Source organism: Capricornis sumatraensis, chromosome 13 (assembly GCF_032405125.1).
Source record: "Capricornis sumatraensis isolate serow.1 chromosome 13, serow.2, whole genome shotgun sequence".
Lineage (NCBI taxonomy): Eukaryota > Metazoa > Chordata > Mammalia > Artiodactyla > Bovidae > Capricornis > Capricornis sumatraensis.
In genome coordinates this window covers 45,960,074-46,032,162 of record NC_091081.1, presented here as the reverse complement: position 1 = coordinate 46,032,162, position 72,089 = coordinate 45,960,074, and positions in this window count along the sequence as shown.

Here is a 72,089-nt window from a genome sequence, read left to right as displayed (position 1 = left end):
GGGAATCAGAATTGTCTGGTTTCAAAACTTAGAGGAAGGAACAAACTTTGAAAAAGAAAGAGTAAAGTCATAGAGAGTTAACTAAGAGAAAGAGTAAGAAATAGACACTAAATTTGATTCCATAATGAGGTGTGTCACTGGAATGACAGACATTCATGAGTGCAAGACAAACGTGTGTTGAAAAAGCAAATGAGAAGTACTTAAAAAGCCTGGTTTAAAAGTCAGAAATTAATAGAAACGATAGGAATATTGATATCTATCTATTTATAGGCTGAGGGAAAACAAGATGATAGTAATGGAGAAGAAGGAATTGAACGTGCATTAAGTGAGAAGGTGATAAAACAAGACCAGCAGGAGACCAGAAAGGTGGCCATTGGCCCACACATTGAGAAATCACACTTGAATAAAAAGACAGACTTCTTTTTCTCTGAGACTCGTAGGAAAGAAGCGTGGATATTATTGCATGGATAAGACTTCGAAGTTTTGTATTCTAAAGAACTTATCTGTAATAACTTAAATTTTCTTAATGCTATGGAAAACAGGAGCTAGTACAAAGCATCAGAGAAGAAGAATTGGGAGAGCAATGGTTGAGTAACTGGTGATGGAGAAATACGGATGTTTGGACTATTTCCTCTGGGAAACGGGAAGTGAAACTGTCCAGCATGAAGTCTGCAGAATTCCGCAGTTCAGCTGTAGGAGTGGTGAAGATGGATGGTTGATGCCTAGCTTCTAGACCCTGACTGCAGGACCAGTGAGGGAGCAAGGAAGCAAGTGAGATAAAGACACTGGCAGAAAAGTGGTTATGGGGATACCTTGCAGAATCTAATTTGAAGATGAATGGAAGCCAATTGAGAAATGCTGATAGATTGAGAGAAACAAGAAAGTTGGAAGACAGAAAGAAGATCTTCTTTAGGCCGAAGAGGTGCAGTGATTATAGGGATTGAAAGATAAAAAATTCTAATGAAAGAATGAAATACATGGCATTTAGTATTTTGGGAAAAGAATGATACTGATTATGTTGAGGAAATGGTTATGATAGGGTGTAAGAGAAATTGAGTGGACACTGAGCTAGTATTTGGAAGTGAAACATCTTGAGATATCTCTGTTGTGTTTTCTATCAAGATATTGGGGCTTCCCAGGTGGCACTAGTGGTAAAGAAGCAGCCTGCCATTACAGATGGTACAAGAGATGCAGGTTTGATTCCTGAGATGGAGAGATCTCCTGGAGTATGAAGTGGCAATCTACTCAAATATTCTTGCCCAGAAAATTCCATGGACAGAACAGCCTGGAGGGCTACAGTCCATGGTGCCACCAAGAGTCAGACATGATTGAACACACACACCAAGATGTGGATAATGCTAAATATTAATAAAATGATGCATGTGGACTTTTTGATACAAAAATAGATACACAACAAATAATCTTCTGTATATGATAAAATAACTTTTAGAATTAAAGATTCACAGATATTAGATATTGTAGGAATTCATATTACTTTGGAATACATTGGAAATTTATAGTCTCTCAAAATTCATTTGTTGAGAACCTAATGCCCAAGGTGGGATCTTTGGGGGATGATTAGTTCATGAAGGTGGAGCCTTCACAAGTAGGTTGGTGGCCTTATAAAAGAGTACCCAGAGAGACCCTTTACACATTCAGCTGTGTGAAGATACAACAGAAACTCATTAGTCTGCACCCCAGAAGAGGGCCTTCACAAGAATCTAACCATGCTGATATCCTTAACTTGAACTTCCAACCTATCCCCAGAACTGAGAAATACATTTCTGTCATTTACAAGCCACCGAGTCGGTGATATTTTATTGCAGCAGCATGAATGGACCAAACGATATTAGTCTAAAGTATTCTAATATCTGGCTTCCTCGATGGCTCAGCTGTATAGAATCTACTTGCAGTGCAAGAGAAACAGGAGACAGATTGGAAAGATCCCTTGGAGGAGGAAATGGCAACCCACTCTGGTATTCTTGCCTGGAAAATCCCACGGACAGAAAAGCCTGGTGGACTACAGTCCAAGGGATCACCAAGAGTCAGACATGACTGAACAACTGAGCATGCATACACACACACACACACACACACACACACACACACACACATTCTAATAGCATTTGAAAAATATAAAAATTAAGGAAACATCTGTAGTCTACTCTTTCAAATTGGCATGGATAGAACAAATATTTCGAAAATTTAGTTGAAAGAATAAATATTTTACATAAAATTAATGTATACAAAAATATATAGACTGGTATTTGCCAAATCCCTCCCCACCAAGTTTTCTATCTATTTTAAGTGTTTTAGAGCAAATTTAAGTCAATTTCTAATTTTACCTGAAATCAGGGGGATTTGGTTCAAGTTGCATTGACTGTGTAATGATTATACTGTATCTTCTCATCAAAATTGGAATGTTTTGTCACTTTTTAAAGTATATGTATACTAGGGAGATTGAAAAAGCATTCAAAACAACTGCAAAGAAGTTTTTATAAACTCAAAGATAACTCTATATGAGTCCTTTTCCAGCACTTTACATTTTACATTTTTATTTCCTTACATTTCTCAACTTTTCCATTGACTCCGAAAACCATTTTTCCTTCATGCATGTGGTGATTATTAAAATGTGTATCACATTCTAACAATCACTCTTTGAATTTTTCAAGACAGAGGACTAGAATATTAAAAGTTTTATCTCAAGTGACAACATGCATTGCTATGAAAGTTTAGAGTATTTTTTTTTCATTCAAGCTTGTAATGATTTGACTTTTATCATTTAAATGACTATTGAGAAAATGGAGTGGAAGATTAAAAATTATCTGATACATATATACTGCTTAAACAACAAGCAATTCAGAAGAAAATTATACCTGTCTTCTTAATAGCAGACCGGGTCCATGAATTATTCAGAAGGTGGGCTTGATGCTGTCATTGAATGGCCTCAGCCTACATTGGAGGTTTTCAGGTGAAATCATAAGGGCTAGGGTTCTTATTCAGGGAACATACTTTATTAATAAAGGAGCATTCACCCCTCAACATCTTTCACTCCTTTACTCCCATTTTGACATGTCAGTTGGTCACATCTTCCTTTTCTTTTGTTAGATTGAAAGAATTTTAGTTCCAAGGACAATTTTTCAAATGTTATCAGTGATTGAAAACAAGTGCTTATAATGAAAGTAGATTTGCAATCTTCAGTCTGGCGTTTATAGCTCTGAATGCTGTAATTATGAAACCATCCATGTGTGTGCTTTCATAACATATTATGACAGAAGATTACATTCCAAGTCAAGATTATTCCCCAGAATAGTGGTCTAAAATATGACTTTTCTCCTTTTTCTCTCCACAATATTCCAAATTAGAGCCTAGCCAAAAAAGAAGCCAAGGAGGACTTACAAAACAAACAAACAAACAAACAAAAAACAACCCTCCATTCACTGCAAGTAGTTTGCCAACATTTTCATTGCTATGAAGGTATGGCTACAAAACTTTCTCTACTTATAAAAATGTTTATTGTGAGGTATACAGGAGATATAATGGTGAAGTAAGGGACCATTTTCCTTACACACATCCATCAACCATCCACCATGTGAATATTACTAAAAAGGAAACAGTGTTATTAGACACTGTACCTGTAAGATATTAAAACATGACATTTTGTAGAATCCCATTTCAAATCTTTAACCTAGTAGGAAGCACTGTCAAATGGAACATCTAGGAGGACTACCTCAGGGTTTGGAGCTCTGTCATTTTGTATGTGTGTCATAATGGAGAGTGGTGAGGTGAGTGACTTTTTCCTCATTGAACTTTCATAAGCAATGATCATTTGCATTGTCCTTTTATTCACTAATAGGTTTAAAAGGGAAATTCAAAGACAGTTAACCGTGAAACCATCTGGTATACAGTGGATTAACTCTCAGGCAGGTTTTAAAATTCAATGTGCCCAAATACTAGAAAACAATGTTTTCTTTCTTTTTATTTATTTTATGGGGTCCCTTTAAAAAATATTAATATGCTTTGGGGAAGAAGGACAAATGAAATCATTTAAAAGAGAGAGAGAGAAAAGAAACTACATATTTCACAGAATAATATTTCTGGGTACTAGATTTTTGTGGCATGGACTTGGAATTTTCTCTTTGAAAATTCATATCTTTTTCTATAATATTTTTACTTTGAGAATTTCTCAGTTTTGTTCAAAGAGATGTATGTACAAACCCTGCCTGTCTGTTTTGTCATTGTTGCTCACTACCCCTCACACTAATACATCTTTTAAGTGCTTCCAAAGTCTTTGTAATAAACCACGTGGAAGAGCCGAAAGAACTCCAAAACAAAAGAAAGAAACCTTGAGTTAGAAATCTCATTTCCACAGTTAGGAAAACCAACCTTTCCTCTTGCTCTTCCACGAACACTCTCTCCAGATTCCCCCGAGCACTTGCCATCTTCTCTCTTCTCCCAGTTTTCCTCATAAGGTCATCACATATGCAAACCCAGCATCCTGAGTGTCCCCGGTGTGCCATCTGGTGTCATTAAGAACAAGGAAGCACTGTTCTTCCCGGCATGCAGTCAGACACTTTATGTTACTGCAGCTGTCAACCCAGCACTGTGGCTTCCTGCCTTCATGGCTGCAGGGGCTTACTCTGGCTCTGGGAAGACTAGCATCACTAGAAGAGGCCGACACCTTGCACACACAGCCTGTCTGCCTTCCTCTGGGCAGCTGGTTCCAACACTTGGCAGATGGATACAGATCATGATGAAGTCTAGTCGGTTGACATTATTTCTCAGTTAGAGGGATTATGATTCTTTCAATTTTTGGAAACCTCAGCAGAAACTGATTTCCTGGTTGCTATGTAGCTCAACCACTGATCAATCAGACTTCCTAAGGTTCATTGTGTGTTGGCCAAACCTGTGTCAAAATTCATTCTCCATCCTCCTGGAACTGAGGGACTCCAAAATCTGCTTGAGCTTTGGGGGGAACTTGCTGTCCAAGAAGAACCTAGAAACTTCAGTACAGTTCAGTCACTCAGTCGCGTCTGAATCTTTGTGACCCCATGAACTACATCATGCCAGGCTTCTCTATCCATCATCAACTCTTGGAGCCTGCTCAAACTCATACCCATCGAGTCGGTGATGCCATTCAACCATCCCATCCTTTGAATTCCCCGTCTCTTCCTGCAGTCGATCTTTCCCAGCATCAGGATCTTTTCAAATGAGGCAGTTCTTTGCATTAGGTGGCCAAAGTATTGGAGTTTCAGCTTCAACATTAGTACTTCCAATGGATATTCAGGACTGATTTCCTTTGGGATTGACTGGTTTGATCTCCTTGCAGTCCAAGGGACTCTCAAGAGTCTTCTCCAACACCACAGTTCAAAAACAACAGTTCTTCAGCACTCAGCTCTCTTTATAGTCCAACTCTCACATCCATCCATGACTACTGGAAAAACCATAGCTTGAACTAGATGGACCTTTGTTGGCAGATAATGTCCCTGCTTTTTCACACGCTATCTAGATTGGTCAAAGCTTTTCTTCCAAGGAGTAAGCATCTTTTAATTTCATGGCTTCAGTCACCATCTGCAGTGATTTTGGAGCCCAAGAAAATAAAGTCTGTCACTATTTGCAGTTTCCCCATCTATTTGCCATGAAGTGATGGGACCAGATGCCATGATTTTAGTTTTCTGAATGTTGAGCTTTAAGCCAACTTTTTCATTCTCCCTCTTTCACTTTCATCAAGAAGCTCTTTAGTTCTTCTTCACTTTCTGCCACGAGGGAAGTGTCATCTGCATATCTGAGGTCATTGATATTTCTCCTGGCAATCTTGATTCCTGCTTATGCTTCATCCAGCCCAGTGTTTCTCATGATGTACTCTGCATATAAGTTTAATAAGCAGGGTAACAATACACAGACTTGACATACTTTCCCTATTTGAAACCAGTTTGTTGTTCCATATCCAGTTCTAACTGTTGCTTCTTGACCTGCATACAGATGTCTCAAGAGGTAGGTCAGGTGGTCTGGTATTCCCATCTCCCTCAGAATTTTCCACAGTTTGTTGTGATCCACACAGTCAAAGGCTTTGGCATAATCAATAAAGGAGAAGTAGATGTTTTTTGGAACTCTCTTGCTTTTTTGATGATCTAGCGGATGTGGACAATTTGATCTCTGGCTCCTCTCCCTTTTCTAAATCCAGCTTTAACATCTGGAAGTTCATGGCTCATGTACTGTTGAAGCCTGGCTTGGAGAATTTTGAGCATTACTTTGCTAGCATGTGAGACGAGTGCAATTGTGTGGTAGTTTGAACATTTTTTGGCATTGTCTTTCTTTGGGATTAGAAAGAAAACTGACCTTTTCCAGTCCTGTGGCCACTGCTGAGTTTTCCAAATGTGCTGGCATATTGAGTGCAGCACTTTCACAGCATCATCTTTTAGGATTTGATATAACTCAACTGGAATTCCATCACATCCATTTGCTTTGTTCATAGTGATTCTTCCCTAAGGCCCACTTGACTAGAAACTTGAAGCAAGTAAGAGAGCTCATAATCCTTTCATTTTAGGACATCCCAAATGTACAGAAACAAGGGGAGAAAGCAAGTATAGAAGGGAAAATTAAGTTAAAATTCCCAGTACCAGGGTAGCCATAGACCCAATCTGGGTTCCCAAGGAGCAAAGTGGGAGCTGTCAGACCTGATACCCTTCTTATCATATGATACAATACTTAGAAAATATGACACTCAGTTTGCTGAAACAATTTGTTAACAAATAAAACTTCTACAGAAATTTTGTTCATGATCTATGACCTCACTTAGTAAAATAATGCACAAAGGGTGGCTATCCACACATCTCAGAGTCCCTGTGGAGTAGTGGTACTTATTCAAAAGCTCTGAAGCCCCATGTGGCTCTTACATAAACTCTCAAGTCCTCTCATTTCCATACAAGAATACTGTATTATTCTAGACTCCACAGGGATGACATAATTGTATAACCCTTCTGGGGAAGCACTGATTGCAAATGAGGCCACAGAGTCACATGACACAGATGTGTGTTAGATCAGTAAACTGTCCCAGTTCTAGAATTACAGATGGCTTCTAAGAAAAAATAAGAAACACACATCTCTGAGCATGAGTGCATATTTATTTATAATCCTTTTATATTTTGGGAATATCAGTTGTTTCATTTGTTGTTTATGAGCAGCTGATGGAAGTATGTAGCCTGAATAATACTTTTTTAAATGTCAAATTGCTTTATCCGTTAGGCAAACATGTGGTTTTGTTCATTAAGCATATTATAAAATAGGGAATTTTTCACTGGAGTCTACTTAAATAAAATTCATTTCACATGATAAGTAACATGACCGTGATATTTCTCTTTTTTCCCCTACTTTTTTAGATTGTGAAGTAATTAAGAGGAGGCAATAATTTGTTTCACAAGTTTAATTTCTGGCTATAGGGTCTAAAGGAAACGGGATCATTTTTCTTAAAAAATCAGATTAAGTAACCGGAAGCAAATTTTAAATTTTTGCATTTATACTGGGCACTGAAAGAAGAAAAATTTAGAAATGAAAGCTTTTCAAATCTCTAATGTTTATGACAAGCCTAAACCACATTGCATAGATTGTGGTTCTCTGCAGACATTGGCTTCTCAATTAGTAGTTTTTACTTCTGTCTTTTGAGCCTAAAGTTTGGCCTTGCAATAAGCACAATTATATTAACATGTAGGTACTTTGTAACCAAACACTCAACATGTACTTCCAGAGAATTTGAATCTCATATCATATATGTTCAAATTTTCTCTCCTGTAACACAGTGAAAAAACAGACCAACTATTTTTGTAAGTGATACTTTAACACAAAACCAGAACCCCACCCCATTTTTTTTTTCACTCATTATTTGCATCTCTCATCTGAAACTCAAAAATGACCTTGCTCTGCAAGTCAGCCTTCCAGATGGGCAGGTATAACTTCTCCTAGTAATCTTTTTTGAAGACAGATAATATATTTTATTCTTTCAGTTCTCCATACCATACCAGTAAGTAAGCAATCATACTATTTTTAACTTAATAATTAGGCATACATGGTTGGCTAAAAAAAGATGTGTTAAATGAAGATTAGTGTTCATTTGGATTCCCACATGACAATCAAGAATTTCCAAGTAATAGAAACCTAGTGGCAACAGCTTAAGCAAGACTAACAAGTGAATACATATAAAATATATAATAAAAAAATTAAGGCTATATGTGTGTCTCTTAAAACATAACAGAAATGCAACCCAGACTCTTAGTAGAAATGGGAGAATGTCATCAAGAGAATGGGCTATATTTTTCAATTTTGTTTTTTACTCTTCTCTCTCTCTCTCCACCTCTTGCCTGCTTTTATTTTCCTTTTTTCCTACTAAACAAATTCCTTTGTTTCTCATTCCCTGTGACAAACAGAAGATAATCACTGCAGTATTTTCAATTGACTACTTATTTCAAGAAGCCCTTTCAGAATAATATGGAATAGCTCAGCTTAGCTTAAAATTTCAAAATGTAGGAAACTGGGTGACTGCCGTGGACCAAGGAACTCACCCTGGTAGCTGAGTGGGAAGTGTGTTGGGCTAGTAATACACTTGAAAGCTAAATGGCACCGGGTTGTCCCTTCCTCCTCCCCAAGGTGCTTTTACTTAAAGGTGAAATACTCTTCCACTAAGGACAACTCACTTTATCAGAGAAAAGGTAACTTGTGCTCAAATGGATGTGAAGCTGCTAATATTAATACTATCTTGGCTTTCTCTGTTTGATCTATATAGAGTGGCTTGCAAACTCTAAATAAAACAAAAAGAAAGAAATTATCATTCTTGCCAGCTTCTTGTCCTTTTTCTAAACACAAGGACCCAGGAATTGAAGCTTTTATCATTAATCATCTCATGCATTATTTTTTGAAAATCGAGATATCTGCTTCACTTAAATTTAGGTTAAATTAACATGTAGACTTTTTTATACTTTAGTATCTATTGAATTACTGACAAAAATGTATAAATAAGTCCATAAGTAGTTCTTGCATTTGTTACTATTTGTGAAATTTTGACAACTCCCTTTTAAGTTCATTTATTCTCTTGACAAATAATTCATTGCATCTCAAATATGTGCCAGGCAGTTTGGGGGACTCAAAGTTTAAAAATGATTAAAAGAAAAATCTTACCTGCATAAGGTTTACACTGCAGGGGAGGTTAATGACTAAAAAATTAAAACTTGGAAATAAATGGAATACATTAACTGATACAAGCACTATGCAGAAACCCAATACAGGTTAGGGATTTAGGGGAACTGCATGGATGAAGGGCTATGGATACAGGAGGGTAAGGAACAGCCCCTCTGAAGAGGAGATTTAGAAAGAGCTGAAAGTAGCCAGTGGATTCAAATGGATCTTTGATAACAGTGTAGACAAAGGCCCTGAAACAGGACAGTTCATGTGGTTGAAAAGAGCTGAGACCAGTATGCAATGGTCATTGAAAGATGGGAAGGAAGAGCTTAGGAAATGTGGGTTGAGAGTGAGAACAGAAAGGAGATGGGGTCAGAGCTTTATGTTGGGTTGCTCTGCATACATACTCACTCTTGTTACTCTTGCCATAGACTTTCCCAAGCAAGAATACTGCAGTGGGTTGCCATCTCCTCCTTTGGGTAATCTTCCTCACCCAGGGATCTAACCCATGTCTCCTTCATTGGCAGGTGGATTCTCGGCTCAGTGGTAAAGAATCCATGTGCAATGCAGGAGATATGAGTTGCAAATCTTGGAAAATCTCATGGATAGAGGAGTCTGGCAGAATATAGTTCATGGAGTCGCAACAGTGTGACACAACTTAGTGATTAAACCACCACCAGAGCTTTATGTCCTGCTGTGCTTAGTCACTCAGTCATGTCTGACTGATTTTGGTCCCGTGAACTACATACAGCCTGCCAGACTCCTCTCTCCATGGGATTCTCCAGGCAAGAATGCTGCAGTGTGTTACTAAGCTCTCCTCTAGGGGATCTTACCAACCCAGAGACTGAACCCAGGTCTTCCACATTGCAGGCAGATTCTTTATCCTCTGAACCACCAGGGGAGCCCAGTATTTCTGGAGAGGGTAGCCAATCCCTTCTACAGGGGATCTTTCTGGCCCAGGAACAGAAGTGGGGTCTCCTGCATTGAAGGCAGATTCTTTATCAGCTGAGTTACCAGGGAAGGCCCTGGAGATTTAGAGTACATGGAAAATACTTTGGATTTTATTATGTGTGAGACAAGAAGCCACTAGGCAATCTGAGCAAAGAAGTGATAACAAACTAAATACTGCTTAGAAAACAGCCTCTACTGGGGCAATACTGAACAATGGGTGACCCTTACATCATTGCACTATTTCATTACATTGGTTTTAGATGCTGATGATTTGGAGTAAGCCGGAAATACTGAAGGTTCTTAGATGCTGTTAGGTTCAGATCAAAAAAATAGATCTAATAACTTCGATGTGGGGTATGAGGGGAGAAAAGAACACAGGGATAGGACCAAGGATGTTAGTGTGAACTACTAATAGAAAAGGGATTTTGTTTACTGAGATGAAACAAATGGACCCAAAAGCAGGGTTTGATGAAAGTGGAGAGACATATTGGATTATAAGGGGCGCTTAAATATGTAAGCAAGTGTGCATATGTGTGCCTTTTAAGTTGACATTAGAATGAGCCATCCACATTAGCAATACAAATTTGTAGAAAATAAGATTTAATGCTATAAATAGTAATTAGCACTAATATAAACCAAAAAAAAATTAGGAAAACTTTAAAACATGATTTAAAATGTTATCTGTAAATGCGAGTATTTAAGATGAAGTAGTCTTAGAGCATAGGGGAATAGTGGCGCTATCTCATTTTGTAACTTAAGAAAATACTAATTTTCAAGAGTTGTCTTATTTTATGTTCTGAGCATCATATTTTTCCTTTTTTTCCCGCCAGGCGCCTACAGCTTAACGTTGCCTTCTTATTGTGAAAGACCTCTCTTTCAGAGCGAATCCAGTCGCCCTTTGCTGCTTCTTTCTCCCAATGCCCCAGGCTTTGAATTCAAGTTGTTCTAGGAACCAGGCAGGGAATAATGCCTGTTGGTAAAAGATGAAAATTTTCAGAGACAAGAGAGAGTGGTAGGGTATCCAGTGAACTGTAGACAAGTAATCCCTTATGACTATACAGTGGAAGTGAGAAATGGATTTCAGGGGCTAGATCTGATAGACAGAGTGTCTACTGAACTATGGACAGAGGTTCATGACATTGTACAGGAGACAGGAATCAAAACCATCCCCAAGAAAAAGAAATGCAAAAAAGCAAAATGGCTGTCTGAGGAGGCCTTACAAATACTGTGAAAAGAAGAGAAGTGCAAAGCAAAGGAGAAAAGGAAAGTTATACCCATTTGAATGCAGCGTTTCAAAGAATAGCAAGGAGAGACAAGAAAGCTTTCCTCAGCGATCAATGCAAAGAAACAGAGGAAAACAATAGAATGGGAAAGACTAGAGATCTCTTCAAGAAAATTAGAGATACCAAGGGAAAATTTCACGCAAAGTGAAGTGAAGTCGCTCAGTCATGTCTGACTCTTTGTGACTCCATGAACTGCAGCCTACCAGGCTCCTCAGTCCATGGGATTTTCCAGGCAAGAGTACTGGAGTGGGTTGCCATTTCCTTCTCGAGGAGATCTTCCTGACTCAGGGATTGAACCCTGGTCTCCTACATTGTAGGCAGACTCTTTACCATCTGAGCCACCAGCTGGGACTCAAACCAGACTTGAGGCCTGAACCTCAATGGTATACTCCAGTTCAGTTGCTCAGTCGTGTCCCACTCTTAGTGACCCCATGAACCACAGCAGGCCAGGCCTCCCTGTCCACCATCAACTCCTGGAGCCCACTGAAACCTAGTGGCATAGAGGACCAATCTTATTCTAAACATTACACCACAACAAAACCTCCATGTAAAGATGGGCTCAATAAAGGACAGAAATGGTATGGACCTAACAGAAGCAGAAGATATTAAGAAGAGGTTAAAAAAAAAAAAAAAAAAAAGCTCTTCATGAACCAGATAATCACAATGGTGTGATTACTGACCTAGAGCCAGACATCCTGGAATGTGAAGTAACTGGGCCTTAGGACATATCACTACAAACAAAGCTATTGGAGGTGATGGAATTCCAGTTGAGCTATTCCAAATCCTGAAAGATGATGTTATGAAAGTGCTACACTCAATATGCCAGCTAATTTGGAAAACTCAGGAGTCCACAGGACTGGGAAAGGTCAGTTTTCATTCCAGTCTCAAAGAAACGCAATGCCAAAGAATGCTCAAACTACTGCACAGTTGCACTAATCTCACACGCTAGTAAAGTAATGCTCAAAATTCTCCAAGCCAGGCTTCAGCAATATGTGAACCATGAACTCCCTGACGTTCAAGCTGGTTTTAGAAAAGGCAGAGGAACCAGAGATCAAATAGCCAACATCCGCTGGATCATCAGAAAAGCAAGAGAGTTCCAGAAAAACATCTATTTCTACCCTTGACTGTGTGGAACACAATAAACTGTGGAAAATTCTGAAAGACATGGGAATACCAGACCCACCTGAACTGCCTCTTGAGAAATCTGTATGCAGGTCAAGAAGCAACAGTTAGAAGTGGACATGGAACAACAGACTGTTTCCAGATATGAAAAGGAGTATGTCAAGGCTGCCTATTGTCACCCTGCTTATTTAACTTATATGCAGAGTACATCATGAGAAACGCTGAGCTGGAGGAAGCACAAGAATCAAGATTGCCGGGAGAAATATCAATAACCTCAGATATGCAGATGATACCACCCTTATAGCAGAAAGCAAAGAAGAACTAAAGAGCCTCTTGATGAAAGGGAAAGGAGACTGAAAAAGCTGGCTTAAAGCTCAACATTCAGAAAACTAAGATCATGGCATCTGGTCCCATAACTTCATTGCAAATATGTGGGTAAACAGTGGAAAGAGTGGCTTACGTTATTTTTCTGGGCTCCAAAATCACTGCAGATGGTGACTGCAGCCATGAAATTAAAAGACGCTTACTCCTTGGAAGGAAAGTTATGACCAACCTACACACCATATTAAAAAGCAGAGACAATACTTTGTTAACAAAGGCCTGTCTAGTCAAGGCTATGGTTTTTCCAGTGATCATGTATGGATTTGAGAGTTGGACTATAAAGAAAGCTGAGTGCAGAAGAATTGATGCTTTTGAACTGTGGTGTTGGAGAAGACTCTTGAGCGTTCCTTGGACTGCAAGGAGATCCAACCAGTCCATCCTAAAGGAGATCAGTCCTGGGCGTTTATTGGAAGGACTGATATTGAAGCTGAAACTCCAATACTTTGGCCACCTGATGGGAAGAGATGACTCATTTGAAAAGACCCTGATACTGGGAATGATTGAGGGTGGGAGGAGAATTGGACTACAGAGGATGAGATGGCTGGATGGCATCACCAACTCAATGGACATGGGTTTGGGTAGACTCCGGGAGTTGGTGTTGGACAGGGAGGCCTGGTGTGCTGTGGTTCATGGGGTCGCGAAGAGTCAGACAGGATTGAGCCCCTGAACTGAACTGAAAGTATGTAATTGCTACTCATATTTAACCAATTATTGCCATTAGAGAATGAAAGGATATATTGTAGCCAGTCATTCTAACTTTACAGGAGAAATCTATATACTTCAAAAGAAAACATATGAACTATCTCAATATTTAAATGTGAGTTGAGTTTTTAAAATCCAGCAAAGACTAAATCAAAGATGCTAAATTCAGTGTTTAAAGAGTAGTATCTGTAATAATTTGGTGTGCCTATTACCTCACAGGATCCCTGTCCTCAGCAGTAAAGAATCCAACTGCCAATACAGGAGACTCAGATTGGATTCCTGGGTCAGGAAGATCCTCTGGAGAAAGAAATGGCAACCTATGCCAGCATTCTTGCCTGGGATATCCCATTGACAGAGGAGCCTGGTGGGCTACAGTCTGTAGGCTTGCAGAAGAATCAGACACAACATAATGATTAAACAACAAAGTTCCCTAACTGAATGTTGATTCCCTCAGTGTTATTAACACCCAATGAATATTAGCAAAACACACACACACACACACACACACACACACACACACGCACACGCACACATAAAACTTAGGAATTAAAAACATTCTTATCAAGAGGTGAATTGTTTATCCCCAGAGGAGAAACTGCCTAAAATCTCAGGATTATAATGAAAGGAAATGGCAATCTACTCCAGTATTCTTGTCTGGAGAATCCTATGGACAGAGGAGCCTGGCAGGCTACAGGCCACGGGGTCACAAGAATTGAATATGAATTAGTGACTAAATCACCACCACATAATGAAAACAAGAAACTCCATAATCAAATGGTTAAGATACACTGAACAATTTCATATGCCACCATGCTCGTTTTACCTACATGATCTCTTATAATCCTTAAAATTAAAGGACCTAAAAAATTAAACAGCCATTCCAAGGATATATGGCTAGTAAGTATTGAGCTGGGATTCATATATAATAAAATTAGTCTAATTTCAAAGTCCATATATGTCATTATTATGTGCTATTGCCTCAAAGAGATCTAAGATATTCAGTTTCCATAGTGTTTTGGCCATGTTATTTCATCTAATATGTTTTCTGTTTTGAACTCAACAGAGATAATTTTATGATTAGATTGTGTGCTGTTTTTCTGATTCTGGTTTTCCCTGACTCTAGCACCTCCTACTAATCTATTAAGAAGTTGCTTTGCTATAACCAAAAGTTTAAGTGGTGAAATGAGGGGAGCTTTAATTCTGGAAAAGGGTTGAAGGGGCTTCAGAAAGAGAAGCTTTGATTTTGAGACTTAAAAGTAGCTGTTTTACTTCAATACACCTCAGAATCTGTCCTTTCATTTGAGTTAGGGTCCAAAATTAACAGGCCTTTCTTATCTGCTCCTTCTCCTTTGTAGGCAATAATCCTAAAGACCAGGTTCTTTAGAAGTTGATGTGGCTTGATTCTGTTTATGGATAAGTCATTCTATCCTTGTTCAGATTTTGAATTTTGGCTTTTCAAGGCAAATGATAAGTAAAACAAAAGTTTGAGATTTTCTTTTAGTTGAAAACATATTCTTTCATACATTTTTAGTTACTGTTTTATAATGTATTATATGAAACACCACTATGTATCACATGTATGTACACTTGAAAGAACAGTTAAAACTTTTTAAAAGCATAGCAATGTAGCCGCCATCTAGGTTAAGCATTAGAGATTACCAGTACTGACAATCATCAATGTGTGCTTAAATTATTGCATCCTTCACTCTCCAGCTACCAAACTTCATCCCCCAAGAGAAAACCACTTTCTTGACCTTTGTTTTAGTCACTCTCTTACTCAGTGATTTAGGGTCATTTAGAACTAAGTAATACATTATTTACGTTTGCCTATTTTTCAACTTCTTACAACGGAATTATACTATATTCTTCCACCTATGACTCAATGTTAGTTGAAACTTTTACTCAACATTAGCTTGCCAACATAGACATTTTGACATACGTGGTTGAGCTTCATTCACTTTCATAACTTTATAAAGTTCCATTGTATAGCTCTATAGATTTGTTATGTTCTGAATGGACCTTTATTTCCATTATTCTGCTATTTTGAACAATGCTGCTATGAACACATGTGTGTGTGTGAAGTCACTCAGTCGTGTCCGACTCTTTGCAACCCCATGGACTGTAGCCTATCAGGCTCCTCCCTCCATGGGATTCTCCAGGCAAGAGTACTGGAGTGGGTTGCCATTTCCTTCTCCAGGGGATCTTCCCGACCCAGGGATCGACTCTGGGTCTCCCGCATTCCAGGTAGATGCTTTAACCTCTGAGCCACCAGGGAAGCCCATGAACACATACACACGCATATTTATGTACAGATAGATGTGTATATATCCTGAACATGCATGCTTAGGATACAGGCTACAATTTCTCTAGCTTTTAGAGTTGTCAAATTTTCTAGCTAATAACATCCACATGAAATGGATAGACCAACTTACACTCTTGCCAGCTGTAGATAAGATTTTCTTTGCTCTAACATTTTTGATTAATACTAGATATTTGCCAAATTAGTGGGTATGAAATGGTATCTTGGTCTTAGAGTTTCCTCTGGTTGATAATGAAGTTGAAGATAGTATTAAAAACATGCATTGAGAATCATTTTCTTCTACCTAAATCATGTGGTTTAGAATTTGCTTCAGCAGGGTTTGTTACCTTTACAAAAACATTTTGTTTTTGCTTATTTGAAAATATCTTTACTCTTACTATTGTAAGTAAAAGACTATTGAAAGATAATTTCATTGGGTTGAAGTTCCTTAAAAAAAAAATTCCCTCAGCATATTAAGAAGGTATTTCACCATTTCAATCTTCCTTTTTTGCTATTTTCAAGTCACTACTTAGTTCAATGGTATTTCTCTGCCTTTTATTGCATACTTATTTATGTGTTTTAAAGATGGTTTCCTCTTTTTTGGTTGATGTCATACATTTTTATTAACATATACACAAGGTGCATTAATTTTTATTATACTGATTAATTTTTTTAGTTTTCTGATTTTGAATTTGCCATTAAAAATTTTGAAAATTTCTTTGCTGATTACCCATAAATACTCTCTTTGAGGTTCTATGATACAATTCTAAAACTTCAATTATTCACACATTAGAAATGATTTATCTATGTTTATATTTCTTAACTTTGTTTTATTAAAAATCACTTTCCATTTCATCTCTCTCTCTATTGCATTCCTAAGAATATTTTCACATGTGCTATCATTCACTGAATCTCCTATTTATGAATATATTCATTATGTTTCAATTTCTTATTTTAAAAATTGCTGTGAGGTCTTTACTTAGCTCTATTTCAAATCTGTCTAGTTGATCTTTTGGTCTTTACTCATATTTTAAGGTTTTAAAAATTTATTTAAATTTACTAAATTTGTTTTTACTTTTTTGTGTTTGATAATGCCAATATCTGTGATGTTTCAGAGTCTGAAACTTCTGTTGGTTGTTTCTATGTTTCTCTCTTATGGCAAATTATTGCCTTGCATGTTTTATGAGTTTTGGTTATAACTTTATCTGCATTGATTGACGTTGAGTTTATCTAGAGAAGGTATGCATTTGTTTCATAACCTACCAAGATCTTTTAATTTATTCTGTTGTTATTGTCATTCCTTTATTATTTTGGCCATGCTGGTTGGCTTGTGGGAACTTAATTCCCCAAGTGGGTATTGTACTCAGTGCCCCCTGCAATGGAAGCTTGGAATCCTAACCACTGGGCCACCAGGGAATTTCCTGCCTAAGACATTTTAAATTGAAAGTCTAGGCTTGAAGTTTATCTTATGGCTGTTGTGGACTTCCAACATATACCTGCGTTTTGGTTGGCTTGTATATTTTCTGCAGAGTTTTTTTTTTTTTTTTTTTCACTTATCACCAAGATCAGGGTTGGAATTAGGTTGAGATAACCTAGTCATCTTAGGTGCAAAATTTAAGAACTCATCAGAAGGACTCAGATTAAATGTGTCCTTAAGAGAGAGATGCCTCACTTGACTAGGCCTAACTCTGACAAAACTATCACAGATCACTCTGCTGTCCTTCTGTGTAGCACAGGGAAACCTTAGGCTTTATCCTCTGTTCTCCATGCCCCATGGAACTCCCTCAAATATCCACAGCCTTCACAGTAATCTACAACCCTCTAGAGGCAAGCTTGCTTTAGACAGCCCATATATATATATATTTGGTCTTGTCCATTTTTGACTTCTGTCTGTCTGTGCTGCTACTCAATTATGTCTGACTTTTTGTGACCCTTTGGATTGTAGCCCATCAGGTTCCTCTGTTCCTGGGAATTTCTAGGCAAGAATACTGGAATGGGTTGCCATTTCCTCCTCCAGGGAATCTTTCCAACCCAGGGAGTGAACCCATGTCTCTTCTGTCTTCTGTATTGCAGGCAGATTTTTCATCCCCTGAGCAGACTTCCTAAAAGTCTTGAGGCTTTTTTTTTTATTGTCCTCCCAAGTGAGGAGGACAATAACGTCTTTGTTATTAATGAGGTGACTTTTAGTAAGCATCTAGGTAACCTAGGGCTTCCCTGGTGGCTCAGACAGTAAAAGGATCTGCCTGTAATTCAGGAGACCGGAGTTTGATCCCTAGTTTGGGAAGATGCTCTGGAGGAGGGCATGGCAACCCACTTCAGTATTCTTGCCTGGAGAATCCCAGGGACAGAACAACCTGATGAGCTACAGTCCATGGGGTAGCAAACAGCTGAACATGACTGAGAAATTTCCACTTTCAACACTAGGTAACCTAAGGATTGGGGGTTGGCTGCCAGGCAAACATTCAGTCCCACCCCTGACCTCTACTGGGGGAAAGTGAAAGTGAAAGTAAAGTCGCTCAGTCGTGTCCGACTCTTTGCGACCCCATGGACTGTAACCTACCAGGCTCCTCTGTCCATGGGATTCTCCAGGCAAGAATACTGGAGTGGGTTGCCATTTCCTTCTCCAGGGGATCTTCCCGATCCAGAGATCAGACCTAGGTCTCCCGCGTTGCAGGCAGACACTTTAACCTTCGAACCACCAGGGAAGCGGATGGGGGAAGGAGGTGGAAATTGAGTTCACTTCACCAATAGCCAGTGATTTAGTCGACCGTGCCTAAGTAATGAAGCTTCTAGACAACTCCAGAAGGGTGGGGTTTGGAGAGCTTCCTTGTCTTTAACTGAGACAGGTGCTGGGAGAATGGTGTGATAGAGAGAATGAAAATGCCACACTTCCACGTAATTTGCCCTGTTTATTTCTTCCATTTGGCTGAGTCTGAGTTACACCTTTTACAATAAACTGATAATCTAGTGAGTAAAAGGTTTTTCTTGAGTTCTCTAAACCATTCTCACAAATTAATCACACCCAAGGAGAGAATCTTTGGAACCTTCAGTCTATAGCCTGTGGTCAGAAGCTCACAACCTGGACTTGTGATTGACATCTGAAATAAATTGGGGCAGGGATAGATGACGGTCTTATAAGACTACAGCGAATCTGATGTGTTGGAATCCAATGCTGTCTATGGGTAGAAAGTGTCTGGGTTGAGTTGAATTATTGGACACCCAGCTGTGCTGTAGAAGTGCTTGTTGGTATGGGGAAAAACCCTTACATTGGAATTTTAATTGGTGAGCAGAATAGTCGTCATCCTCATGAGTATTTTCTTACTTGTGTATTATTCTTGTTGAATTGCTTGACTGAGTAATGAAGCTTTCATAAAGTGAATAATTTCCTCCATTCTTTGCATCAGGATCATTTTGCCAAGAAGATAGTGTTCTAATGATCTTCTAACTATGGGCTAGCAAATCTTACCCCACAATATGAGTCTTGAATTATCAACACATTGATATTTAAAAGGAGCAAATAATTCAGATGTGGAAAAGCCAGTAACTTTCTCTGCCTAATTAAAGACAAGCATGTTGTGTAAACTAATGTATTATTCTTTAAGGCCACCATGGTGATTATTTATAGGGTCTAAATAGTTCCCTGGAGCCCAGTAAGTAGTAATATATCTTTAGAAGTTTGCTAAACCATCAGAAAGCATTGGCATTCAGAAATATCTGTTTTGTTACTTGCCCAAATACAAAATATGCAAGCACTTTGCATTTTTGTATTTACTGTGGTTAATGGCCACATATCTGGGTTTGTTTAATTTGTTTAAAGAATAAATAAAATACAATGTCTGCTTTAAAGAAAAAATCATGACTTATGGCCATTGAAATGCTCTTTCTACCACCACCTGAAGCCCAAACCTCTCCAAAACCCTTTTGCCCCCAGATGGCCAGTACATTAGGTCTAGTCCCATGAAGAATCACAGGGGTCATGACATGGCCTGTACACTAAGGACAAAGAACAGGTGCAAGGCCTACATTTCTGGCTGCTTGGAGCCTTGTTTTTATTTTTATGAATAGTCAGTGTGTCAGGAACTCAACAGGGATCCAAGCCTTTCCTTGAGTCCAATCAAAGGATTAGTGTGGTTTAGGCAGAGGTTGAATCTGCGTGGAAAATTGTCCATGCTGAGTTCTATAAGAAGGTGCTGTTGAGTGAGATTTGTTACTAATCACAAGGCAAAATTACAGTCTCTTGAAATGAGAAGCCAGTAAACAAAATTATAAAAGTCATTTTAATTATTAAATGACAATGTTACAAATGATATGCCATTTATCATTGCCATAATGAAATACAATAAACAGAAAAAAATCCATACAGCCCATTCACTATAATTTAATTTTGCCTAATATATTATTTTAATGATTTTTTAAAATGTGACTAATTAACAAATTGCTAATTCCCTTAGCTGGCAATATCTATATTTTAATTTGGATGTACCATTTTTATTAACCAGTGCTTTGTGCTGACTGAAGAAACACTGAAAACTCTGAAAGGTCTTCTTTACAAGGTCCAAGTTATCAGTGCCTAATGATGCTAAGTGATGAATTGCTCCAATTTTAATAGAACAATCAGGGCCTAGTGTTTCCATTATCCTTGTCCAGACACTTCCCATCCATGCTATTGTTGTGCTGATTAGCAGCATTATTTGTAAAGACTTTGTAAATTGTAAATCAGAGATAACAGGTGATTCTTTCTTGTTATTTGAAAATTGAACGTGTTTGATAATTTTTCAAGTTTGTAAAAACTATTGAAATGTCAATATCATTTTACAAAAAGAATGAATGAGCTGCTCAAATCAGAACAACTGAATGCAAAAATGGCCTTTTTCCTAACACCCTTGAAAACTGAACAAGCACTAATATTACCTGGTAATAGCAGTTTGGATTAAATTTGTTTATGTTTAAAATTTGATCTATGTATCTATCTGTCATCTACCCATCATCTATCCATCATCTATCTATCATCTATCTTTTTAAGTTCCTGAGATAAGACTTTTGACCATATACACAAATTTTCAGGACAGTGTAATTAAAAATGTAAAATGATCTACTACTGATTAATACTTGCTATATCAATGCTTTTCAAAGAAAAAGGGTCATTATAAACATAGTTCATGTTTCTAAAGCTTTCATATTTAAGCAGAACATGCCTTAAAATAAATATGCCCTATTTTACTCTTAATCTTCTAGTGTTTACTTATTAAATGCCTACTACCTGCCAGACTAAAATCATTTCTACAAGATGAAAATGCTTAACAATTAATTACCTAGAGGAATATGCAAAACAAATCTGTTTTTTTTTAATTACAACTGGATGACTCATTATCCAAAAGAAAATAATAAAAGTTATTTTAGTAAAAATAACTGTTCTGATTTATATTAATAGAATTTATCAGATAATCTAAGAGATTAAATTCAGTACCTTCTCACTGCTAGATGTGTGAGAGAGAGAGATATGTCTCACTGGGAGAAATACCCAGTGAAAAGAAGAGTGGTAGCTGCTGCGTGCTCCTGAATCTCCCTAAAATAATGCATTTCATTGTCAATCTAAGACATCTATTTTTGGTGGGGATAATAGTGCAGTGGTGTTGCTTAGTGTTAAGGCAGGCTGACAAGTAGATGTGTTTTCCTTTTGTGTTTCTATACCCAAAGAAGAAAGCTGATGATATTCTCTATCCTCTTGAAAATTCTTAAAGAAGGTATGCTGAAAAGATAATTGAATAGAATTAACTAATGGCATCACGTTCATAAAGAAAGAAAAAAGAAAAAAATAGCAGTATTACTGCTCATTTAGAAAGTTCAAAGCCCAATTTAGAGTTGTTTCAGTCTCCTTCTAAGTGAGCCACACAATGGTATTAACATTATTGATTCACCAAATAAAGTGAATTTAACACACACAGAAGAAAAAAAGAAAAAGAAAAAAACATACTATAGGCTAGAGACATGATGCCTAGAAATGAAATTTAGAGAAAATGTAATGGCAAACAGAATGCTGAATGCAGAAGGAGATAGAAGAGGCAAGATGGCATGATCATAATAGTTATATAAAAGTTGAAACACAGCTTATGAAAATTTAGATTTTTAAGGAAAGAATGTATGAGTTAAGCATGCTGGCTATGGAAAACTGACAAGGACTAGAAATATTGGTTTTTATTAGCTTATAGAAATTCATTAGAAATTCATTTAGATTTTTTTGTTTGCTCCAGATAAAATTATAAATAGCTAATTTTTGCTAAACTATCACTAAAAATACAGAAATAAGTTAGGTGACAGTTTGGCCTGTTTTATTTATTTCTTTAAAAAATTCAACATTATCTTAGTATTTTGATCTTTCTGTGTAGTATAGTAGTCTATAATATAATTTATAAAAGCTAATTTCTCCAACAATTATTCTGAAGATAATTTTTAATAGATTAGCTTGTTTTTTAATCTAATAATAGATTATTTTCAAAAATTATATCTCAGTTACAGAACTTAAAATTTTAATTGTATTTTATATTTATATAAATATTAACATATGGATGTGGCAGGGTGTAAATACATGTCTATGGGTATTGTCCTAGAGAATGCTTTTCTTTTTCTGAGTCTATCTTTTATCAATTTTCTTTGTATTCTTGTTACATGATCTAGAATAATATTCTTTAGACAATGTGCTATTTTAATGGTTATAAAAACATCAATATGAATAATAATATCCAACACTGAGATGACCCTTATTATGTGCCTAAATGTTCTAAACACTGTGTATGAATTAACAGATCAATAATTTTATCACCATTGTCATTTTGCAGACACTAAGAGGTTATATAACTTGTCTAGGATCACATTGGGCTTCCCTTGTAGCTCAGTCGGTAAAGAATTTGCCTGCATTGCAGGAGACTTGGGTTAGAACCCTGGGTCGGGAAGATCCCCTGGAGAAGGAAATGGCAACCCACTCCAGTATCATTGCCTGGAAAATCTCATGGATCACCTTGCTAGTAACTAGGAAAACTGACTCTAGATGTGTAGGTATAATTTTCTTTTTCTTTCTTTAATTACTTGCTTCCTTTCTTATTCCTCCCCCACCCTTTCTTTTTTGTTTCTTTTGTTTTTAAAGATCTATTGAAGTATAATCAGAATACAATTAGCTACATGTGTTTACATCAGGGCTTACCTGGTAGCTCAGATAGCTCCTGCAATGTGGGAGACCTGGGTTGGGAAGATCCCTGGAAGAGGGCATGATAACAACTCCAATATTCTTGCCTGGAGAATCCCCGTGGACAGAGAAGCCTGATGGGCTACAGTCCATGGGGTCACAACTGAGCGACTAAGCAAAGCACACACGCATTTTTAAAGATCACAATTCGATCAATGTTGACCTATGCATGTATCTGTGAAGACCTTAAGATAAAGCAAGTATTCATTGTTTCCCAGAGTTTTCAACCTGCCTAATAATAATCCCTTCTTTCCACTAGTCACGAATGCTTCTCCTGTCCCCATGTCCAGATAATCTATCTGCTTTCAATAAAATTGATTTTTACTATCTGAAATTTTATGCAGGAGACCCATATAATATGTACTTACTTCTTTCACTTCGCCTCATTATTTAGAGATTCACCCATGATATCATGTGCATGAATGTTTTATTTCTTTGTGAATAGCAATTCATTGTGTGGATAGCCCACAGATCAAATTGCCAACATCCAATGGATCATTGAAAAAGCAAGAGAATTCCAGAAAAAAAACATCTACTTCTGCTTTGTTGACTACACGAAAGACTTTGACTGTGTGGATCACAACAAACTGTGGAAAATTCTTAAAGAGATGGGAATACCAGACCACCTTACCAGCCTCCTGAGAAACCTATATGCAGGTCAAGAATCAACCACTGGACTAGGACATGGAACAGCAGACTGGTTCCAAACTGCAAAAGGAATATGTCAAGACTGTATATTGTCACCCGGCTTATTTAACTTATATGCAGAGTACATTGTTTCAGATGCCAGGCTGGATGAAGCACAAGCTGGAATCAAGATTGCCGAGAAAAATATCAGTAACCTCAGATAGGGAGATGACATCACCCTTATGGCAGAAAGCAAAGAGGAACAAAAGAGCCTCTTGATGAAAGTAAAAGAGGAAAGTGAAAAACTGGCTTAAAACTCAACATTCAAAAAACTAAGATCATGCCATCTGGTGCCATCACTTCATGGCCAATAGATGGGGAAACAATGGAAGCAGTGACAGACTTTATTTTCTTGGGCTGGAAGATCACTGCAGATGGTGACAGCAGCCATGAAATTAAAAGACGCTTGCTCCTTGGAAGAAAAGGTATGACAAATTTAGATAGTATATTAAAAAGTGGACATTATTTTACTGACAATGGTCCATCTAGTCAAAGCTATGGTTTTTCCATTAGTCATGTATGGATATGAGAGTTGGACCATAAAGAAAGCTGAGTGCCAAAAGTTGATGCTTTTGAACTGTGGTGTTGAAGACTCTTGAGAGTCCCTTGGACTGCAAGGATATTAAACCAGTCAATGCTGCTGCTGCTGCTTCTGCTAAGTTGTTTCAGTCGTGTCCAACTCTGTGTGACCCCATAGACGACAGCCCACCAGGCTCCCCCGTCCCTGGGATTCTCCAGGCAAGAACACTGGAGTGCGTTGCCATTTCCTTCTCCAGTGCATGAAAGTGAAAAGTGAAAATGAAGTCACTTGGTTGTTTCCAACTCTTCACGACCCCCTGGACTGCAGCCTACCAGGCTCCTCCATCCATTGGATTTTCCAGGCAAGAGTACTAGACTGGGGTGCCATTGCCTTCTCCAGTCAATGCTAATGGAAATCAATCTTGAAGAGTCACTGAAAGGACTGATGCTGAAATTGAAACTCCACTACTTTGGCCACCTGATGCAAAGAACTGACAAACTGGAAAAGACCCTGATGCCTGGAAAGACTGAAGGCAGGAGGAGTAGTGAATGACAGAGGATGAGATGGTTGGATGGCATCACCAACTCAATGGACATGAGTTTGAGCAAGCTCTGTGAATTGGTGATGGACAGGGAAGCCTGGCCTTCTGCAGTCCATGGGGTCCCAACTAGTTGGACACGACTGAATGACTGAACTGAACTGATAGTACATTGTTTACCCTTTCACTTCTTGATGGATATTTGGTGGTTACCAGTTTTCACTCATGCAAATAAAATTGCTATGAACATTTATATACAAGTCTTTGTTGTGGACATATTATTTTATTTTTCTTAAGCAATCCCAGAGAGTTAATGGTCAGATTGTATGGCAGTTGAATATCTAACACATGTAACATTTTAAGAATCTGCTAAACTGTTTTCTGAAATGGTTGCATCATTTTATTCTTCTGCCAGCAGTATATGGAAGTTCCAGTTCCTTCACATTCTCGCCAGTACTAGATGTGCTCCATCTTGTTAATTTAGCTATTCTAAGGGATAGGAAGTAGAATCCCATTGTGGTTTTACTTGGGTTTCATAGTGACTAATAATGCTGTACATTGTTTCACACGCTTTTCCACCCATAATATATCTTCTTTGGTAAAGTGTCCAAATCTTTGATATTTTTATCTCTGTTGCTGCTATAGTGTTTAGAAATATCACTGATGTTTATATATTGATTGTACAACCTGAAACCTTACTAAAATTATAAGTATTTTTGCTAGCTTTTTATAGATTCTATCACATCCTCTATATAAATAAACATTCTAGCTATAGATTTATTATTGGGTTTACCAAGTGGTATTAGTGGAAAAGAACTCACCTGCCAATTCAAGAGACACAAAAGATGTGGCTTCGATCCCTGGGTTTGGAAGATCCTCTGGAGGAGGGCATGTAACCCACTTCAGTATTCTTGCCCAGAGAATACCATGGACAGAAGAATCTGGTGGGTTACAGCGTATAGGGTCACCAAGAGTCGGACATGCCTGAAATGACTTAGCATGCACCTGTTTATAGAGACTGGGAAGTGAAAATATGAGTGTGAGTTAGGAGACTAGAAACACAGGAAAGCAAAGCACTTCACAGAAGCACTCAGAATAATGTTCACTTAACTACATGGGCACACTGTGGCTTAGCTCATCACACTTTGTTATGAAACTGTGCTGTTCTCTTTCCTCCTGAATATGACATTTTTGACAATGAAGTAACTAGGCAAATGGGGAAAATTTTGACCTGTAAGTCAAATATCAGGATTTTATGTCCACCAGGCTTCTACTATATCTGTGATAAAAGTAAAACTCAACATTAGATCACATCAAAAGTTTTTCTACTTTACTCACATGATAGTGCAACTGAAAATCATGTTTACTCTAAAAAAAAACTGCTTTGTAAATGTATTTAATTTAATTACACAAATAATAGCCATTTTTTCAACTTAAAACATGACTCTATTATAGGTTGGGCTTCCCGGGTTGCTTAGTAGTAAAGAATCCACCTACCAATGCAGGAGGAATGAGAGATGCTCGTTCGATCCTTGGGTTGGGAAGATCCCTTGGAGTAGGAAATGGCAACCATTCCAGTATTCTTGCCTGGAAAATTCCATGGACAGAGGAGCCTGGCAGATATAGTCAATGGGATCACAAAGAGTCAGACACGATTGAGTGACTGAGAACAGCACATTATAGGTTAGTGAGGTTAACTCATCATCACAAGCAAGCAAATTCCAAAATAATCAAAATATTGAAACACAATCATTATGATAGATGTATTTTCTTATATTTTGCTATTTAATCATTCAGTTTACCATTATCTACAACTGGTTATATTGTCCAATCTCCATGACATTGTCTTTGGCTCTTGAACACTGAGCACCATGGGATTTCTCAGGATGCTCTTTCTGAGACTTCTCTGGGTGCTTAGAACACTTGAGTTCTTTACTGAGTTCAGAAAGGAACTCCTAGGATTCTAGCACTTAGCAGATTTCTTTACAGCATCTCACCTTGCTATGAAAAATATTTGTCTTCATGGAGCTCTCTTTATCATCCACTATCCATCACACACATTAATTTGACCATCATTCATTTTCTAATCTTTCATATTGCCATTCAAGGATAGATATACTGTCTACTTTTAATTGACTTATTTTATTTTTCAAAAATGTATCTCTTCAATTTAAGGAAGAATTACTTAGCCTTTTCTTTGGAAAGTAGCATTTAAATGTATAGTAGCTCAGAATTAAAACACATAAATAAGAATCTAGTTGGTATAAATAACAAAATTCCTGATGGAAAAGTAAATGTGGAAAACTGTGCATTCAATTCTCTCCCACTGGTGATCTAAATTAACGGTATTCAGGCTTGTTGGCCCTTTTCATTCCTAAATCATTCTTTAAGAAACCCACAAATGGAGCTATAGCATCTTCACAGAAGTCCAGCAGAGCCAGGATGCTGTCTGAAGTAATGTTCTCACCTCTAGAGAAGGGAGTGGGCTTTTTGAAATTAGCAAGGATGTCTTTGATATATTCTCCTGCCTGTCATGAAAGACTCCACTTCATCTGGCTTGTGTTCTTCCTGCCTGCTTCTGATTGATTTCATGTAATCCTGATGTGCTCTTTGTCATTGCCTTTCATGAAACCAATTTCCTGCAGGTGGTAGTTCATTGCTTTAGCACAATACAATGACACCTTGTGGTATCTTTTACCCCCCTCCAGTCAAGCTGAGGCATTATCTGCAGAGATAATAAAAATATTTTCCCCTAGATAACATTTTAGATATGTTACCTCATTAAACCTCCCTAAGCTCTTTTGATAAGTTGCAAATGTTACCTTGTCCATTTGAAAAACTGAGAAATCTAGACTTTGCAAGTTATACAATTTGAAATTGTATCCTGGAACCATATTCCAACCCTATTTCTCTTTTTCTTTTGGTCAAAGTTAGACATAATTGTTCAGGAAATTAGCCATTTCTAAATGACAGAAGACACTAAATATGGACTCAATTTTATTTATTCAAAGTTGGCAGAGCTTACTAAATTCTGCCAAGCCAGGCAGATTGCTTCTGATGCCATTATGAACTTAAGATGCCATTTTACATAGTAGTTTCTTTGGGATTCTTTGAATACAATGATCAGCCCATAACACTGTAACATAGCCATTTACACAAATTCCAATATTATTGTTGTCTTACGCTTGCAAAAATGGCCATCAACAGTGTGCTATCACTGGTCCTATTGACCTAATGTATTTGAGTAATGCATATCTTATACATGTAGGGGTGGAAAATTCCTCCCTTCTTGCCTCCCAGTTTCTTTGGCTGATCTCATAATTAAATTGACATAAAACAGATTCAGATTCAGTTTCAGTTAAGTTGCTCAGTTGTGTCTGACTCTTTGTGACCTCATGGACTGCAGCACGCCAGGCCTTCCTGTCCATCACCAACTCCCAGAGCTTACCCAAACTCATGTCCATTGAAATAAATGCCTACATAAGTGAGTCCCATAGAAATTACAAGAATCTGAGGCAGTCAGGCAATTAAGGCTTATATGCCATCCTGAGGTAAGGAGAAAGTGTGAGGATCTGGAGCTTTAAACAGGAAGAATTCACAGGCAGACAAGAACAACACATGTTTGGCTGTATAGGTATGGCTGAGTCCCTTTGCTATTCACCTGAAACTATCACAACACTGTTAATTGGCTCTACAACAATACAAAATAAAAATTTCAAAAGAAATTAAAAAAAAAAAAACCACAGCATTTTTGCTAGACCATGCATATAAGTCTTTCTGATATACAAAGTCATCTTTGTTAATATCTGTCTTCCTGGTCCAAGTCCCCTATCTAAATTCTTTCGGGCAGTTAAAGAGGAGGTAAAAAGCTTTTCCTGCATTTGAAAAGTGAAAGTCGATGAGTCACATCTGACCCTTTGTGACCTATAGGCTCCTTTGTCCATGGAATTCTCCAAGCAAGAATACTGAGTGGGTACCTGTTCCCTTTTCCAGAGAATCTTCCCAACTCAGGAATCAAACCCAGGTTCCTCACATTGCAGGTGGATTCTTTATCACCAAAGACCTAAATTTGCTGGGTCTTAATTACCTTTAGTTCAAAACAAGCCACAATGCCAAAGTGGTACATTTTGGGGTGTCATAGTTTGCTCCTCCCAAATTATTTTGGTATCATCAGTAACTTGAAATTCTGCCTACCCTCAATTTCCTAAAAAATGAAAGAAATATTTCTAGTTTTATAAAATGTGCAACTGGTAAGTGTTAAATAAGCTCAATCACTAAGGTAGTTTGCTTTGATGCACCTTAGCTTCAGTTCTCTTAAAGCTATTAGGTCTCTTTTTTTCTGCTATTAAAGAGTCAGCACTATTTGAAAAGCAATACTTTATTCTTTTCATCAAAAGCAAATTACTTGTTCTATTAGCTAGAATTTATAGGACTTAAATGGCTTCTTTCAATATTTTATAGATTCTTTCCCCTAGAGCTCTAATATTTGTAAGTATGGTGTTATATTAATTCATTTATCAATAGATATTTTGAAGTAAATTTTACATAATTTGGTGTGTAATCTTAACATTTGACTATAATCCACAGCAACTGAGAGAACATTCACTTAATTTAATTTTTGTTCTACTCATTTCCATTAAATAAATTTAAAAATCCCTTATTATTATACATATTAAGAGCTTCCCTGGTGCCTCAACAGGAAAGAATCTGCCTGCAATGCGGGAGACACAGGAGATTGGGAAGATACCCTGCCGGAGTGCATGGCAACCCATTCCAGTATTCTTGCCAGAAAAATCCTGTGGACAGAGCAGCCTGGAGGGCTAAGGTCCACTAATTATTATTATAAATGATCATAAAAGTGCTGCTATAAAGCTGAGGATCATGTTAAAACTTCTTTATTAGTAGGTTTATTGTTTTATCATGAGATTATATATTCTAAAATAAGCTGAAATTTACTAATTTTTATTTTATAAAATTATAAGAATGCATAGAATCTCACTTTAGGTTATAAATGGTTATTTTTAAAAGAAAATTTGGTGGGTAGAAGAAATTAGGGATACAAAGGAGGAATGAGAAATGATAGGGGACAAAAGGAAAAGGAAGGTGATTTAAATGAAAACTCATCCAGAGAAGATGCCTTTCCTAGGAACAGGGAAGTAATTTGCAAGATGAAGTAGCAGCAACAATTAACAAGAAAAAAATAAAAAAGGCCTGAGAGACTCTGTCAGTCTGAAACAAGTGTGTATTAATCCTGTTCAATGAGAAAAGACTGTCCAAGGTTGTGCCAGAATTAACAAAGAAAGAGGAATTAATTTTAACAGGATAAAGATTTTTATTTCCCATATTTGGGACAACCTGAAGGAGACAGAATAGAGATAGGAAGGATGGTGGAGAGAGAGTTTCAAAAGGTCAAACAGAAAACAGTTGGCATTTTAAGTTTATTAATAATAACAAATATGACCTAGATTCTCTGAGGTGTGATTTTTTTAATAAGATAGAGGTGAAATATATACTTATTCCAGGTGGTAAAATAGCAAAGGTTATCATAAAAAGAGATATTTATAACCTGAAATGAAGACATTTCTGCTTTTGTTTTTGTTCTGTTGGTTTGGAATATTTATTATTGAATAGCTGCTAATTAGACACAGAGGCTGATATCTTTCTGCAAACATTCTCTCTATATTCTGCTAGGATGTGGACCCAGAGAGGAAGACAAGAGAGCAGATGTGAATATTCCAAAATGATATATCTTCTCCAGTCCCTCCAGCCAAAATATCTATAAATTTGAAAGCATCAGGATTGATTGCCCTTGATCTTCAACCACTCTCCAACATAAAGGATATCACATTGAATTTCAAAGCCTCTCAAAGCTTCTGGAGCCACGGTATTCCCCTTTCCACCATTTCAATGACTTGTATTTATGAGTGTCTATTATCAAAGGAAAGCATGCTCTCAGACTAGCACAGGAAAAAGGCACCCAAGTGGCCAGGCAATTCTGTGCCTTTCTGACAATGTGAGGTGTTAGCTCAGAGCTTGCGGAAACACTACATTTTCTCAGAACACATCTTCTGTGTTTATTTTCCACTCTAGTCTAAGCAGACGTGCCACCAGCAACTTAACCCACTAAAAAGAAAACAATCAAACCAATCTTTATCTAGTCTTCAAGTTTACATGTTTTTCACAGAAATCCAAGAACTTGCGTAGATGCTAACTTATTCACTATTTCCCAGTGATACTTAGTTAGAATGAATACCAGGTGCTAACTTTTTCATTACGATTGACAAGCCTTGCCTCCATTTTTGCTGCTTGAGGAGAAGTCAAATAAATAATAAGATAATGAGAACTGGACTGTAAAGAAACCTGGGCACCAAAGAATTGATGCTTTTGAACTGTGATGTTGGATAAGACTCTTGAGAGTCCCTTGGACTGCAAGGAGATCAAACCAGTCAATTTTAAAGGAAATCAGTCCTGAATATTCATTGGAAGGATTCATGCTAAAGCTGAAACTCCAATACTTTGGCCACCTGATGTGAAGAACCGACTCATTTGAAAAGACCCGATGCTGGGAAAGATTGAAGGCAGGAGGAGAAGGGGATGACATAGGATGAGATGGTTGGATGGCATCATGGACTGACTCGATGGAGATGAATCTGAGCAAGCTCCAGGAGTTGGTGATGGGCAGGAAAGCCTAGAGTAACACAGTCCATGGGGTTGCAAAGAGTTGGACATGACTGAGCAACAGAACTGAACTGAACTGATGAGAATTATATGGAGTCAACCAATTTGTTCATGGCAACAAAATGTGTACAGAAGGGCCTGTTTGTCAATAGCTGTTCAACTTTCTTTGAATCTCCTTATATTGCTAAATTAAACCTTTTCTTGAGCAAAGTATTTTTTGTTTTCATTGTCCTTTATACTGTTCCTAAGCCCCTTGTTAATGTTGGATTCTATGACTCTGGATTTCTTTCCAGCTTTAGGATATGTTGATAGAGCCTAATTCCAATATGTTGGAATTGGGCAGCTGTGATCATGTTTAACTTATTCTGTAGTTTATTTTTATAGTGTATTTTCACTGACCTTGCATCCTAGTCTCCATTACCCGTCTTTCTACAGTCATCTCCTCCACCCATCCCTCATTTAGCACAACAGTTGGATTAGACACAATGGTACTTTATTAGTTTCATTGTAATATGCTTAAAAAATTACCAAACCTGCACATGAAATCTTTTATGTTGAAACATCATTGTTGAATATAAAGAGAGAATAATGTGTTTTGCTGACTTTCTATTAAACATTTTGAGGAATTCCGATTTTTGGCAGGAAAATAAATGCCATTGGAAACAATCCATTCTATTACTAATTACTTCTAGTGAAATACCAATCAAAAGACCAACTACCTTTCTATCCTAACAGATTTGTAAGTTCAAGGTGATTCATGTATGAATGTGCTCATCATGATTTCTATTTTGTAAAACTTGTATGTAATGTGTTTAAGTTCATTGTAACATCTGTAACTTCAAAGAACTATATGAAAATAAGAATCTCTTTTTCTCTGTAATAGTATTTATTGATCTTTTTTCTGAGATAAATAAGAGACTTTCTTGGAAATAACCTGTATTTTAAAGGAAAAAAGAATAAGGTTTATTAACCTGCAGTGGAAGACCTTATAAATTGATCTCTAAAGAGACAAAAACTCAATAAATACTTCTCTACCATAAAAGCAGTTCTCTCACAAGAAAACAATCTGTATTATTATTGTTATTATTATTATTATTGCTAAAAGTGCTGCTGTCTCTATTCTTCACACCAAGAACACAATCTGTTATTTTTATCTCATACCCTTTTTTTCATCGTAGATAAATATAGGCTGATTCCATAAGCCATCATTTGATTGTGTGCCTTATAATCGTCAGCATTCAGATTTTATCCATTAATAATGTGAAAAACCTGTGGGAAGGATTTAAAATGTTAAAATAAAATCTCTTTGAGTTTGCAATCAGCAAGAGCTTAATTAAAATCGATGGGGAAATTTTTAAAAAATGGTTAATGAAAGCTATTACTTTTGTTCTTCTAGCATACCTATTTCACATTTCTTTTGTTCAACAAGCATTTCTGAAAAGTATACTATATGACTAGCCCAATAATAGACACCAATTTGCGTAATTAAACAAGCAAAGATTTTCATCCAAAAGTCACATAACAACAAGACAAAAGTGGCCTGCATTCTCAAGGAAAGTCCAAACCTGGGATCACAGTGTTCTTGAGTTGCCCTACTTGAATCACAGAATTTTGACTGTGGCTGTAAGAATTATTCCTTGCTAGTTACAAGTTTCCTTTCTTATGTCTCCACATGGGTCTTCTACAATAAAGCACATATTTTATTACATCCATACTTGCCTCCAAAAAAAGAAAAAAAAAAAAAAAAGCAGATATTTTCAAGACCATTTTATTGGATAAATGTTGGCTAAACAAAGCCAAAACAAATCCTGCCATTGATCTCTTCTGAACTTCTGGGCAAAGGCCATTGTGCTCTGGGGTTCATGTTCCCTGTATGCACTCATCCTTCAGAGTGTGTTACCTGCTTTAGGGGTGCAGGATACCATATGGTTTGTAGAGGAAGTAGTAAGCAAGTCACATGTAGTGAATCACTATTTCTAAAACTTGTCTGATTTTAATAGTTACTTGGGAAAACTTTAAAAAACAGATTCCTAGGTCTCCCCAAATTGCCAAATCATAACCTCTTGGGATATATCTGCAAATCTCAACTTTTTGCTAGCTCTCCAGCTGATCTTATTGATCAGGCATATGAAATATCATTGTACAAAAGAAACCCTAAGAAATTGTCTTAAATTGTTTCTGGGGTAAGCACGATATATGTAAATAAAAGTTTAAAGCCTGCTACATCTCAGATACGAAGGATCAGATTGCGCCTTAAGGATCCGAGTAGAATTTTAACAGCTTAAAACTGAGATGAAGTCTGTATCTCTTTCAAGTGTCTTATGGCACATGTAAATAACAGCCATTGTACTTTCATGGGTACTGAGGTATGGAGCCATCCTGTTTTCTATATCCACTAAGGAGGGAGGGATGTGTGGCTGTGAGGGCAGGTCCTCTAGGAATTAAAGAAAAGGCAATTAATTCAAACCTGATGAAAACTCAGCATTCATCTTCTCTGTTGCTGTGGGCTAGGTGAAATAAAGTCATCTCTGGTAAATATTGTACTACTTTATTTTAGCAAAACTTTAAAATAATTTATAGACTATAGAAAATGATTTTGCAAGATATGTAGAGAAAATCCCTTATCACAAACTCAGATCCTGCCAGGAAGAATATTTATTCCAGTGAATATGGCTATGGTATATCTCCTTTTAATGAAAGTTATTTGGTTCCTTCCAGAAGGAAAAGTGAAACCAAAGTCCCTAGTCCATTCTCTGGATAAAAAACTCAATAATATTGTTAATACAGTCATGGTTTGCTTATAAAAATGTACTTCTTAACAAACTCTCTTGGGATAAAAAATATCAATTTTAATAATTCCTTCTTTAAAAAATGTTAATACTTGTCTAGACACAATGCTTTCAGTTTGAGAACTATGTTCTATCACAGTTGCTTATACACAAATGCATCAGTAAAAAATATTCTTTTTCTCATATGTTTTGAAAAATATTCATGACTTTCTGTATGTACTTTATATCTCCCACTGTATGGGATTTTATAAAGTTTAGTAGTAACTTTGTTCCTGTATCTGCTATCACAGTCTATACTTTTTATCCCTGTTTAACTTTTTTATTATTTTCCTAAGACTATATTACATCTGCCAGAGTTTTTATTCTTATTCAAGACCTATTTATTGAGGTTGTGTTAAGTGTCAGATGCTGTAATAAGGCCCAGAGATATCATGATAGGTAAAACAAACCCTCAAAATACTTTCTTGGTGATGCTTCAAACTGAGAAAAGTATACTGGTGGCTCAGAAGGTAAAGCATCTGTCTACAATGAGGGAGACCTGGGTTCAATACCTGAGTCAGGAAGATCTCCTGGAGAAGGAAATGGCAACCCACTCCAGTATTCTTGCCTGGAAAATCCCATGGACAGAGGAGCCTGTTAGATTACAGTCTATGGGGTGGCAAAGAGTTGGACACGACTGAGCAACTTCACTTTCACTTTCAGAAGTTTGGGGTTTTATGCACCTCAAAGCCTTGACATGCTAAGAGCTTAGCATTATAGGTTTGTCATAGTGGCTCAGCCAGTTAAGAATCTGCCTGCAATGCAGGAGACCTGGGTTCGATCCCTGGGTTGGGAAGATCACCTGCAGAAGGGAATGGCAACCCACTCCAGTATTGTTGTCTAGAGAATTCCATGGACAGAGGAGCCTGGCAGGGTACAGTCCATGAGGTTGCAAAGAGTCTTAAAAACTGATTAACACTTTCACTTTCTTCACTTTCACTTATCACTAAAAAATAACCCTTAAAGATCAACTTATGAAACCCAGAGACACCATTTTGCTCACTAGTTGCTCATTTCAGGTAGCATGGAATAAGCCCATCATATGTCTCTGACAGCATTTAGGACTTCATAGGTGCCTCTCACAAGCATCTCCTCTAATCATTTATTATCTTTAATTGGTTGTGATTATTAATATTTTTTGCTTCTTTCCATCACTTTATTTTGCATTTACTGATTACCTTTCCCAAGCGCCTTCATTTCTTGTTTCATGTCTATTGAAAGGAATCATTTTAGTTTTACTACTCATTTTCCCCCTTCATTGGTTTGAAAATTTTACCTTTCATTTTTATTTTTTTAGTGGTTATATCTCTAGAATATAGGGATATAAGTGAACTACATAAGAGCCTTAGAATTACATTAACTTCCAAATCCATGACCCACCTTCCATTTCTATTAGTAATTTTCTCCTACCTTATTTTGAATATTCTATATCAAACTGGAAAGCAACAACAAAGAGAACAAATAGTAGAGTGAACAGACAACCTAAGGAATAGGAAAAAATATTTTTAAATCAGATATCTGATAAAGGATTAATTCCTAAATATATATGGGACTGTTACACCAGCCACCCCCACCCCATTAAAGAAAAAATGGGCCAAGTGCTTATACAAACATTTCTCCAAAGGTGTTTGAATGGCCAACAGGAAATGCAAACCAAAATCACATCACATCTGTGTTGAATCATACTTCTTAGGAGGGCTATTATTAACATATATACACACACACACACACACACACACACACACACACACACACAAGGTTAATGTTGGTGGTGATGTGGGGGAATTGTTAGACTTATGCACTGTTGGTGAGAATGTACAATGGGGCAATGGCTATAGAAAACATCATGGAGGTATCTAAACAATTAAAATTAAAACTTGCTTATGATGCAACAGTTTTGCTTCTGGTATACATCTTTTGGATGTAGACAAAAGAATTGAAAATAGGTTCTCAAGGAGATATTTGCACTGTGTTCATAACAGTGCTATTCACAATAGCTGCGAAATGAAAGCAACCCAAATGTTTATTGCTGATGAATGGGTAAAGAAAATGTGGTCTATACTTTCAACAGAATGTCACTAAAAAGGAAAAAAAATCCTGTCTTAGGCAACAACATGGCTAAATCTGGAGGGCTTCATGCTAAGTAAAATAAGCCAGTCACTGTAGGACAAATACTGCCTGATTCTGCTTATATGAAGTATCTAAATTACTCAGACTCATACAACACAGGATAGAATGGTGATTGTCAAGATCTGGAGGGTGGGAAAGTAAGGGCTTGCTTATGAGTGTAAAGTTTCAGCTGTACAGAGGCAGACATTTTTGAGGTATGCTATACAACACTGAGCCTATAATTAACAGTATTGTTGAATGTACTTAAACATTTGTTTACCAAATTTCATGCTATATTCTTACCAGAGTCATTTAAAATAAAGAAAAACTACAAATTGTCATTGTTCTTTTTATATTTGGTAACTTATTTTATTTAAAAATATATTTATCTGTTTTATGGTCACTTTATAATTTTGTACTAGTTTCTACTGTACAGCAAAATGAACCAGCCATACATAAACTTATATTCACTCCTTTTGGACTTTCTTTGCATGAAATGGAGCTAAGAGATCCATGAGTTTGACATGACTTAGTGATTAAACTCCCCATTCAGGTCACCACAGTGCATTAAGCTGAGTTCCCTGAGATACACAGTATGTTCTCATTAGTTATCTATTTTATACATAGTATTAACAGTGTATAAGTGTCAATTCCAGTTTTTCAATTTCTTCCATCCCCTTCCCTTCCCTCCTCGGTATCCATATATTTGTTCTCTACATCTATGTCTCTATTTCAGCTTCATGAATAGAATCGATTGAAATTATACCATTTTTATAGATTTCACATATATGTGTTAATAATTTTTGTTTTTCTGACTTACTTCATTATGCATGACACTCTCTAGGTCCATCCAAGTCTCCATAAATGACTCAATTTTGTTCCTTTTTATGGCTGAGTAATATTCCAGTGTATATATGTACCACCTCTTCTATTTTCCTTCTTTTTTTAGTTTCGATTTCACTTTTGTTCATTGCTTCATCCTTCCTTAGTGGTTCTTTCTGAGATGGTGTATGACCATAAAAACCATTTTTATGTTGTAAAGAAATATATTTCACCTTTATTTTTGAACAATAGTTTACTTCAGTTTAGTGTTTTAAATTGATCTTTCACCCTTCAAAACATTAAACGTATTTTACATTGTCTTTTGATATTTATTGCTGTTGTTGAAGAGTATGTCTTTGTTCTAGTCATGCCTGTTCTAACCATCTAACCAAGATGGCTTGTTGGAAGCTTCTTTCTTTTTCTTTAATATGCTCCCTTCTTCATAACAGGTGTTGAGTGTGAGTTTGCTTTTATTGACTTTCTTAGGGCTCAAAGTGTTCTCCTAGAATCTTTTATCTTATTTTTCAGAGTCCATCACTAGAGAATTCCCTGTAATTTTCTTATTAAGTATCATATTTTCTCTGTTCTTTCCTTCTGTATAATCTCTTAGACCTACGTCACCTCTTCTCATTCTTCTTTCCTGTATTTGTCTTGACTTACTTTCATACTTTTTACAAGCTTATATTGTTTGTGCTTTATTCTAAATGATTTCCTCAGAACTATTTTCCAATTTACTAATATTCTTCTCAGTTGGTTATTTGTCTGCTTCACCATTTCTACTTGATGGTCATTTTATTCACTTTTTGGGAAGAATATTTATATGTCTGTAGTATTTCTCACATCTGTCGAACACTTTAATCAGAAATTTTCAGAATTTGTCTTTGACAACTTTATCAGATAGATAACAAATTTGGTAACATTCATGAGAGAAAAGGTATTGATCTAGAGATTATGGAGGTTTTTATTTAAAGTCTATATTTGTTAGTGAAGTTTTTGAAATAATTATGGAAACCAAGGAAATTTATTTGGGGTTTATGCCAGACATATTTTCCCTGCCAACTATTAACCCTCAGGCAATATCTCACTCCTAGGTCCTTACTATAATTAGAAGACAAACATTTAAAAACAACAGAGGTGCATTAGTGTATACATTTTTTTTCTTAGGAGATATTATCATAATTGGTGTGTATAGAGGATTTGGGGAATTTTCGATTAACTCATCACTCATGAAAATCAGTTGATTAGATTATCTTTCATTATCAATTCACATTATTATAATTAACTTGTTCTTGTAAGTACTGTTGGGGTAATGTAAGAACATTAGAAGCTGTTTTCAATTATAAGCTTGTATATTGTAGCAAAGTAGATTAGTAGCTTACTATTAAATTGAAAACACATCTTATTAGGAACATCTAATTCTGATGAAGAAAAGTGCAATGTGCCATTTATGCTCTTCATGTGGAGGTACAGATGTTAAAGGGAAAAGGGCTTGTTCTTGTTGTGTATTTCATCTCATGTATCCCAGTAAGAACATCTGATCTTGGACTCTGTTTAGCTATTGCAACAGCTGTTGGGTCTCTGATTGGGTCTGAAGCCCTCCCTCTGAATTGTACTAAGACAGTTTGCAGAACGTAGTCAGTAGAAGCCACCACACAAGTTTTCCTTTTAAATTGTCCCACAAGGCTGAGAGCTGAGTGATTGCTACACATACGATCTCTCACATCTTCCCAACAAATTAACCCCCCACAACCGGCTTCTTACCATTCAGTCTGTGCTTTTGTTGTTGCCTTCTGTTGGGTAATTTTTAGCTTTTCCCTGGCATTCAGCCTAGTGTTATCTGTGAGTATGTTGGTACATCTGTTTGTATTCAGAATTTATTTTATATGATCTTTAATATTATTAAAGTATCTTTGAATTGAAATTTTATAAATAGTAAGTATTTGTTGCTTAATGAAATAACTTGCCTAGTATAAATAGTATGAGTGTTTGGGGCCAATCTGACTACTGAAAGTATGGAACCTGATGAAACCCTGAAAAGAAACCTTGTGTTTAGAATCTGATCTGCTCAGATTTTGTTTGACCTTCTAACTGTTTTAAGATTCTACAATCAAAAAGTATGAAGGAAAACCAGGAATTGAGAAGAAAGTTGAGAAAATGACTAATGGCCAAGAAACCACATCTATTGGACGAGAAAATAGGTCTAGTGGACAACTTCCACAAGAAGCACAGTGGGCTGGAAAACGCTTGTTCACTGTGGTTATATATGCAGAAAATAGAGGCAGAAAACATTAAATAAATAAAGAGACTATCAAAGATGTTTCAAAACTCTGTTGCAGGAGATTTGAGATGGTTTGCAGTTTGGGTTTTGTTTTCCATTTTTTTCACTTATTCCTTACATAAATGGGGCTTGGTACCTCCGTTTTGGCAAGTTAAGTTCCTGCCCTATACCTTCCCATTTAGAATAATCCCAAATCTGGGACATCCCTAAGAGTCCTGTGGTTAAGACTTTGCACTGCCACTGCAGGGACCACCAGTTTGATCCCTGTTCAGGGAACTAAGATCCCACATAACTCAAGGTGCAGCCAAAATATAAAATAGAAAATAAAACGATGGAGAATTTAAAAAATAAATAAATAACCCCAAATCCCAGGATCAGTGAAGTCAGGCTATACCTTGTGCTCCGTGTCTACGGAGAAGAAAGCAAGGTTATTATGGCAAAGACCATCAGATTTAAAGTAAGATGAACTCAACTAGAATCCTGGCTCCACTCCTTACTATGCACAGGATCATGGGCAAGACACTCAAATTCTCAGTTTTTTTAATTCAAATACAGAATGGAAGTGATAACAGATAATTTGTAGGGCACTTAGCAAATTAATGTGATAGTGCATTAGAATTATAAAAAATAAAGGTATAAAGTTCATGAAATAAAAGAACAATCTCTGGAGTGAAATATTTCATGTTCTACAAAGGGAGGAAGTAAAAGGAAATTTACAAATTGTACAAGTGAGCCTACAGAAGCATTGGAATCACTTTCTCTGGAGGTCATGAAATGTTGGGAATGGTTTTAATGTGGCAAAGCTAGAAGGAAAAACTATTTAATCTTTCAGATTCCTTCCAGGTTTATATGTCTTTTATATAATTAGTAGTATTAAATATTTTAATTTTTCTCCTTTGAAAATAGTTATCATTAGAGGTTGTGAATTAATAAATATTTTAGCAGGGTTATCTTGGTAAAATAATTCCTGTAATTCCATTTTTATCTTTCAAGCTATTTTCAATATTTAAGTTTTACATGATCACAAACAAAATTATTCCCAAAATACTAAACTACTTAGATTACTAGATTGGATACATAATGAAAGAAATACACCTTTGTTTCCAAATTAGAATGGATAGACTCAATTGTTTTGTAACTGCAAGCTCAGAGGACACATTGGTCAAGGATTTTCTTGACCACTGGCTCTGGCTGTATATATTTAGTACAATTTAGGTGACACCATGATGGGAGAAAAGTTGACTGAATATCCATCACAGTCATGTCAATATCACCACTCTCCAAGATGAAAAACATAACTCTACATAGTTCATTTGTTTCCCAGAAGAATATCAACTCAAGAATTTGGGGCAGGATGGTAGTGGGGAAATGGAACATCAGTATTTTATCCAACATTATTGTTTACAAATATGGATACCAAATGTGTCCAAATGCCTTTAGTTTGAGTCTCAATGTTCTCAATTCTCTGGCAGGCTTTATTTCTTCCATTTCAGAGGCTGCCACCTCCCAGCTTCCCTGATGCTACCATTCCTGCTCTCATGGACACTTCTGTTTGTGAATTCCCAAATTGTTGTAGGATCTCTAGCTCTGGTTGAGTATGCACATGACCCCAGGGTGAGCAAGTTCTCTCTGTCCATCTTCCTAGTGTCCTCTGGCTATGGTTGAGTCTTCCCTGAACTCTGTGTGTCCTTTTGTTTAGGATAAGTCATGAAATTCTACTGTTAAACGTCTACCCTGTGCTTTTACATAAGCTTTTTCCAACAACAGGATGTGTTTTGCGGGAATCAACCTATCAATTTTTAAGGAAATCAATCTTGAATACTCATTGGAGGTACTGATGTTGAAGCTGAAGCTCCAATACTTTGGTTAACTGATGGGAACAGCCAACTCATTGGAAAGACTCTAATGCTGGGAAAGATTGAAGGCAGAAAGAGAAGAGGGCAACAGAGGATGAGATGTTGGATGGCATCATCAATGCAATGGACATGAACTTGGACAAACTCTAGGAAATGGTGAGGAACAGAGAGGTCTGGCGTGCTGCAATCCATGGGGTTTTGAAGAATCAAATGTGACTGAGTGACTGAACAACAACACCCTCCCAAATTTTAAATTCATTTTCCATATCATTTTCTCTGAGGGGTACTGGTGGAATCCACTTCCTTTTCTGTCCTCACTTTGGATTAAGAACCATTGTCAAAACCTTTCTGTCCTCTACAGATTCTCTTCACTGGATCTTTCATATTTGACTCCCTCCACCTCCAATCATACTTCTGTATTCAGGGTAACTGTCTTTACGTATGTATCTATTAGCTTTAAAAACTAATTGATTTGTGATCCTATACTTGCTGTAATCAGAGATATCTTGCTTACCACCAACACATGTACTAGCTTCTCCCCAGGAAATTTTCTTCAAGACCCTATAGGGAGGGATGTTCTTTGCTAAATTATCAGTTATTATTTTCTTACTAGTCTATGAATCACTTTTAAAAGGTATGAATAAAAATAATTTAATTGTATTGATTAATTCATTAATTTGATAAGTATTAATACTTATGGATACAAAGCGCCAGGTACTAAATCAGGAATATAAAATAAAAAATGGATCTTGCTATTTTTTCATAGTGTAATTTCATTAAATAAATGAACCCATTGTTCTGAAATAAATTGTTAATGAGATTATCATTCACAGAGAGTGTTCTCTCCCATTCCCTCCCCAGAGTGCATCTGTCTAGTCATAACTGATATTTCCAGGTCTCCACTGATACTGCCAACAGTTAAAATCCCCTCATCTGGCATGTGCGATTATACTCATATGAAGTGTTGGAATTTCACCAAATTTTTTACCAAAGTGGTCAACAAATGATTAATTGACTAATTCATTCAGATACTTCTTCCCTGCCCTCTGACTTACCACCCAGGATGGTAATAAGTTGTGAAAAAGGGAAAGGTTAGGAAAAAGCCTAGTGTCTGAGTAAGCCGCAGTTGGACTCTCAGTCTCCATATGGAGCTACTATGGGATGTGGTAATGCAATCTTGTTGATTTCCCAGTTCTGTAGTCTACTTATTGAAAGAATAACTCCTATTACTGGAATTGACAATCCTTTTCTCTCTTCTTGCCAAAATACACACACATTTCAAGGAGGGGAAAATCTTGAGTAATGTACCCATTAGCATACAAGACACATTTAGTTTTTAGTTTCATTTTTTGAGTTCCTTTTTGAAGTAACAATTTTCTCCTGTGCCCAGTTATTCTACATTATTTCATTAGCAGGTCTCATTACAATCTAAAATTTTTGGCCTTGTTTTCATAATGATGGCTATTCAAATAGTACCGTTTACTGAGGATTCCAGCACTAGAAAGTTGTATAGGCTTTTCTTCTGACAACATTAAAAAAATTTCTCTATCCAGTCAGTAAATGCTAGTTAAAAATTTTGGAAATTAGATTTTAATAATATTTAGCAGTGTGTTTTCCCTATCCTCTGTATCCAGTTTAAGAAGTCATGACTGTTTTAACAGGTTTGCTTCTGATACCTTGCATGCTTCAGTGTTATTTCTGACAAACAAAGAAATCACTGTATTAGGAAGCTTGGTTACAGTTATTTAAAGAATGAATCAATTATTGACTTTCTTATAAAAGTATGAAACAAAGTTTCTGCTAGTCATTTAATGACTAGGTACACACATATACATGCATACAAACACTACCAGATAAGTCACCTAAGGTTTTATCTGAACCCAGAAGGAATTAATCCAGATCTTTGAAAGCAATGAGGCTCATGGTGAACTCCATCACAAAAGTCACATTATTCTAACATAAAATAGAACTTGACATTTGGCCTAATTATACTTTCCAAGTCTTTAATATTCTTCTTATCATTATGGATATTTAAATAAGGAAAACTACTCTGATACCTTTTGCCCTTTTTATGTTTCATATTCTTCTTTGAATTAAAAAAGATATTAAAGTTTTCTCAACTAGAAGTTTTAATAGATAAATGAATAATACATAAAAACAAATAATTTTAAAACTTCTTTTACTTGATATTTTAGACCAAAGAAATTTTCTTTATTAAGAAAAGCATCTATCACTCTTTTCCCAAATGTATTTAAAAGAGGATAGAGTCCTAAGTGAGTTATGATTCTATGCAACTTTGAACTTTGACTTATTCATTCCCAATCATCTATAGTGTTTTCTTTACATATGGTTTAGTATTACTTTAATGGATTACACAAATTACAGGGAGAAGTGCATTCCAAAAATTCATCTCATTGTACTTCATTAAGTGCACAGAAAATATTAGATTTCAGATTGCCAGTTTGATTTTTACAAAAGAAGATAGTCACTTACTCAGGTGTCACTTAGGCTTCCCTGGTAGCTCAGACGGTAAAGCGTCTGTCTACTGTGGGATACCTGGGTTCAATCCCTGGTCAGGAAGATCCCTTGGAGAAGAAAATGGCAACCCACTCCAGTATTCTTGCTTGGAAAATCCCATGGACTGAGGAGCCTGGTAGGCTATACAGTACATGGGGTCGCAAAGAGTCGGACATGACTGAGCAACTTCACTTCAAGACACCATTCTATACTGTTTTCAATTTGAATCAATTTTTAGAAAAAAAGATTAATAATTTACAGAAAGATTAATGGATGGCTGAGGTGATGGAATCATAACAGGTTTTCTTTAAGGAAGGAGAAATTATTAAGATGAATAAGAAGTTGTTAAATATTCAGGGACTCAAAGTAAGAATTAGAAGTGCTTTTACTTTTGAAATGTAAAGTAAATGTAATTATTTTCACTCACCTATAATTGAGCATTTAATAGGTTTAATACATAGAAACAACAGGTCTGGTATTTTCTGCTGTTTGTTTCAAGGTAAAAATGTAATTCTTGCCTTGGAGAGCTCATCCTTTATCATGGTTTAATTATTTAGATCTCTTTTATATATGCCCATACAAATTGCTAATTATTAGCTGTAATTTGATGATTTCTAATTTAACTTTTTTTTATGAAAATTGCACCTGAAACTCAATACATCCAAAAGTATACTTCGCCTCCTGTCTTACATTTAAAACTAGACCTCCTAAGGCTGTTACGGTATGTTTGATGCAGCCTTGTGTTCCCACTCTCTATGGCTTAAGATCTTTGAATCAATACACTTCTCTCCTTTAGAACATCAAAAAAGTTTCTAAAACTTACAAAATATGTCTCTCATTCCTCTTGCGAATGCATTTCCTCCATCTACTATTCATTTTCACTGCTGCTTCTGTTGCTCCTCTTTCCTTTGATTGCAACAATGACTTTCTAAATTAGTATCCCTGATGTTGGATTTTCTTCATTATATCAATCCTATATTCTCCTGTCAGATTAGTAATCTGGATCATAGTCCTGATGAGTACATATCCAGTTCATCTGAGAGGCTTTATGACTAATCATGAATTTATCTATCTTTATGTCATTTATAAAAGTTATCATAGTACTTGCACACATAGACTGATCAAAAAACCTGCATCAAATGAATAAATGAATGATGGAATAAGCCTCCCTCAACACTAGTTCATTCATCATATTGCAATAGTAAATATATCTCAGATAAAATTATATAAATAAAAAATTGCAGAACCTTTCAATGCCTTGTGGTTCTGTTCTCTCTTATATCACCCTACAACAAATATTGAATATTAAATTCTAAATATCCTTCAAAGTTCAGCTTGGCTATTACATTCTGCTTGATAATTTCTGTGTTTGCTGCAGGCAAAGTCAAGCTTTTAACCTTGTATTTTCCTTGCAACATACATCCTCACAGTTTTCCTTGAATAGTTTGTTAGGTGTATAATCTGGGTGTCTTGCATCTAGTACTTCCCTGTTTAGCCATATTATCAACAATTTCTGGATTCCACTTCAGAGAAATCACCTTGGTGCTGCTGCTAAATCACTTCGGTCATGTCCGACTCTGTTCAACCCATAGAAGGCAGCCCACCAGGTTCCCCCGTGCCTGGAATTCTCCAGGCAAGAACACTGGAGTGGGTTGCCATTTCCTTCTCCAATGCATGAAAGTGAAAAGTGAAAATGAAGTCGCTCGGTCGTGTCTGACTTGTAGTGACCCCATGGACTGCAGCCTACCAGGCTCCTCCATCCATGGGATTTACTAGGAAGAGTACTGGAGTGGGGTGCCATTGCCTTCTCCAGAGAAATCACCTTACCAACACAAAAATAAGAATCTTCCTGCAAAATGGCTCCTCCTCCTGACATATTTCTGGATGTCCTCAAAAATGTACATGCACTGAACTAAGTTCATTGCTATCCCCCCAGAATTATTCACCATGACCTTCCTTTTCTGTTGCAGTTTATGCTTAGTATTTGAAGAAGCCATCCTATTCATGCCTATTTTGAGAACGACACTGAGCATACACTGCTGTTTCTCAAACCTTTGAGTTCCTGATCCTCATGTGTCAAACCAGAAAAGTATCTTGAACCAAAAGTAGAAAGAATGGCTTCTCCCTAACTCTTGCCCTTACTTGCACCCAAGCTCTAATAACACAATACTGCTCAAGAGCAAACATCTTGCGAAGATAGCTCTTTGTCTTCTAGCCTTCCTAATACATGCCAACAGAACACTAACCCCAACAGAGTTAGGACCAGCTAAACTTCTTTCAGGTCAGATTATTTTTCCATAATACACAGCCATGGTCTGCAACCCGTCAGGGTCTCATCCCATCTACAAACTTAGCTTCCTCTTTCTTTCTATCCAGAAGATAAGGCTCTCATCTCTACCATTTGCAGTGTCAGCTTGGTCCAGGGTAGTATTCTTACATTGGCTTCATTACTCAATCACATCTAGATAGATTAATCCTTAACTTATTAACTTGCTTCCCTTATCTCAATTTCCTTACATTTCTCCTTATTTCAGCCTACTTTTCACTTTAGACTGTGCCTGAATGGTTGACCTTCATTTGGAAACAGATTTATCATTCATTGGCTCCATATTCCTTCCATATTTTTCATTCTGCTCAGCCCTATGTCCTCCCAATTATTCTCTTCACCATTTTACCCAAAGCTTTGTCACTTTGTCTCTCCTTTTTCCCTAGTAAACAACATCTCAGTAAGTAAAAAGAAAGCATCTCTCTCTTCTCCTTCCAACTCTCCCAAGTTTTCATGAATCTTCCTTCTCTTGCTAGAAACACTCTTCCTATTCCCACATCCAACCCAGAACCTTGGCCTAGGCCAAGTACCATCTTCTTTGAGTTGCTTCTACTAAACTCTGAGTAATTTTGATGTGATTTTGAATATTTTAACTTCATGGTTTTATTTTTATTCAAAGTAAAAAAGGAAATTCTGCTCCAGCATTCACATTGTTTGCCTCTGTCATAATTGCAGTGACTTGCAATATGATGATGTGTGCTCATTAAACTGAATGAAGACAATGCTTGATAAACTGACATACAAGACTGGAACAGGCCAACTCCTGGTTTTCTTTCAATGCCTTTTCACAGGATCATTATCCATCTTAAATGCACTTTTCTCACACACTGTGCTCGGTAAGTAAAGGCATTTTGGCCTTTTCCTCTCAGGCTACTATGGATATTTCTTTCTTCTGTTCTTCTATCCAAGGCACACTTGTATCCATCTTATTGCAATTGCTGGCCAGCATTGCAAAGTTTGTTTAATTGCCTTTCCCAAAGGTCTCATTTCCTAACAGTTGGGACTATGTTTTCCCTCTTGAAGTCCCTAATGAATAGCAAAATATTTAGTACACAGTTAACACATAATATGTATTTATTGTTTATTAAGTTCCAAATGAAAATGAGATATAGCTATCACTGTATGTAGTATATTATTACATTATATTGCAGTTTTTATTGTGGGGATAAATTTTCTACCTTGAGCATGTAAAATAGGAATAATGCAATACCACATATATGTAGAATCTTAAAAAAATAGATACAAATGTATTTATGTACAAAACAGAAATAGGCCCATAGATATAGAAAACAAGCATGTTTTCCAAAGGGGATGCAGGGATAAATTAGGAGTTTGGGATTGACTTATATAAACTACTGTACATAAAACAGATAGTTAACAAGGGAATACTATATAGTACAGAGAATTATACTTAATATTTTGTAATAACCTATAAAGGAAAAGAATCTGAAAGAAAACATATGTGTGTATGCATAATTGAATCACTTTGCTATACACCTAAAACTATATATTTCAATTAAAAATGAATAAAAATGTAAACATTAAAAGTAAATGAACATTGAAAATAAAAGCAAAAAAATAAGAAAAGCAGAAACAGACTCACAAACACAGACAATGAACCAATGGTTACCAGTGGAGAGAGGGAAGGGAGGAGGGGCAAGATAGATATAGGGGACTAATATGCAAACTATTATGTATAAAATAAATAAGCAGAAGGGAATATAGCATTATTTTCTTATGGAATCTATAAAGCTCTAAAGCTAAGATCAATAGAAGAGTTCTAGGAATCCAGTACTTTCAGCAGCAGTTGCAACTTGTAAGAGGTCAACATTGATGGAAATAAGATTCATTGGAATTAACAGATGTTCATATTATAAAAAAAACCTTTTTTCTTTATTTTTATTTAGTATTATTATTATTTTTTTACTTTATTTTACTTAACAATACTGTATTGGTTTTGCCATACATCAACATGAATCCACCACGGGTGTACACATGTTCCCAATCCTGAACCCCCTCTCACCTCCCTCCCCATACCATCTCTCTGGGTCATCCCAGTGCACCAGCCCCAAGCATCCTGTATCCTGCATTGAACCTAGACTGGCGATTCATTTCTTACATGATATTATACATGTTTCAATGCCATTCTCCCAAATCATCCCATCCTCTCCCTCTCCCACAGAGTCCAAAAGACTGTTTTATACATCTGTGTCTCTTTTGCTGTCTCGCTTACAGGGTCATTGTTACCATCTTTCTAAATTTCATATATATGTGTTAGTATACTGTATTGGTGTTTTTCCTTCTGGCTTACTTCACTCTGTATAATTTGTTCCAGTTTCATCCACCTCATTAGAACTGATTCAAATGTATTCTTTTTAATGGCTGAGTAATACTCCATTGTGTATATGTACTACGGCTTTCTTTTCCGTTCATCTGCTGATGGACATCTAGGTCGCTTCCACATCCCAGCTATTATAAACAGTGCTTCAATGAACTTTGGGGTACACGTGTCTCTTTCAATTCTGGTTTCCTCGGTGTGTATGCCCAGCAGTGGGATTGCTGGGTTATAAGGCAGTTCTATTTGTAGTTTTTTAAGGAATCTCCACACTGTTCTCCATAGTGGCTGTACTAGTTTGCATTCCCACCAACAGTGTAAGAGGGTTCCCTTTTCTCCACACCCTCTCCAGCATTTATTGCTTGTAGACTTTTGGATCACAGCCATTCTGACTGGAGAGGTAGGAGGTTTTCTACATTTTACCTATTGTAATACACATGCAGTAAATAATTACTCAAGATTTTCAGAGACATGTTGACTATCTTTCTCATACATATTTCTCTTAGGGCTTAAGAAAGGAGAAGTCATGCTTAAACTATGATGTCTCTTCAGACAGAAATAACTTCATATAATGTCTACAAGACACCATACTAGAGGTTACCTTGGGAGAGACAGGGCAAAATAATAAGATTCTAATGCTAAGAATAAATGAATAATGTCTATGCTGCTTTCATTACTTTTGTTCCCTGTGACAAAGACAAAGTTAATTATTCAGAGATAGCAAAGAAGTCTGTTTATTGAATGTGACATGCTAGATGCAATTCTGGATTGCAGTGTATTGTAATACTAAAGATCAAGCAACTTTTAATCGGCATCAAATGCAAATTTTAATTGAGCCCATTTATTGGACACGTGAGCTGTATTGAAAATTCTCTCAAATCAAAAACTTAGTAAAGATTATTGCAATTAAAAAATGACTCTAATAGGCTAAGTCTTTTTCTTTTTGCTAAGATTCCTTTTCAGTAAGTTGAATTTTAAATCAGCCCATTACAAATTATTTTTGTAAAAAGGTAATATTGATTTAATGCTAACTGTATGTTTTTTTTTTCATAAATGTGTCCTGATTCTTTTTGACCTTTAGCTTGTTTCACATTCTTTGTCTTCACTAAAAAGAGTTCATTGATACACTGTGTCTAGATGATGCCATGCCATCTGAATGAAAGATTTGATATTTGTCATCCACATGCTTAGCCTTCTTGATGCCATCTGGATGTTTGGCCCTGCACTTACAAACCATCTGGATTTGTTACTATAGTTTCCACTTTTCATCCAGATGTTTTGTCATTGTGTGGACCAAGCATGTGGCATTGCCTATAAAGTGTAATTGCATAAAAATAAATAACACTATGTAAGCCATTAAGGGGGAAACATTTCCGATCTACAAATATCAACAAATTTTTCTTAAAAATGTAATCATAGCAGAATAGATTTTCCTTGCTCTGTTTTAACATTTTTAATTTCATTGCTGAACAATAAGGGATGAGTATAAAACATGCTATCATATTCAAGGAAATATTCAAAATTTAAACAGTTTCTAACAGAGAAATATGCAATTCAAGATATTTTTAAATTTTTGTTATAATTTATTTATTAATTGTAAGTATGGTAAAACTTCCCTGGTGGCTCAGATGGTAAAGCATCTGTCTACAATGCAGGAGACCTGGGTTCACTCCCTGAGTTGGGAAGATCCCCTGGAGGAAATGACAATCCACTCCAGGACTATTGCCTGGAAAATCTCATGGACAGAGGAGCCTGGTAGGCTATAGTCCATGGGGTTGCAAAGAGTCAGACACGACTGAGCGACTTTGCTTTATGGTAAATCTATGGAAATAACAAAATATCTTCCAAATTAAATTCAATGTATTAAAAAAATTTACCCTAAATCACATTTTATAAAAATCTGTTGTATAAATCTTTTATACAGAAATATGTATTTCCTCAATCATCTGCTCCAATCTCTAATAGATATTTGCATCCATGATTCTGGCACCTATATTTCTGTACATCTTGTACTATTGTTTCAGGAAAGACATATATATATACACACACACCACTTTGGATCACTATGGCCACTAAAATGTCTAATATATCTGATTAGATTTGCTTTCAAATCTTGGTATTATTTAACACATGGAGACCGTATATTATATAATAAGCATATATTTCCAAGGAAAGAATATGTAAAGAGGAACTAATTTAGAAGCAATGAATATATCCCAGAATTTTCCTGGTACCACTTTCAAATTCTTTGTAAACAAGTAAGAGTGTATAGTTTTATGAATCCACAGGATATTTTGATGAAACTGTCCTAAACATATGGTGAGAGAGTTTCATTCAACTAACTGTTTACCTCAGGTGTAATAGTTTTAACTTTGGGCCCAGAATTTAACAGTAGGGATGCTGAGAAAGCATAAGGGAGACATTGATCAAGATGGGAATAGACTGAAGCCCTAATATATAAAACATTCCAGCATGGAAATATTTAGCATGAAAAAGACAAGACAGAAGATGGGAGAAATAATGAGAAAAGTTTTTTTTTTTTTTTTCCCAAATACTTAAGGGTTATAATAATTAAAATGTATTAAAAATGATTTATGCCCTCAAGGGCAGAACTAGAATTAGAATTCAAAGAAATGTTTTTCTTCAGTGCCATGGAAGAGCTGCATGGCTTGTGGAAGCGAAAGTTAGGAACTCAATTAGATGACTGCTAGGGTCTTCTAAAAAAAAAAAATGCTTAATGTCTTCAGTGCCCAGAATACTGCCTGACATATAATGGATGTTTAACACACATGCAATGAATAAATGCTGAAGTTGTATTTCAAGTATCATTGTCCAAATTGAGACAAGTAGAATTATGATTTTATAGTATGGCCGTTTACACCCTCCAGGATACTCTGTTCCACTGAATAAAATGTGGACTTGTACAAATAGTAGGCCTTGTAAAAATTTAATTATCAAATAGAGTCTGTGTAGTATGATTTTTATGTGGTTGTAAATTTTGAAGTAACTGTATAAGACAAAATTAAGTAGATTCACATATAGCTAAGAAAACCTACCATATTAAAGACCAAACTGTTATATCTCAAAAAGTCCAGTAAAAGTTTTTTCCCTTGGCACTGAAACAATCTGGTCAGTTATAATAATACTATTACAAATTTTCCAAACCTTTCAATAGTGCTCAGTTCAGCAAGATGGTCCCAGTCCAGGAGGCCTTGGAGAATGGAAACTGGTGGGATGTTGTTAAGTACCACATGCCTTGTCATGCTTGCTCAGAAGAGATGCATGGCATATGGAACTGGCCACATTGCATGAATTGCTATTTCTCTCTCTGTATATCTCCTGAGAATCCATAGTTGATTTTGTGAAAACTATATTGAAAAGTATACGCATAATAAAGTTCCAGTCTACTTGATCAACTTTCAAAAGCGTGGTTTGCCTGATAGCTACCTTCAGCAACTCTGTATGATATTCCCAATCCGAGATCCAAATTACTCCCAACCTCACATAGTCATATTGCTTCTCTGGAGTCACCAGGCTAATATAAGAAATAAGACAGAGTAATAAGAAATAAGAGTAATAAGACAGAGTAATAAGAAAGACAGAGTAATCTCATTTGCAAGAGCTTTATAGGTCTTATGACCCTTGATGCATAACAGCAACAAGGATAAAGTTTTTCCAAGTCTCAAATATAGAAATATGTTTCCTTTTCAAGGGAATATTTCTCAGACATCTCTTCCATTGGAACATTACTTATAATCCCTACTTCATGTACATTCTCTCATAATTGTGAATACTAAAATAAGCAGTAAGGCTATTATGAAGGGATGTGCATAATTACCTATGAGGTTTGGGCTCTTTGTTTATTTTCTTTTTTCCATATGCCTAGTCAGCAGCAGCCAATCATCCCTTAATAGGCCGCTATCTAGATAATCCCCCTCCCTACATCCTGTCACAGGATATATTCCAGTAAGTGGTAAGAGTCCTTTCCACATGCAGTGTCAAAGCATCAGAGGAAAAGCAAGCACTAGGCTTAAACACTTCTTACATCACATAAGAAGTAAAGACTTCAATTCTAATTAACTATTTTCCAGTTGCAAATGAGAACTACAAAATGTTCTAAAATGAAAGGAAATGCAGTGGGCAGTACTACAATTAAGAAAAGGTTCTATCCAGATGGGCAAATTATCCTATTCAAAGAGAAAGAATGCAATCAATTCACAGAGGCAAGAATGAGATTTCCACTGCACAACTTTGCCCTCTAAACAGGGAGGAGGACCGTAAAATATGCACTCTCTTTTCAGCACTTAATTATTAAACTCGAACATGAATTCATTTATTGAACCTATATTTATGAAATCCTTACTACAAGACAAGTGACTGTGAAAGCATAGAAAACATAACAGTAAAATGGACTGTGTCCTAATTTGCAACCTGCTCAAATGGTTTTAAGATCTGATGGAATTAAGTGCATTGGACGAGCTAGTGGCCCATCCCAGGAGACAAAGTCCGCATACAGCTTATGTACCAGGATTCAGTCCATAGAGAAGTTCTGTTGATTTCGATGAACATTCTACACTGGGGAACTTCCGAGAGAGATGTGGATAATGGAAAGGAATACCGCAAGAAGACGTTCAGGTTGACCTGCAAATATGGCTACCAGGGAAGATAGCGTAGAGATTCTGTCTGAGCTCTTTAGGGAATAGAGTGTCATTGTTTAGCATTTTTCTCCAATCAAATTATATAGACTCAGTTTCCATAAAATTCTTAAAAGTTAACCATGACTCACTGAAGAGAAAATTCTTAAATAAAGTGTTATTGTCAATGTACGTCAAACTCATTAGCACTAGCAGAAGCATAATATACTTTTTATAGTTTTGGAGATAAAAACTGTGCTAACAGTCCTTCATGTAATGTAAGGCATGTTGTTTTCAAAGCAGACAGCAGAGGTGGCTTTAGTGGGATCATTGACTGCAGTTATTTGGAATATATATTATTAGGAAAGCAAACTCCCCAAAACTGCTTTTAGATAAAGAAGAGTTTTACTTCAAATGAATGTATCTTTCCTAGAAAGGCACTAGGGCAGCAAATGAACACGGAACTAGTTGGGTTTCTTTCTTTGAGTCATTATCTTGGCCTTTCTGGCAGACTATGAAGGCAACCAACTTTTACTGAAAGGCTACTCTAAAAGTAGATAGACTAAGATTAGATAAGAGAAGAGAGGCCAAAAGCAAAGGAGAAAAGGAAAGATATAGGCATCTAAATGCAGAGTTTCAAAGAATAGCAAGAAGAGATAAGAAAGCCTTCTTCAGTGATCAATGCAAAGAAATAGAGGAAAACAACAGAATGGGAAAGACTAGAGATCTCTTCAAGCAAATTAGAAATATCAAGGGAACATTTCATGCAGAGATGGGCTGGATAAAGGAGAGAAATGGTATGGACCTAACAGAAGCAGAAGATATTAAGAAGAGGTGGCAAGAATACACGGAAGAACTGTACAAAAGTGATCTTCACGACCCAGATAGTCATGATGATGTGATCACTAATCTAGAGCCAGACATGCTGGAATGTGAAATCAAGTGGGCCTTAGAAAGCATCACTATGAACAAAGCTAGTGGAGGTGATGGAATTCCAATTGAGCTGTTTCAAATCCTGAAAGATGATGCTGTGAAAGTGTTGCACTCAATATGCCAGCAAGTTTGGAAAACTCAGCAGTGGCCACAGGACTGGAAAAGGTCAGTTTTCATTCCAATTCCAAAGAAAAGCAATGCCAAAGAATGCTCAAACTACTGCACAATTGCACTCATCTCATATGCTAGTAAAGTAACTGCTCAAAATTCTCCAAGCCAGGCTTCAGCAATATGTGAACCATGAACTCCCTGACGTTCAAGCTGTTTTTAGAAAAGGCAGAGGAACCAGGGATCAAATTGCCAACATCGGCTGGATCATCAAAAAAGCAAGAGAGTTCCAGAAAAACATCTATTTCTTCTTTATTGACTATGCTAAAGCCTTTGACTGTGTGGATCACAATAAACTGTGGAAAATTCTGAAAGAGATGGGAATACCAGACCACCTGACCTGCCTCTTGAGAAATCTGTATGCAGGTCAGGAAGCAACAGTTAGAACTGGACATGGACCAACAGACTGGTTCCAAATAGGAAAAGGAGTACGTCAAGGTTGTATATTGTCACCCTGCTTATTTAACTTATATGCAGAGTACATCATGAGAAATGCTGGACTGGAAGAAACACAAGTTTGAATCAAGATTGCCGGGAGAAATATCAATAACCTCAGATATGCAGATGACACTATCCTTATGGCAGAAAGTGAACAGGAGCTAAAAAGCCTCTTGATGAAAGTGAAAATGGAGAGCGAAAAGTTGGCCTAAAGCTCAACATTCAGAAAACAAAGATCATGGCATCTGGTCCCATCACTTCATAGGAAATAGATGGGGAAACAGTGGAAAGAGTGTCAGACTTTATTTTTTGGGGCTCCAGAATCACTGCAGATGGTGACTGCAGCCATGAAATTAAAAGACGCTTGCTCCTTGGAAGAAAAGTTATGACCAACCTAGATAGCATATTCAAAAGCAGAAACATTACTTTGCCGACTAAGGTCCGTCTAGTCAAGGCTATGGTTTTTCCTGTTGTCATGTATGGATGTGAGAGTTGGACTGTGAAGAAGGCTGAGCGCCGAAGAATTGATGCTTTTGAACTGTGGTGTTGGAGAAGACTCTTGAGATTCCTTTGGACTGCAAGGAGATCCAACCAGTCCATTCTGAAGATCAACCCTGGGATTTCTTTGGAAGGAATGATGCTGAAGCTGAAACTCCAGTACTTTGGTCACCTCATGAGAAGAGTTGACTCATTGGAAAAAAACTCTGATTTTGGGAGGGATTGGAGGCAGGAGGAGAAGGGGGCGACTGAGGATGAGATGGCTGGATGGCATCACGGGCTCGATGGATGTGAGTTTGAGTGAACTCCGGGAGATGGTGATGGACAAGGAGGCCTGGCGTGCTGCGATTCATGAGGTCGCAAAGAGTCGGACACGACTGAGCGACTGAACTGAACTGAGATTGTAATAGGCACTTTTGATTATTTTTGTTGTTTAGTCACCATGCCGTCTCCAACTCTTTTGCAATCCCGTAGCCCACCAGGCTCCCCTGTCCACGGGATTTCAACATTACTGAAATGGTTTGCCATTTCCTTCACCTTTTATTATTCAGTGTTCCCTGGTGGTTTAGAAGGTAAGAAATCTGCCTACAGTGCAGGAGACCTGGATTCAATCTCTGGATTGGGAAGATCCCCTGGAGAAGGGAATGGAAATCAAAGTCAGACACAACTGAGTGACTAACACACTTCTATGATCTAGTGGGTTGAATAGTACCCCCTTCCAAATTAATGTTCACTTAGAACCTCAGAATGTGCCCTTATTTGAAAATACATTTTTTATAAATGAAATTAAGATGAGATCATACTGGGTTCAAGTCATATTAAGTCATAATGAGGAGTAGATGGCCATGGTAAGACAGAAGCAGAGGCTGGAATTGCACTTCCACAAGCAAAGGACAGCTTGGGGGCATTAGAAGCTGGAAGAGTCAAGGAAGAATTCTTCCTTAGCATCATTTACGGGAACATGACCCTAGTACCACCTTGAATTCAAACTTCTAGCCACCATAACTGTGAGAATTAATTTGTTTTTAGCCACATGATTCTTAGTATTTTGTCATGATAGCCCTAGGATAGGAGGAAGCAATGACACCCCACTCCAGTACTCTTGCCTGGAACATCCCATGGATGGAGGAGCCTGGTAGGCTGCAGTCCATGGGGTTGTGAACAGTCAGACACGACTGAGTGACTTCACTTTCATTTTTCACTTTCATTCGTTGGAGAAGGAAATGGCAACATACTCCAGTGTTCTTGCCTGGAGAATCCCAGGGACGGGGGAGCCTGGTGGGCTGCCGTCTATGGGGTCGCACAGAGTTGGACATGACTGAAGTGATTTAGCAGCAGCAGCAGCCCTAGGAAGCTAATACTTCATGCTAAAGAGCTGAGCTCCAAAATCACTTCAGATGGTGACTGCAGACATGAAATTAAAAGAAGCTTGCTCCTTAGAAAAAAAAACTATGACCAAACTAGAGAGCATATTAACAAGCAGAGACATTACTTTACCAACAAAGGTCTGTCTAGTCAAAGCTATGGTTTTTCTAGTAGTAATGTATGGAATGAGAGTTGGACTATAACAAAAGCTGAGAGTCGAAGAATTGATGCTTTAGAACTGCGGTGTTGGAGGAAACTCTTGAGAGTCTCTTTGACTGCAAGGAGATCCAACCAGTAAATCCTAAGGGAAATCAGTTCTGAATATTCTTTGGAAGGACTGATGCTGAGGCTGAAACTCCAGTACTTTGGCCCCTGATGGGAAGAACCAACTCATTTGAAAAGATCCTGACACTGGGAAATATTGAAGGCAGGAGGAGAAGGGGATGACAAAGAATGGGATTGTTGGATGGCATCAGTGGCTCGATGGACATGAGTTTGAGCAGGCTCTGGGAGTTGGTGGTGGACAGGGAGGCCTGGCTTGCTGCAGTCCATGGGGTCACAAAGAGTTGGATATGACTGGCCAACTGAACTGAACTGAAATAGTTGTGCAGATTTTGACTATAAGATTGTTTGGAACAGTTGTCAATATGATCGACTGAGCCAAAGTAAATAAACAAACACAGACACACAATATTTTAGAGAAAGCCTTAAGCACCTGATCAAATGATTGAAGGATATCCTTCTGACATCAGGAGTGTTAAACAATGATGCGGCATTACAGAGGGCCATCAAGGCTGTGAAGGCTAAATTCAACCAGGGACTAAAGAGGAACCAGTTGGGCAAATGGGAACAGAGTATAATAAACATAGAATACACAATTATGTTAATTTGTATGTGTGTGTGTGATCCTGTAGGATTTCATGACTCCAGTCACTCACACAATACAATGCTAGTGCACTATATCATTTATATGATCCATAGTTTCTTTCATCCTTTATGTGTTTTCATTACAAATGATAATTTGAATGGTTTATGTTCTGTTAACGTTCCTTTCCATTTCTATGATCAAGTTAATATGAGCACTTTGTTGGGTAGACAAAAAAAATTAAGCCGTCAGGGTTTCTCCTCTACTCTAGAGTCCTTTTAATAAGCATCAGTTTATCTAGCTGTCTTCCTTGCCCTAACAACTCCTCCCCACCAACACTGGGTCTGACCCATTGTTCGGTGGTGCATAGAATAACTCAGAATACATTTTTTAGCTCTCCTGTATGGATCATGACAATGAAACTGGGGGTGGAGGTGGGATGGGAGGTATACAATATGTGTTGGTTCATGGTGGTTATGGGAAGGAAAGCAGATGGAAGACAGACAGCTTTTAGAGTGAATCTCAAATGTCTGAGATGAACAAGGTGTATCTGTTGGGCCAATTTCTAGAAGAGGGCATAATGAAGGATAAAAGTTTATGGTATGTCAAAGTTCCTGTAAAACAGCAAAGTCACAATCTGAACAGGCTTCTCTGGGCCCGTTCATGCACTGTCCTTCTAAACTGCCTATAGGAACAGAAGCAAATGGTAATTTTTTGCCTATGGTGGAAATGGAATCTTTTTATAGTTTAACTTCCATCCCTTTCTTATGAGAAAGCATCTTCAGTTTAGAAAATGTTGCCATTTCATTTCAAAAGTTGCAATGCTTTTCCAGACCTCACTTCTCTGGTCTGAACAAAAACAACTCTTCAGAATTTTGAATGTAGAACTAGAAAATATCCAAGTGAATCTCTGTCTTGTGGAGGTGGATGTCAGTGAATACTGGAGAAGTTGGGCATCATTTTCCTTGTGCAAGGAGGAAGGAAGGTGGCTGGCTTCAGAGAGAGAGAAAAACAAGATGGGTTGATTACTGCTCTAGGTGCAGGGAAGTGGCAGCTACTGGAGAAACAAAATTTAAGGGATGGCTACATACATATTGGAAGAATATTAAAATATGGAAATTGCTGATGCTCTGAAGTGAGGAGATACATCAAGATTTCCTTAGCCATTGTTTTCAAAAGAAGCAAAAGTCCCGCCGTTGAAATATCATACTGGCAGATAAGCACTAAGTGTTCTGTGCTCTCTGCTTTTTTATCTCTCTCTCTTTTTTCAATTTTTATTGAAGTATAGTTTGCTTTGGGTCAGGAAGATCCCCTGAAGGGGGGCATGACAAACCACTCCAGTAGTCTTGCCTGGAGAATCCCATGGAGAGAGGAGCCTGGTAGACTATAGTTCATAGGGTCACAAGAGTCAGACAGAACTGAAGTTACTGAGCACACACAGACCATTTCAAAGGTCCCACAGATATATGTATTCATTCATTGCTATTTTTAATAGTCTGAGGCTACCAGGCTGCCAGCCTTGTTGGGAATCAGGTTCCTTGGAAAATTTGTACTTGTTGAACTCAGCCTGGATCTCAGTTGTCTAATCCAAGAGTTGTAACAGAATTCCTAGTTGATTTTCATCACTAATATTTACTTAGGCAGCAATGCAACTAATTGGAAATGAGATGTGTTATAAATGCAAAATACACTAGATTTCAGAGATTTAATGTGAAAAAAGAATGTAAAATAAATTATTCATAAGTTAACAGTATTGTTTATATGCTAAAATAGTGTTTTGCATGTATTAAGTTAAATAAAATATACTTTTAAATTTAATTATGCCTCTCATTTTTACTGTTTTTAATGTAATTACTAAAAAGATTAAAATTATATGTATTCCTTGAACTTCTGTATCATGTTGTATTTCCATTGGATATGTAGTCTACTAGCTTCTGACAAGGGATTAGATGGAATTATTCACAGGTTTTAAATACATGTTGTGGAAAAGAAAGGGGACTCATAATACCTATTGTTTTGAAATTGAGTGATGAAATGTAATTTAGGTTAGGGTGAGGATGGAGATAAAGAAATCTGTTACTTGAATTTTGCATGAACCCAAACAAGAGATGATAAGAAACTGACCTACATTTGAAGCTTGAGAGAAAAATAACAGGTTTAGGACATATCTTAGGTTTAAGATTAGGAATACTTGGGGTTAAATAGAATGTTTGGATTAAGGAAATTGGAGGAATTAATAATGTTACCGCCAATGTCCGAGTAGATGTGGTAATAAGATAATGTCTTTAACTGAGGGGAAAAGACAAAGAACAAATTTCTTATATCCTCAAAGGGAACAAAGGAACTGACTTGAGAATGTTACTAGTAATTAGTCAACTAAAAATCAACTGTCTTACAATAGCTTCAAATAGTTCACCCCAATTTAAATTCCTAAATGGAGTGAAAAGATTTAGCAAGCTATCTAATGAGTTTCTGCTTCCCCAAAGCAGCTTCTGAAAAAAATTTGTAAAGCAGAAAATTTTCCCTAGAGCAAAAGTTTTTCTTCCTTTGATTAAAAAAAAAAAAAAAAGTGTGATATACAAACTAACCAAATTTAATTATATTATTAGACTTGTAACATCATAATTGAGTCACAGACCTGTTAACTAAACAAATCCAATTCTTATGATGGGCATATTGAAAAGGGGGAAATAAATAATATGTTCAAAAATGGTTGCTTAAGTCAAAGATTCAAATAGTTACAATTAACCTCAATAGAATTATTAATTTTATAACTTATGATTCTTCACATTACTATGTTCACTGGAACACATTGAAATCTAAAGTGTAATATTGAAAGAACTATTTATTGCTTCTTTTATCTATTCAATGAGTTGTTGTTTAGTTGTTAAGTTGTGCCCAAATCTTTTGTGACCCCATGGATTATATAGCCTGCTAGGCTCCTCTGTCCATGGAATTCTCCAGGCAAGAATACTAGAGTGGTTTACCATTTGCTTCTCCAGGGGATCTTCCCCAACCAAGGATCCAACATGCATCTCCTGCAGTTTCAGGTATATTATTTACCACTGGGCAACTGGGAAGCCTTAAATACCTACAAAATTACCTATAGAAGTGTTGAACTTTTTGATTACCATAGTGACTTGGGCAGACTTATCCTATTTCATGCATCTTGTAGTAACCTTGAGAGAAATATCATTACTGACAGTATGTTTTATAAGTGTCATAATGAAGTTTAAGTTGCTATGTATGCACTTAGAGGGGGCATCTAATGCAGAGTTGGAAAATGTCTAGAATATCAGAAAAGTCTTTCCTGAGAAATAGCATCTACATTGCGAAACAAAGGAAGAGAAGTAGATAAAATAGGCCAGTCAGAAGCGGAGTTGAATGAGGGCAGTGGGCGAGGGTCATGAGTTAAGAGAGAGTGCGACACATCCTAGATGCTGGAACTAGGAGATTCGGTTGGAACTTTGAGCTATAATGTTGAGCTATAGTGTTGCAGTCATCTAGTCAGGACAGATTAAATGGGAATCACATTATAAAAGGCTTTCTAAATCATAATAAGAGTGCTTATTTTTGCTGAAGCCTTCTATTATCATTTTACTTCCTCTGTACTATTTATTTGTGTGTGTGCTTATTGCTAAGTCAAGTCTGACTCTTTGCAACCCCATGGACTGTAGCCTGCAAGGCTCCTCTGTCCATGGGGATTCTCCAGGAAAGAATTTGGGGTAGGTTACCATGCCCTCCTCCAGGGTATCTTCCTAACCTGGGAACTGAACCCAAGTCTCCCACACTGCAAACAGATTCTTTACTGTCTGTGACACCAGGGAAGCTCAAAAATACTTTAGTGGGTAGCCTATCCCTTCTAGTGATTAGACTGACTAGTTTTCTGTGAGTATGGTTTCAGTGTGTCTGCCCTTTGATGCCCTCTTGCAGCACCTACCATCTTACCTGGGTTTCTCTTACCTTGAGCATGGGGTATCTCTTCATGGCTGCTCCAGCAAAGAACAGCCGCTGCTCCTTACCTTGGATGAAGGGTATCTCCTCACCGTAGCCCTTCCTGACCTTCAACGTGGGATGGCTCCTCTAGGCCTTCCTGCACCTGTGCAGGCACTGCTCCTTGGACGTGGGGTTGCTCCTCCCGGCCACTGCCCCTGGCCTCGGGCGCGGGGCGGCTGCTCTCCACCATGACCCAAGACGGGCAGGTCATGCAGGAGAAGTATGACAGAATGTGGTCCACTGGAGAAGGGAATGGCAAACCACTTCACTATTCTTGCCTTGAGAACCCCATGAACAGTATGAAAAGGCAAAATCATAGGATAATGAAAGAGGAAATCCAAAGGTCAGTAGGTCCACTGGAGATCAGTGGAGAAAAAAACTCCACAAAGAATGAAGGGATGGAGCCATAGCAAAAACAATACACAGCTGTGGATGTGACTGGTGATAGAAGCAAGGTCCAATGCTGTAAAGAGCAATATTGCATAGGAACCTGGAATGTCAGGTCCATGAATCAAGGCAAATTGGAAGTGGTCAAACAAGAGATGGCAAGAGTGAACATCAACATTCAAAGAATCAGTGAAATAAAATGGACTGGAATGGGTGAATTTAACTCAGATAACCATTATATCTACTACTGCAGACAGGAATCCCTCAGAAGAAATAGAGTAGTCATCATGGTCAACAAAAGAGTCCAAAATGCAGTACTTGGATGCAATCTCAAAAACGACAGAATGATCTCTGTTCATTTCCAAGGCAAACCAATCAATATCACAGGAATCCAAGTCTATGCCCCAACCAGTAACGCTGAAGAAGCTGAAGTTGAAACGGTTCTATGAAGACCCACAAGACCTTTTAGAACTAACACCCAAAAGAGATCTCCTTTTCATTATAGGGGACTGGAATGCAAAAGTAGGAAGTCAAGAAACACCTGGAGTAACAGGCAAATTTGGCCTTGGAATGCAGAATGAAGCAGGGCAAAGACTAATAGAGTTTTGCCAAGAAAATGCACTGGTCATAGCAAACACTGTCTTCCAACAACACAAGAGAAGACTCTACACATGGACATCACCAGATGGTCAACACCGAAATCAGATTGATTATATTCTTTGCAGCCAAAGATGGAGAAGCTCTATACAGTCAACAAAAACAAGACTAAGAGCTGACTGTGTCTCAGATCATGAACTCCGTATTGCCAAATTCAGACTTAAATTGAAGAAAGTAGGGAAAACCGCTAGACCATTCAGGTATGACCTAAATCAAATCCCTTACGATTATACAGTGGAAGTGAGAAATAGATTTCAGGGACTAGATCTGATACATAGAGTGACTGATGAACTATGGAATGAGGTTCGTGACATTGTACAGGAGACAGGGATCAAGACCATCTCCATGGAAAAGAAATCATAAAAGCAAAATGGCTGTCTCGGGAGGCCTTACAAATAGCTGTGAAAAGAAGAAAGGCAAAAAACAAAGGAGAAAAGGAAAGATATAAGCATCTGAATGCAGAGTTCCAAAGAATAGCAAGAAGATATAAGAAAGCCTTCTTCAGTGATCAATGCAAAGAAATAGAGGAAAACAACAGAATGGGAAAGACTAGAGATCTCATCAAGAAAATCAGAGATACCAAGGGAACATTTCATGCAAAGATGGGCTCGATAAAGGACAGAAATGGTATGGACCTAACAGAAGCAGAAGATATTAAGAAGAGGTGGCAAGAATACACAGAGGAACTGTACAAAAATGATCTTCACGACCCAGATAGTCATGATGATGTGATCACTAATCTAGAGCCAGACATGCTGGAATGTGAAATCAAGTGGGCCTTAGAAAGCATCACTACGAACAAAGCTAGTGGAGGTGATGGAATTCCAGTGGAGCTGTTTCAAATCCTGAAAGATGATGCTGTGAAAGTGTTGCACTCAATATGCCAGCAAATTTGGAAAACTCAGCAGTGGCCACAGGACTGGAAAAGGTCAGTTTTCATTCCAGTCCCTAAGAAAGGCAATGCCAAAGAATGCTCAAACTACCGCACAATTGCACTCATCTCATATGCTAGTAATGCTCAAAATTCTCCAAGCCAGGCTTCAGCAATATGTGAACTGTGAACTCCCTGACGTTCAAGCTGTTTTTAGAAAAGGCAGAGGAACCAGGGATCAAATTGCCGACATCAGCTGGATCACCAAAAAAGCAAAAGAGTTCCAGAAAAACATCTATTTCTGCCTAATTGACTATGCTAAAGCCTTTGACTGTGTGGATCACAATAAACTGTGGAAAATTCTGAAAGAGATGGGAATACCAGACCACCTGACCTGCCTCTTGAGAAATCTGTATGCAGGTCAAGAATCAACAGTTAGAACCGGACATGGAACAACAAACTGGTTTCAAACAGGAAAAGGAGTACGACAAGGCTGTATATTGTCACCTGCTTATTTAACTTATATGCAGAGTACATCATGAGAAACGCTGGGCTGGAAGAAGCACAAGCTGGAATCACGATTGCCGGGAGAAGTATCAATAACCTCAGATATGCAGATGACACTACCCTTATGGCAGAAGGTGAACAGGAACTAAAAAGCCTCTTGATGAAAGTGAAAGAGGAGAGTGAAAAAGTTGGCTTAAAGCTCAACATTCAGAAAACGAAGATGATGACATCCGGTCCCATCACTTAATGGGAAATAGATGGGGAAACAGTGGAAAGAGTGTCAGACTTTATGTTTTTGGGCTCCAAAATCACTGCATATGGTGACAGCTGCCATGAAATTAAAAGACGCTTACTCCTTGGAAGAAAAGTTAAGACCAACCTAGATAGCATATTCAAAAGCAGAGACATTACTTTGCCAACAAAGGTCCATCTAGTCAAGGCTATGGTTTTTCCAGTTGTATAGATGTGAAAGTTGGACTGTGAAGAAGGCTGAGCACCAAAGAATTGATGCTTTTGAACTGTGGTGTTGGAGAAGACTCTTGAGAGTCCCTTGGCCTTCAAGGAGATCCAACCAGTCCATTCTGAAGGAGATCAACCCTGGGATTTCTTTGGAAGGACTGATGCTAAAGCTTAAATTCCAGTACTTTTGCCACCTCATGCAAAGAGTTGACTCATTGGAAAAGACTCTGATGCTGGAAGGGATTGGGGGCAGGAGGAGAAGGGGACGACAGAGCATGAGATGATTGGATGGCATCACTGACTCTATGGCCGTGAATGTGAGTAAACTCCAGGAGTTGGTGATGGACAGGGAGGCCTGGCGTGCTGCGATTCATGGGGTCGCAAAGAGTCGGACATGACTGAGTGACAGAACTGAACTATCCCTTCTCCAGGGGTCTTCTAATCCTGGAATCCAACTGGAGTCTCTTGTATGGCAGGCGGATTCTTTACTACTATTTATTTATAAGTACATTAAAGATACCCTTTTGGGACTTCTCTGGTGATCCAGTGGCTAAGACTCTTTGCTCCCAGTGTAAGGGGCTTGGGTTTGATCCCTGGTCCAGAAACTGGATCCCACAGGCCACAAGTAAAGATCCCACAAGTCTCAACTAAGATCAAAGATCCCATTGCTGCAACTAAAACTCAGCACAAATAAATAAATATTTAAAAGTAAAATAAAAATAAATAAAATAAAATACCCTTTTAAATAATTAAGTAGCTAGTAAAAATTATATAACATAAACAAAGGGCTAGTAAGCAGCAGTCTAATAATCAATTAAGATAAATTTCCACATCTTAATTTAGAAAGGTGTCTAGATTTATTTTTTAAAAAAACAACTGATCATACGGCAATTTGTATAAAATAAGCTGTTTATGAATGCACAAAATATTGGGGGAAGAATATCCACAAACTATGGCTTCCCTGGTAGCTCAGGTGGTAAAGAATCAGCCTGCAATGCAGGAGACCCCAGTTCGATTCCTGGGTTGGGAAGATCGCCTAGAGAAGGGAAAAGCTACCCATTCCAGTATTCTAGGGCTTCCCTGATGGCTTAGATAGTAAACAATCTCCCTGCAATGTGGGAGACCTGGGTTCAATCCCTGGGTTTGGAAGATCCCCTGGAGAAGGGTATGGCAACCCACTCCAGTATTCTTGCCTGGAGAATCTCATGGACAGAGGAGCCTGGCTCCAGTCAATGGGGTTGCAAAGAGCCCAACACAACTGAGTGACTAAGCACAGTACAACACAGCAGCAACTCTCTTTGGAGAGCACAATAAAGCACTCGCGATGGAGGTTGAAAGTGAAAGTGAAAGCGAAAGCGAAAGTCCTGTCTAACTCTATACTACCCCATGGACTATAGTCCATGGAATTCTCCAGTCCAGAATACTGGAGTGGGTAGCTGTTCCCTTCTCCAGGGGATCTTCCCTACCAGGGGTAGAACTCAGGTCTCCCGCACTGCAGGCAGATTCTTTACCAGGTGGGCCAATAGGGAAGCGGTGGAGATTGAGGGTGGGGAACTGAGTGAAGGAAATACATACCATCCATAATGTTTGAAAGAAAAGATACGATAAAGAAACATTTATCTATCCGATAGTAATCAGGAAAAGGTTTTTTTTAAAAAAGAAAATCTAGCTATCTGCTATCTATAGGTGATACATCTAATAAACCAAAAGTAAAAAAGATAATAAGGAAATAGGAATTCGGAATATATCTCTAACAAGTAAAAAGTTTGAATTAGAGAGTTAGAAAACTTATTATAAATAAAACTTGACTTGTGAAATCTAAAAACATTTTAAAAAATTTCATTTTGATCCTTTACAAACTCATCCAGAAAAATAAAAGTAGAAATAAAAAATAAAAATATCAACCCATTCTACGAGGCCAGTATTACCGTTTATCAAAACTAGATAAAGACATCATATGCAAAGAAAATTATACAACTACATATGTTATTGGTATTCTGATTCTCTCTCTCTTTTTTTTTATCATAGGCATAGTATCTCACACTTCAGATTAGAATGTGGCATCTTTTTTGTGGGTCTTTGATGTAATGAAGACATTTAAATTTTCATTTTAAATATTTTACTTTACAGCTGTTATGCTGACATAGGATTTGTGGATTTTTTCAAAATAAATTTTTAGAAAAATAATAAGATAAATGGACTAAGCCCCTTCTCACTGTCATACAATCACATGTCCAAGACAAGTAGACAAAGAATACAATTAGAGCAACTCATAATTTAAAGATAGGGAAAAAATATTGATTAAAATGGAACTAAAGGACTAAAGTTATATAATTCTTGAAACAAGTTTTTAAAAATTTCAAGAAAGACGTAGATTGCCACAAGTTTTCTAATGAATCCAAAGAGTTCAACTCTTGTAAATCCTTTAAGAACTGTCAGTGTGTGGAAGTAATTGGAAGCTTAGCTCATGAAAAAAATGACAATTTGATACTGAGTCTCCCTTTGAGGTAACGTAGGAGGGGTCATTCCTCATATTTCAATGGCAGGTTAGCAATTTCCAGGACCAGTAACCAGTGGCAGAAATGGCAGAGGAGGGTATGGTGTTGCCCCTTTTTAGTTGTATGTTTACCAACAGTAAATCCTACAGTGAATGAACAGATGATTAATCAAATGAAGTATTCAGCTTTACCTGGCAAAATGACACTCAAACTCAAAATTACACTCAAAAATAATAAATGGAAGTTTGGCTTCCCAAGATAGCTGTGCTTCACTCCTGTTATCAAAGAAAATTCAGGCGAAAGGATTCATTCATTTACTTGTTCACTCACTCAATTCACGCAAGAGCTACTAAGCACTCACTATATACAAGGCAGGTGTGAGACACTACAGTGCTATTTAGAAGTCTGTTTAGATCTAGATGTTATAAGCCTTATAAAGTAGCTTGTTCAGTTCAGTCGGTCAGTCGTGTCTGACTCTTTTCGAACTCATGGACTGCAACACACAAGGCCTCCCTGTCCATCACGAACTCCCAGAGTTCACCCAACCTCATGTTCACTGAGTCAGTGATGCCATTCAACCATCTCATCCTCTGTCTTCCCCTTCTCCTCCTGCCTTCAATCTTTTCCAGCATCAGGGTCTTTTCCAGGGTGTCAGTTCTATGCATCAGGTGGCCAAAGTATTGGAGTTTCAGCTTCAACATCAGTCCTTCCAATGAATACTCAGGACTGATCTCTTTTATGATGGACTGGTTGGATCTCCTTGCAGTCCAAGGAACTCTCAAGAGTCTTCTCCAACACCACAGTTCAAAAGCATCAGTTCTGCACTCAACTTTCTTTATAGTCTAACTCTCACATCCATATATGACTACTGGAAAAACCATAGCTTTGGCTAGATGGACCTTTGTTGGCAAAGTAATGTCTCTGCTTTTGAATATGCTATTTAGGTTGGTCATAACTTTCCTTCCAAGGAGTAAGCATCTTTTAATTTCATGGTTGGAATCACCATCTGCAGTGATAGAGGAGCCAAAAAGAATAAAGCCTGTCACTGTTTCCATTGTTCTCCATCTATTTGCCATGAAGTGATGGCACTGGTTGTCATGATCTTTGTTTTCTGAATGTTGAGTTTTAAGTGAACTTTTTCACTCTCCTCTTTCACTTCATCAAAGGCTCTTTAGTTATTTTTCACTGTCTGCCATAAGTGCAGTTATGATGCATATCTGAGGTTATTGATGTTTCTCCCGGCAATTTTGATTCCAGCTTATGCCTCATCCAGTTTAGCGTTTCTCATGATGTACTCTGCATATAAGTTAAATAAGCAGGGTGACAATATACAGCCTTGACATACTCCTTTTCCTATTTGGAGCCAGTCTGTGTTCCATGTCCAGTTCTAACTGTTGCTTCTTGACTTGCACACAGATTTCTCAAGAGGCAGGTCAGGTAGTCTGGTGTTCCCATCTCTTTGAGGATTTTCCACCGTTTGTTGTGATCCACACAGTCAAATGCTTTGGCATAGTCAATAAATCAGAAATAGTTGTTTTTTATGGAACTCTCTTGCTTTTTTGATGATCCAGCAGATGTTGGCAATTTGATCTCTGGTTCCTCTGCCTTTTTTTTAAATCCAGCTTGAACATCTGAAGTTCATGGTTCACATACCATTGAAGCCTGGCTTGGAGAATTTTGAGCATTACTTTACTAGCGTGTGAGATGAGTGCAATTGTGAGGTACTTTTAGCCTTCTTTGGTATTGCTTTTCTTTGGGATTGGAATGAAAGCTGACCTTTTCCAGTCCTGTGGCCACTGCTCAGTTTTCCAAATTTGCTGGCATATTGAGTGCAGCACTTTCACAGCATCATCTGTTAGGATTTGAAATAGTTCAGCAGGAATTCCATCACCTCCACTAGCTTTGTTCATAGTTATGCTTCCTCAGGCACACTTAACAGGGACGAATCTCATCATCAGTTGTAATGGATTTCCTCTCTTTCACTTCCAGTTCATTATATTTCCTACTAAGTTACCTGGATTTATGGATAAATTGAATCTCCAGTCTTGGCATCACTCTATTTCTGGGCTAATTCTAACCATGTAAGCTCATAAATTGGAAGCTGATAGTAATGGCAGTGAAGAATATCAGTGTCCTGAATTATCCTTACTGCTGTAAGGCTGTTCTTAGAACATCAAGTTTAAAAAGCTATGCATCCATGGTCACTGAGCCATAACATTGTCTTCACATTTGCAATGCTAACTTTCCTCGGATAACTTATTGAGCCTGTTTTCATCTGCTATTTGTATTCCAGCCTCCTGTATACATAGAGAGTCCTTCCTTGAACCTCAGGTCACTTATCCTCATAATCTTCATTTATGAGCTAACCTATTGCCTTTGGGTTGTTAGTGATGCTATAGAAAATTCCAGTATCTTCAGATACTTCAACAGGCTGGTCAGTGTTTATCAAAGGCCATTTGGAAAAGGAATTTATGAAAATCAAATAACTGCCCCTTATCCTTATTTAAAAAAAAAAAAAAAAGAAAAAGGGTGCCTTTGTTACAAGCCCTGATGGAATGTTTAATGGAAAAGAAGCAAGGCCTCCCCCCATATAGGATGGTCATTTGGAATGGTAATGGGATGGTTGTAGGGCAGGTACTCTGAGTATTAAGCAGGAAAAGCACCGCATATCAATTTTAGTGAATTCTCAGAATTGGATCTCATAACTTAGCCAAGTTTCTGGAGGACAGTGAGTACATGGATGAAGCCCAGAATATCCTTTGTCTCTTTTTCTCAAATTCAATCAAGCAGCCACATCCTCCCCACCTGCATGAGACACTATACTATGTTCCTAAAGGGCCAATGTTTGAGAATGTTATTTTTCTGCCTCATTTTGACTATTACTGCTACTTATAACATCAGTTCTTTATCATTTATAAATTAATGTGTAACTTTGGAAATCTGATAAATACTCAGGAACCATTTCTTAGGAACAAGTGCTCATAAACATGTATTTACATTACACTTGAAGGGATGTATGGAATTCCTGAAACACAATAATACTGTAAAGATAATAAGTAATACTTATGGAACATTTATCTATGGTGGTCATTCTTGTAAATATTTCACATGTGTCTTCATGACAAATCTAATGGTGAGTACTATTATCATCTAATATGCAGATCAGAAAAATGAAGCTCTATAGGTTCCAAATTTAATATCATGGGCAATACCTCACAAACAGTGTATTCTGACAGTGGTTTCAAGCCAGGCCAAGCCCCTATTCTTAAAAAAATACAGTGTATTGTTTAACTGGGATTCCCTGCTGGCTCAGAAGTAAAGAATATTCCTACAATGTAGGAACCATGGATTCAATCCCTGGGTTAAGAAAATCCCCTAGGGAAGGAAATAGCAACCTATTCCAATATTCTTGCCTGGGAAATGCCATGAACAGAGGAGCCTGGCAGGCTATAGTCCATGGGGTCACAAAATAGTTGAACACAACTTAGTGACTAAACAACAACAACTCTTTATGTGATGTATTGTGATGAATAACAAATTATCAAAATTTGGTCTATCATACCCAGAGTCTTGCTCAGTATCTAGTGGCAAGGACAAGATATATCACAAAGAACTATAGTGAAAAAGAGAGTGTAAAATGTGACAAAACAGGAAGAAATGCTGAGGAAAGACTAAATAGTGATTTTTTTTTTGCCATTAGGACAAGTTCAGTGTTTTTCTTAAAGAGTTGTTGAATGCCCACTTCTGACTTAGATATATTTATATGGCAGTCATGGACAATTGAACTGGGCTCACAAAGGTTTCCACAGGAAGACAGTGAGGAAGAGTTGAGCATTCTGGGGTAAATGCAAAGTGGCAATGAGAGCCAGTTGGAGAAATGGGCGAAAACTTGCATGAGTATTCTGGCATCAGGAGAAGTTAGTTATCTTCCTATCATCAACTAGCAAAGTGCACTGGGACTCAGCTTCCTAATCTGTAGTGGAAATGGTTATACTCAATGACTCTTGGAACCTGAACTAGAGAATTTATTGAATTATTTTTAATGAATAATTCAATGAAAGCAAATTATATATATAATAACTTACTAAATATTGGGAGAACTAGAAGGAAGAATAATACATATGTACTATTTTTGAGACATTTACAGTCAGATTGGAGGAGTCATACCTTTGAAAATAAATTGAAAACCTATTAAAGTAATATGTATAGGTAGGCACACAGAAAGAGGTCTAAGTATGAAATGATCTGTTCATTTTTGCTTCATTGAACAAGAGGTGACTGTGTCTCGAATTCAATACTATACAATCTTTATTGTTGCTGCCATTATTGTTTTCTAAGAAGAGGGAATTTAAAAAGAACTAAAACTGCTGAAAAGGAGTGTGCTTTAGGCAACATGGAAAATAAAGCATTTTATGATTTAATTATTTAATATTTTCTACCTAATTTCAGAATTCTGCTGGGGCCATGAAACATATATTTAAAAGGTGTGTGAGAGACGCCATTCATTAAAGACCAGGAAAAAGTAGTTGAAACTTTATTAAAAATTGACTAATAGGCACTCTAGATAATTGAAATGACAGCTTGTTTTGACAGCTGCAAGCAAAAATGTACTTGTTCAAAACAGTGAGTGTAAATCTTTTTAATTTCCAGAAAGAAAAAAAAAAATGATGTACAGGTTTAACTTAATTCAGTCAGCTCATAAAGTGTAATAATAAAAGGTAACTCTTCACCTGACTAGTGAAACTTTGGTAATTGGAGTTCCTGCCAATCACTACTTTTGGGGCTGGAAGTGAAGACCTTTGAAGACCCTCAAGTGGAAGAGGTAATTTCCTCCAGGATCCGGGAGGAAACAGAAATCAACACAGGAGCAACCAAATATCCCCAGGATAACCTTTATAAATACCACTCAGTGTCAAATTTGGAGACCATGAAACACTTTCAGGAATGTTTTTTCACCCAAACCTCCTAACAAGTAGAATGAAGTGGGAACACATTCATCACCCAATGCCATGGCCCCCGTAGGTATTTTGTAATTATTCTATAAATGCTAAAAAAACGTGTGACTGAGAAAGTAAGACATAGGTTTCCTAATGAACAAAACAAGTCAAGTTTTGGGTCAAGAATAATCCGTGTAACATTAAGCTGTAACTTATTAGGGCATGGATGCTTTATT